This window comes from Anomalospiza imberbis, unplaced genomic scaffold (assembly GCF_031753505.1).
Source record: "Anomalospiza imberbis isolate Cuckoo-Finch-1a 21T00152 unplaced genomic scaffold, ASM3175350v1 scaffold_56, whole genome shotgun sequence".
In the NCBI taxonomy this organism is placed as follows: domain Eukaryota; kingdom Metazoa; phylum Chordata; class Aves; order Passeriformes; family Viduidae; genus Anomalospiza; species Anomalospiza imberbis.
Genome location: NW_027100171.1, coordinates 686,687 through 757,393, shown reverse-complemented (window position 1 = coordinate 757,393; position 70,707 = coordinate 686,687). Strand labels below are relative to the sequence as shown.

General features: G+C 52.6%; 1 protein-coding gene across 1 annotated transcript; it reads right to left on the bottom strand.

The window, feature by feature from the left end:
• Positions 1 to 23,247: 23,247 nt before the first annotated feature.
• LOC137467277 (inositol 1,4,5-trisphosphate receptor-interacting protein-like 1) lies at positions 23,248 to 51,338 on the bottom strand. Its single transcript, XM_068178774.1, has 2 exons — positions 51,218 to 51,338; positions 23,248 to 25,124 (listed from the first exon to the last, which is right to left on the bottom strand). Exons 1-2 carry the CDS (start codon positions 51,336 to 51,338, stop codon positions 23,248 to 23,250), a joined length of 1,998 nt encoding a protein of 665 aa, XP_068034875.1.
• Positions 51,339 to 70,707: the final 19,369 nt, after the last annotated feature.

Here is a 70,707-nt window from a genome sequence, read left to right as displayed (position 1 = left end):
TTAGAGATGAGATCTATTTGGATTAAGGGGATGGAGCAGTAGTTCAAGATGGAAAAGAGGAGCATAAAAAAAACAGAGAAAAACATCTTCAGTTGTTTCTTGCCATTTTCATTTCATTCCTTAAAAGCTGTTTCAGTTTTCCCAGAATCTTCTCCACACTCCTGTTTGCTCTTTCCAAGAACCTTTCCTGGAGAACGAGGTGCAGTTCTGTCACAAGATGTGCCACCAACTGGAGTTTCTCTTGGCTTTCCACAACGTGTGTGCAGCTCAACTCTTGCAGCACAGCAGGACAAATGTTTGAAGAACTTGACAGCTTGTTCTTTCTTTTCCTTGTGGGCTGGGCAGTTGTGCCATTGGTAAGGTTTTCATTGTTACTGTTTTACCCTAAGAAACCCCTGTGGTACCCCCTCCCCAGAAAGCCCCCTCACCCGGTTCAGGAATAGCCAAACTCAAGAAAATGTAAACCAGGCTTGACTTTCCAGAAATTATTTTTGGCCGGGTTTAGCTGCATCCTCCAGGCTCAGGATCACCGGTGTATTTGCAGGTTTTGCTCTGCATCATCAGCCTGCCCAGACTCTGCTCGGTGTTTCACAAATGGAGAAGACAATGGACATTGTGCCAAGCTTCCTTGCAAACAGCAACACCTGCATCAGCATGACAGAAAAGAAGGAAAAAAAAAAAAAAAAGAAAATATTCACCGGTTAGAACAGAGCCAGTGTCCCACCATCTTCCCCTCCACTGTTATTACAGAGGCAAACCTGGGCCTAAAGCTTCCACCTCTCAGTTCCTGATGCTGTTTGACTTCAGCCTTGACTCCCCCTGATCTACCTGACTGCTGTCCAAGTGGGGCTGGGGATGCTCAGCCTGGAAAGAGGAGACACTGGGGAGGCCTCACTGCAGCTCTGCAGGACTGGAAGGGTCCCACAGGAAAGACGGGGACAGTGTTCAGCCGGGCCCGTGGCAACAGGACAAGGGGGGATGGCTTTCAACTGCAGGAGGCTGACTGAAGTTGGATCTGAGGAAGCTGCTCTTTTACACGGAGGCTGCTGAGGCACTGGCCCAGGCTGTGGATGCCCCATCCTTGGCAACAGGGCTGTGAGCAGCATGGGCTGGGAAAGATTGCTCAGCTCGGAACAAGATGCTCTTTAGATCCACTGTGATGTCACAGATGTGATGTTCCAGATGGAACCTCCAGCGTCCAGCAAAGAGCACAACACAACCACTGGCCCTTGTGTCAGCCCACCCTGTGCCAGCCCTCGTGCCAGCTCACCCTTCACCATGCTCCCTGTCACCCTTCTCGTCACCTGCGCCCTGATGCTCCCATCAGTCCTGAAAGCTCTCTGTTGCCTGGATTTTGTCATCCGTCCCTGCAGGATGCTCACATTTGTCCTGAGGAAGGTACGGTGCCATTCCATGGAGGTGGACACCCCCCAGCTGCCCGGCTGGGCTGGAGTTCTGTGGGGATGGGGTGGGACAGGGACCCCACTCTGAGGTGTTGCTATCTCTGCAGGCTGTCACAGACAGAGAGGACGAGATGGAGGTGGACATGCAGGTTGATAGAAAGGAGGACATTGAAGTGGATGGAGAAGAGAGTGGAGACGAAGAGATGGAGGTGGACATGGAGATTGATACCGAGGAGGAGATGGAAGTGGATGGGGAAGAGAGTGGAGACGAAGAGATGGAGGTGGACATGCAGATGGATACGGAGGAGGAGATGGAAGTGGATGGAGAAGAGAGTGGAGAGGAAGAGATGGAGGTGGACATGCAGATGGATACAAAGGAGGAGATGGAAGTGGATGGAGAAGAGAGTGGTGAAGAAGAGATGGAGGTAGATGTGGAAGAGGAGATGGACGTGGAAATGGAAGAGTACCTTGAGGACATGGACATTGATGAGAAAGATGAGGAAGAGGCCATGATCTTGGGATGAAGACCAATCCCAGCAGCAGGACAGGCATGTGGTCCCCACAGGCAGAGCGGGTCCCCTGCTGCCAGGCTGGGACTGGGCTGGGTGGTCCCTGCTCAGGGATGTGGGACCCGGTGCATTGGGTTCTGGTGGCCATCCCCAGCCTGTGCTGCGCTTGCTGGGCCAGCCTGGGGGCACATGGAAGAGCCCTCTCTGCCTGATTGGAGGGACTGTGCCTCTTCCTTTTCCTCAAGGATGATGGAGATCCCGGACAGAGATGCCACCCTTTTGTACATACGTTGTAGAGTTTGTTGTTGTCTTTAGGCTATAGGTTTTAGGGCTTCTTTTTGGCTTCTGTAAATACGTTTCATAGACTTTTGTTAGATATGTTCTTGGGTATATACGTTCCATAGATAGTTGTTGTTACAAATATTCTTACAATGTAAATGTGTTCTGTGTTTTCTTTGCTGTTTTTCTGAAAATAAACAAGCTTTATTTTTCACACCCCAGTTCTCTTTCCATTTGCTAAAGGCACAGGTAGCATTTGCAAAGTTGTGGTTTCCGCTTGCTCCAGGTTCCCAGGGCTGGAGGTCGGTGGGGGCCCTGGTACAGCCACAACCATGTGCTGCTACCCAAACCAGGGTAAGCTGGACCACATGGTGTCGCTTAACGAGGTTTCTATAGCAGCACAAAAATTAGGTTCCTCAAGAACTGTTATTCCCTTTTCCTCTCGATGCCCTCGTGCTGCAGGTTGGGCACCAAAATCTGTCTTGGTTTGAAAAGACAGGTGTCTGCTAAGGAAGGCAGGAGCCTTCCTGGAAATGGAAAATGTAAACACCCTCCCTCCAAATTATTATAATTTTGAAAGTAAAAGGCTCTCAGGCAAAGATATGGGAATAGGAATAACAGTTCTTTACTAGAAAAACTTAAAAGATAACTGCAATAATACAAACAAACAAAAAAACCAAACTGCTGACAGAGTCAGAACACGACCTGACACGCTGTGGGTCAGGGTGTTGGTAGCAGCACCCCAAACCCAGCTGGGGGAGCGGAGGTTTGGGGGGAACAATGGGAAGGGGGTGGGAGAGGGGGCACAGGGGGAGGTGGGACCCACTGAGGCTCCCCCAGGTCACCCCAGGACCCCCAGGCCCCCCAGTTCCCTCCGCAGCCCCGGCTGAGGGGGGCTCAGCCCAGGAGCCGCCGTCGTTCGGGGCTCCCCCGAGGGCAGCCAACGGGAGAGCTCCCGGCTCAGAGAGGCCCCAGCAGAGGAGGGGATCTTGTCCCTCCTCGAGGGCCCTGAAGGGTCTTCAGGCCCCTCTGAAGAGGAGTTTTTCTCTTTTTAAGGATTTTTGGGGGGACCTCACCATTTCAAGGGTGTTTTTTCCTCCCCATTTTCAGGTGTTTGTGGGGCCACAGCCCCACAAGCCCCTTTTCAGGGGTGATCATGACGGCTTTAAGTGACATTTTTCTGGGGGACTCACTCCAAGCCGCTGTAGGGGATGTTTTACCCCCCAGGGTGGATTTTTGGGGTTTAAGGGCCCCCGCTCTGGTCGGGTCCCACTCTAACTCCCCTGAAGAGGCGAACACCACTCCTGCTGATTCCGGCAGCGGAGCCCGGGGAGGGTTGGGAGTCCTGGGAGGATTTAGGGGTACCTGGGAGGGTTTGGGGGTCCCAGGAGGGTTTGGGAGTCCCGAGAGGATCTGGGGGTACCCGGGTGATGCCAATGATGGTGATGGGGACCCCGTGCTGAGTATAAACTTCCCTGAAGAATTCCTGGGGGGGTTTTGTCTATCTCCAGGGTTTTTCGGGTCCTGGTGGATTTTGGGGGGATTCCCAGGGGGGTTTTAGGGATTCCCAAAGGGGGGGATTGGGCAATCCCAGCGGGAACCCAAGGCTGGTTTGGGGTACCTGCTGGTGACAGAGATGGGGAACCCCTGCCAGGACCGAACCTTCTCAGGGGGGTCTGGGGGGTGCTGGGAGCTCTTGTGGAAATTTTGATGTCCTGGGAGGGTTTGGGGGGTGTCTGTGTGGGGTTTTTGCGGTCTTGGGGAGTTTTTGGACGGCCCAGGGATGGTTTTGGGGTCCCGGGGAGGTCGGGGTGTCCCGGGGGGTTTGGGGGTCCCAGGAGGGTTTGGGGGTTCCTGGGCAATGCCGGTGACTGAGCTGGGACCCCGTGCCGGGTATGAACCTTCTCACTGCGCATGGGCAGTGTCAGCGTGTTCAGGGAGATCCTGGGGGGCCCGGGGGTCACCCCAAAACCCAGGGGACCCCAAATGCTCAGGGACCCCCCCAAATTCCCCTCACCGTTGGATCTGCTGCAGGCAGGGGGGCACCAGCACTCGGCCCCCACCCCCACCATCACAGGGGGCTGTGGAAGAAATCTGGGGGTGCACGGACAGGTCAGGGGGACCCCCAAAGTCCTGGGAAAGGGGGAACACAGGGGAACTCCCAGGAATCCCCACTGGGGGCTTAGGGGAGATCCAGGAGGAGTTTGGGCGAGCTTAATTGTGTCACTATCGTCAGCAAAGAGGACTGCAAGGGTCCCCGGTGTCCCCATTCCCAGCAAAAGGTGGGAAAACCCAGGCTGGCTGGGAATAGGGGTCCCAGATGTCCTCGGTGTTGAGGAAAGGAGGGGCTGGGCGCTGGGAAAGGCAGGAATAGGGGTCCAGGGGGTCTCTGGGTGAAGGAAAAGGGGGCTCTGGGTGCCTGGAGGGCCGGCATGGCCAGGAAAGGGGTGCGGGGCTCCCGGGGCCGCCAGGGGCTGCTCCCAGCAGGAGCCCAGTTGCCGCCAGTCACTCCCCATTATGATACAATTTGCCCCCAGCGCTGTCCCCGTTGTTCCCAGTGCCATCCAGTGTTTTCCCAGTTCTCCCAGTTGCCCCTAAATTAGTCCCAGTCACTCCCAGTACGATCCCTGTATGAGTCCTGTATGATCCCAGTCTCTCCCAGCAGGGCCCCAGTCACTCACCCTTGTCCCCAGTTGCCCCCAGCGTGGTCCCAGTTACCCCCAGCACATTTCCAGTGGCTCCCAGTGTGTCCCAGTCCTAGTGCTTGTTCTGGTGCTTTCCATGAACTGATTGAACTCTTGATTTATGAACCAATGCACTAGATGTGGAATCCTCTACACTGAACTCAGAAACAAATGCCCTCTGTCAGAGCATTTTCATCTTCTAGATCACTTTCAAGATGCCCATGGGGATGTTGCAATGATTATCACACAGCTCTCCATTTCTGGCTGCAGGCTCTGCAGATTCTTTCTCTGCATTCAGTCCGGCTTGCATTCCCTGACAATTCCTGGTACCCCCTCATGGTTTCTTAGGGTAAAACAGTAACAATGAAAACCTTACCAATGGCACAACTGCCCAGCCCACAAGGAAAAGAAAGAACAAGCTGTCAAATCCTTCAAACATTTGCCCTGCTATGCTGCAAGAGTTGAGCTGCACACACGTTGTGGAAAGCCAAGAGAAAGTGCAGCTGGTGGCGCATCTTGTGACAGAAGCTGCACCTCGTTCTCCAGGAAAGGTTCTTGGAAAGAGCAAACAGGAGTGTGGAGAAGATTCTGGGAAAACTGAAACAGCTTTTAAGAAATGAAATGAAAATGGCAAGAAACAACTGAAGATGTTTTTCTCTGTTTTTTTTATGCTCCTCTTTTCCATCTTGAACTACTGCTCCATCCCCTTAATCCAAATAGATCTCATCTCTAAGATTCATTACTTGGCGAATTTTAGACCCTGTAAAATACCATGAGCTACACACAGTTTCACAGTTTGCCTTCCCCATTTTCATTTTGGTTTTTTTTGGGTTTTTTTGGGGTTTTTTTTGGGTTTTTTTTTTTTGTTTTTTTTTGGTTTTTTTTGTTTTTTTAATCATTGCTGGAGAGGTAAGTGCAGTGCCTGGGTAAGGTACAAATTCTGCATTCAGGGAATGTGCTCCGATAGGGTTTGATCCTCAGCAGGGACAAGGCACAGCAGCGCTCAAGGGGATACCTATGCCCCTGTGCAGGAGTCCAGACTCTGGGTCTGGGCTGAACAGGGCAAAGTTCCCGTGTTTGGACAGGCTCAGGGGCTGCCCCTGGGGAGCGGGGGGCTGGGCGCGGGGGCGAGCGGGCAACGGAAAAACGGACACGGGGACAAACGGCCCCGGAGCTTCAGTTGCAGCGGCAGCAGCAGCGGTAGCAGCAGCGGCAGCAGCAGCGGCAGCAGCGGCAGCAGCGAAAGCAGATAGTCTATCGACCCCCTCGCACTCCTCTCCCTCTCCCGCTGTCCCGCACCCTCTCCTGCTCTCCCTTTCACGGTGTCCCCTCCTCTCCCAGTCTCCCTCTCCCCTGCTGGCCTGGGCCATGTCCCCAGCCCGTCACCGGCCCCGTCCCCGCCCCGGTTCCCGTCCCCGTCCCCGGCCGTCCCGACGGGGTCTCGCCTCCGCCCGGCTCTGGGCGTGCTGGCGGTGGCGCTGCTGGGCGGGCATCAGTGCCTGGGGCTGGGGCGGCATCGCCGCCCACTGGCTCCGCCTGGCCCGAGCCCGGCCCCGGCCCCGACGTGGGCTCCAGTCCCGGCCCCGGCCCCGGCTCCTCCCGGGCCCCGCGGAGGACACACGTGGCGCGGCCGCTCCCGCCGCCCCCGCTGCGGCTTCCCCGGCCCAAGCTCCGCCGCTCGGCACCGCGGCCGCCGGCCCCGAGCCGCCACTGTCCCGTTCCAGGGACAGAACGCCTCGGGGGGGCCGGCCCGGGGCGCTCGGGGGGTGCTCGGGGGCCGCTCCTGGCCCCGGGCCGAGCGCTGACAGCCGCGTCCCGCCCGCAGGGAAGTCGCAGCAGGGCCTGAAGGAGCGGTACCGGCTGGGTTCGCTGCTGGGCAGAGGCGGCTTCGGCAGCGTCTTCGCAGCCACGCGGCTCTCGGACGGCGCCCCGGTGAGCGGCGAGGCTGGCGGCGGGCACAGGAGGAGGGGGCGGAGGAGGAGGAGGAGGAGGAGGTGGAGGAGGAAGGGAAGGAGGGGGAGGAGGAGGAGAAGGAGGAAGGAAAGGAGGAGGAGGAGGAGGGGTAGGAGGGGAAGAAGGAGGAGGAGGAGGTGGAGGAGGAGGGAAGGAGGGGGAGCATGGGGCTGGGCAGGGCAGGTGGCGAGCTCAGCCCGCTGCTGCTCTTGGCTTGCAGGTGGCCATCAAAAGGGTGCCAAGGAACCGCGTCCGGCACTGGGGCGAGCTGGTGAGTGAGCGGGGCCAGCGGCAGAAGCTGGGCGGGGATGAGCCGAGGCCCGGCAGGCTGGAAGCCACCAGGACACCTCGAGGGAGAGCAGGCGTGGGGCCAGCGCAAGGCGCAGAGCATCCCGGGCCGGGTGAGGGGTTCCCGACCCCCGGCACGGCATCAGCCCCACTGACGGCATCGCGCTCCTCCTGCAGCCCGACGGCACCAGCGCACCCCTGGAGGTCGTGCTGCTGGCCAAGGTGTCCACTGGCTTCCCCGGTGTCGTCCAGCTGCTGGAGTGGAAGGAGCTCCCCAGTGACGTCTTGATGGTGCTGGAACGCCTGGAGAGGTGCCAGGACCTGCACCATTTCATTCAGGAACGGGGGTTCCTGTCTGAGGAGTTGGCGCGGGAGCTGTTCCGCCAGGTGCTGGAGGCCGTGCGGCACTGCACCAGCTGCGGGGTCCTGCACAGAGACATCAAACCAGAGAACATCCTGGTTGACCTGGCCACCGGGCAGGCCAAACTGATTGACTTTGGCTGCGGCACCTACCTGCAAGACACAGCCTACACTCGTTTTGCAGGTGAGCCCACGCAGGGGTGTGCTCTCAGTCCCGTCATCTCATGGCCCAACACCTCACAGCCCAAGCTGGGTGTGGCAGCGGGGATTCTCCCTTTTGCTGCCCTTCATGGCACTGAGATTTCAGCTGCGTTGCTTTTGAGCAGGGCTGGGTGGGGAGCCAGCTTCCAGCCCTGCTGGCAGCCTTTGCCCACCACTCTGCCCAGGACTGGGGCTGGGGCTGGGGCAGCCAGCCTGACAAAACACCCGTGGGTGGGGGTAGCAGAGAGGGGGGCCGGAACCTGTGTCCCAGCCGGTTTGGTGTGCAGGTGACAAAGGGCTTGGACTGCTCCACTCACCTGGTTTGTTTTGGATTCATAATGTTTTTGGGGCAGTGCAGGCAGGGAGGATGAGGGCATGGTTTTCCCAAGCAATGAGTGGGTTTTTTCCCGTCATGGTCGGGCCTTGACAGGACTTCTGCTGCCCTCTTCCAGCACCAGTGGCTTCTTTTCCATCCCCGAGTCTGTACACAAGTCCCAGGTGCTGGCGAGAGGGCAGCGGTCACCCCGTGTGCCACTGGGGCAGCCCCCACACACCCAGGGATGCTGGGGCCAGGCTCAGGGAGCAGCAGCGTCCCCCTGATGAACCCCATCTGTATTCCATAGGAACACGGTCATACAGCCCACCAGAATGGACCCAATTTGGCTGGTACTACGGCAAGCCAGCTACCATCTGGTCCCTGGGCATCCTGCTGCACCAGATGGTCTGCGGGGAGCACCCTTTCAGGAGGAGCCAGAACATCAGCTGGGACCATCCGCTCTCGCTGCCACAACGGCTCTCTCAAGGTGGATCCTCATCTCTGGCCACGGGGGCAATGCCAGTGCTGGGAGACAGCAGCAGCTCGTGAGCATCCCGCTCTGGCAGCTGCTGAGGAGGTGGCACATGTCCTGCTCTCCTCCAAAACAGGGAATTGATGGGGACGTTTAGGCCCAGCTCTGAGCACATCCAGCATGGCCTGGGCACGGGAATAGTGGGGCAAAGCCAACAGGAGCCTTCTCCAGCTGACCGGCGGTTTCTGGTTTCTCTGCCCAGAGTGCCAAGATCTGATCAGGCGGTGTTTATCCATGCTGGACTTGGACAGGCCCTCTTTAGAAGAGCTGTTCTGTGATCCCTGGCTGCAGGATATTGATCTGCCCTAGAAGAAGGGAGAGAGCCACAGGCACGCTTTGATGCAAGGCCCTGGTAAGTTACAGCTCCACACATGCCTTGGCAATGAGAAGCAAAGGAACCCAGACATTTTGTCCTGCCTGTGTCACTGCCCAGGGGTCATCAGATGGGAACACGCAGCCCTTGTGCTGGAGCTCAGCTGCTCTGCCTAGCACTGGTGGCCACCATCCGAGCTGGTTTTGCTTGTCCTGGTTCCCTGACAGCTGGGGCCCTGGGCAGAACCCTGACAGCCTGGGCTCACCCCAGGGAAGGAGAAGGAGCCCCTGGAGAAGCTGTACCAGGTGGGGCTGCTGCTGCTGGGGACATGGAGGATGACATCAAGGATGACAACCTCTTCCTCCACCTGGTCACCGGCAGCTGAGGATGATGGACTTTGATTCTGGCACCTTCTCCAAAGCCAGGCTGCACAGGGAATGTGCAGATGAGTCCACACGCAGGGGGATGCTCCCAGATTTGGGCATTGCACAGCCTGGCCAGGAACCAAAGGTTCCCCCCTTTGCTGGGGCGGATGCAGCTGATCCTTCAGTCGGCTGCCAGGCTGCTTTTGGCAGGGCTGGGGGGATGGGCTGGGGTGCTGATGAAATGGGAGTGGGCTCCTGGCCCTGCCAACAGCCCCAGCACCCACCCTGCCCCGGGCTGGGGCTGGGGCAGCCAGCCCGACACAAACAAACCCCCATGGTGGGAGCAGAGGTGGGACTCCAGAACCTGTGCAGGGGCTGCTTTGCTTTGCAGGCAAGGAAGGGCTTGGGCTGCTCCACTGCCCCTGTTTGCTTGGGATCACCGTTATTTAGGGGGGCAGTGCAGGGGGGAAGGGAGAAAACCTGGGCTTCCCTCACCTCTGGGTGGGTTTTTCCCTGGCATGCAGGGGTTGGGCCTTCCTCAAGCCCCTGAGAGAGATAAGATTTTTGACCTTTTTTCTTGTTCCCCTTTTTGTCTGTAATCTATTTTCAATCATTTGTTGTGTGTTTTTCTAGAGGAAGCGTTCCAGGTGGGGTCCAGTCTGGATGGGGAAGTGCTTGGGAGCAGCTGTGGCGTGGATGGGCCGTGCCCTTGGAGAAGGCTGAGGACATCGTTTGGGACCAGCTTTTCTTCCAGCGTGATGTGGGTCTTGTCTGCTTGGCATGGTGGGATCAGAGCTTTGGGGAGATGGCGGCGAGCACAGGAGCATCCTGCTCTGGGCAGCTGCTGAGGGCTGGATGTGCCGTGGCCGGCTGCAGGCTGGGCACATGTCCTGCCCTCCTGCTCTGCTCCCAAAGGCAGCAGGGATGGGCAGCTCTGGGCACAGCTCTGGGCACGGCCAGCATGGCCTGGGCACCGCGGGCGGCTGGGACAAGGGGACAGGAGCCTTCAGCTGACGGGCGCTTTCTGGTTTCTCTCCTTGCAGCCGGGCTCTGCGGGTGCTGAGGCTGCTCTGGGCTCTGCCAGGGCTCTGCTGGAGCTCAGCACCGGGCCGCAATCAGCCAAAGAAGAAATGGGGTGACCTGCAGCACAGACCTGCTGGAGCATTTCAGCAACACAGCTCAAGTGTGCAGAGTGTACACCTCCAAGGACAAACATGACACCACCCAAAAATTAAACTTGTTCAATAACTTCTGAAATGAAATCAATTTGGGATGACCCCAAATGACATTTTGCAGCTTGCTCAAGCTGTAGCTCAGCCATTCTCTGAACTGTTCTCTCCCCCACCTGCCTTTTACTTCCCAACTGCTCCCTCTTGTCCCCCAGTGAGTTCCCAGCCCATGGCAGTCTCCATCACACTGTTGCCTTCCTTGGTGCCCCTCACCATGAGGAAGGCCGAGCCCCAGGCTTAGGGACTCATCCTGTCACTGGCTGAGGAGCAGCAATGTCTCAGAGCTCCAGTGGGATTTTAGTGTCATTCAGAGCTGCTCTCCAGCCCTCAGCTCTCCTCACTGCTGAGTTCCCACTCCCTTTTCCTCGTCCTTGCAGGAGGATGAGCTCAGTGAATCCCCTTGAGCCTCCCCACTCTTCCCAGCCCACGCACCCACCTCAGTTATGCTGAAGCTGCAGCTTCTCTGTCTCCTGTGGCACACCAGTCCAGTCCCCTGTGCGGGGAGCCCCAGCCCCAGAGCACAGCACTCAGCAGTGCACTCCGGGCTGGAGCAGCTCCCTGCCAGCCCCAGCCCAGGGACCCCTCCAGCCCCGGGGCTTGGGGCACCGTCAGCACCCGCTGCTCCAGCCACCGCTTCTGCTGGCCCTGACAGCAACACCCAAAGTGGGGCTGATCCCGAGGGAGCAGCAGCAGGGCCTGGATCTGATCCCTGGATCTTCGACTCGGCTTTGGAGCCCTGCCAGCTCCAAACATCCCCCCAAAAAAATCCCAAACTCAGGCACCCCCCAGGATATTTGGGCCGAGCTCCCCCTCCCCGGGCACCTGCGGGATGGGGGCGATGCTCCCGGGGTGCTGCGAGCTCAGGCAGCGCCAGGGCCACGCGATTCCTTCCCTCCTCTCCTCTGGCTGCTCCCTGCTGCCGCTGCGCCTCTTCCTCCCTCCCTCCTCCTCCTCCCCCGCTCCGGGATCCTGAACCGTGAGGGGAAAGGAGCGAGGAAAGGGCGGAACCGTGAGGGGAAAGGAGCGAGGAAAGGGCGGAACCGTGAGGGGAAAGGGCCGGGGCCAAGGGGACGCACTGTCCTAAAAAAGCCCGGTTTGACCCAAAATCACCCAAAAGGGCATCAAATGCAGCCTACATCCACATGGTTCGGCCTGACATCAACCAAATGGGATTAAAAGTATCCAAAGGGCTCTAAAATCCAACCAAAGGGGCTTAAACCTGCCCCAGGTGTTTTATAACCCTCAAGAAATGGCTTAACATCACCCGTAAATCTTTCAAATGTGACTAAAATCCAGCCTGAAAGTATCTGGTCCAGCCTAAAATCATCCAAAGGTATCTAAAATCACCAAAATGTCCCTGACACCAACACAAGAAGACCTAAAATCAGCCTAAAAAGGCTTGGTTCAAACTAAAATTGCCCAAAGAAGCAAAAAACCCTACTTAAACGGGCCCAAAATACCCAAAAAAGGGACCTAAAATCACCCACACAGGATTAGGATTCACCCATATGGGCCCAGTTTTTCCTAAACTCACCCAAATGGGCCCCAGCCCCACCCCCATGGGCCTAAAATCATCCAAAGGGATCTGAAATCCCCCCTAAACCCCACCAGATTCGGCCTCAAATCAGCCACAGGGGCTGAAAATCCACCCGAAAAGGCTCGGGATCCCCGCAAGGGATCTGAAGCCCACCCTAAACCTGCCCGCTTCGGCCCAAAATCCCCCAAAGGGGCCGAGCCCGAGGCCGAGCCCGGGATCGGCTCCGGGGTCGCTCCGGGACCTCCGCTCTCGCTCCGGGCAGTTTTGGCCGCGGCCCCGGACGGGCCTGGGCGGGACCGGGAGGGACCAGGGAGGGCTCGGGAGGGGTTTGGGCATTTGGGGCTTTTTTGGGCTTTGGGGAATCGTGTTGGGAGTTTACAGGGAATTGTTGGGGTTTTTGGGGAGAGTTATTGGGTTTGGAGGCAGTTGGGGGATTTTGGGGAGTTTGGATTTTGAGGGGCTTTATTGGTGCTTTGAGTGAGAAGTTGTTTTCCTGGGGGTATTTGGGGGTTAATTGAAATTTTTTGTGTTTTCTTTTGAAGTTCGGAAGGTTTTACTGGGATTTTGTGCGGATTTTGTGGGATCCTCTGGAATTATTTCTGGGGCTTATTGGGATTTTTAGGGGATTTGGAGGCATTTTATTGGAATTGTGGGGGCATTTAGAGGGATTCTTTGGGGATTTGGGTTTTTTAGGAATTTTAGTGGGGATTTGGGGGGGGGTTGTGGGTTTTTTTGGGTGTTGCCAAGATTTCTTTGGGTCTCGTGAGGATTTTGTGGGGCTTCTTGTGGTTTTGGAGACATTTTTGGGGGGGGATTTGTGGGGTTTAATTGGGATTTTGTGAGCTTTTACTGGGATTCGAGGGTGTTCTAATGGGAATTTGTGAAATTTAATTGCGATTTCATGGGGTTTATTGGGACTTTCAGGGGTTTAAAGCAGATTTTGGTGCCTCTCGGCTCTTCCCCACACCCTGGGACAACTCCAAAGCCCCCCAGAATTCCTCTAAAACCCCCCCAAAATCCTCCAAAAATCCCAATAAAAAACTCCTAAACACCAAAGAATCCCACAAAATCCCAGTGGAACACACCAAAATTAAAAAAAAAAAAAAAAAAAAAACCTCCCAAAAATTTCAATAAACCCCCCAAGAAATAACCACCCCAAAACCCTAAAAAAATCCCCAAAATCCAAAATCATCAAATCCCACAAAACCCCCATAACCCCACAAACCCAGTAATTCTCTCCAAAATCCAATAATTCCCCCTAATCTCCCAACAAAATCCCCCAAAGCCCATACATGCCGCCAAAATCCCCCCAAAATCCCCCCTGAGCCCCCAGACTCACCGGGGGCCGTCCTGGATCAGGGGGCACCAGCCGGTGGAACAGGAGCCACTTCAGGGGGCCCGCGGAGCTTTTTGGGGAGGGGGCACCATGGGAGACCCCCCAAAAATGGGGGAGGGGAACCCCTGTGGTACCCCTCCCCAGAGAGCCCCCTCACCCGGTTCAGGAATAGCCACACTCAAGAAAATGTAAACCAGGCTTGACTTTCCAGAAATTATTTTTGGCCGGGTTTAGCTGCATCCTCCAGGCTCAGGATCACCGGTGTATTTGCAGGTTTTGCTCTGCATCATCAGCGTGCCCAGACCCTGCTCGGTGTTTCACAAATGGGGAAGACAATGGATATTGTGCCAAGCTTCCTTGCAAACAGCAACACCTGCATCAGCATGACAGAAAAGAAGGAAAAAAAAAAAAAAAGAAAATATTCACCGGTTAGAACAGAGCCAGTGTCCCACCATCTTCCCCTCCACTGTTATTATAGAGGCAAACCTGGGCCTAAAGCTTCCACCTCTCAGTTCCTGATGCTATTTGACTTCAGCCTTGACTCCCCCTGATCTACCTGACTGCCGTCCAAGTGGGGCTGGGGATGCTCAGCCTGGAAAGAGGAGACACTGGGGAGGCCTCACTGCAGCTCTGCAGGACTGGAAGGGTCCCACAGGAAAGACGGGGACAGTGTTCAGCCGGGCCCGTGGCAACAGGACAAGGGGGGATGGCTTTCAACTGCAGGAGGCTGACTGAAGTTGGATCTGAGGAAGCTGCTCTTTTACACTGAGGCTGCTGAGGCACTGGCCCAGGCTGTGGATGCCCCATCCTTGGCAACAGGGCTGTGAGCAGCATGGGCTGGGAAAGATTGCTCAGCTCGGAACAAGATGCTCTTTAGATCCACTGTGATGTCACAGATGTGATGTTCCAGATGGAACCTCCAGCATCCAGCAAAGAGCACAACACAACCACTGGCCCTTGTGTCAGCCCACCCTGTGCCAGCCCTTGTGTCAGCTCACCCTTCACCATGCTCCCTGTCACCCTTCTCGTCACCTGCGCCCTGATGCTCCCATCAGTCCTGAAAGCTCTCTGTTGCCTGGATTTTGTCATCCGTCCCTGCAGGATGCTCACATTTGTCCTGAGGAAGGTACGGTGCCATTCCATGGAGGTGGACACCCCCCAGCTGCCCGGCTGGGCTGGAGTTCTGTGGGGATGGGGTGGGACAGGGACCCCACTCTGAGGTGTTGCTATCTCTGCAGGCTGTCACAGAGAGAGAGGACGAGATGGAGGTGGACATGCAGGCTGATAGAGAGGAGGAGATGGAAGTGGATGGGGAAGAGAGTGGAGACGAAGAGATGGAGGTGAACATGGAGATTGATACCGAGGAGGAGATGGAAGTGGATGGGGAAGAGAGTGGAGAAGAAGAGATGGAGGTGGACATGCAGATGGATACGGAGGAGGAGATGGAAGTGGATGGAGAAGAGAGTGGAGAGGAAGAGATGGAGGTGGACATGCAGATGGATACAAAGGAGGAGATGGAAGTGGATGGAGAAGAGAGTGGTGAAGAAGAGATGGAGGTAGATGTGGAAGAGGAGATGGACGTGGAAATGGAAGAGTACCTTGAGGACATGGACATTGATGAGAAAGATGAGGAAGAGGCCATGATCTTGGGATGAAGACCAATACCAGCAGCAGGACAGGCATGTGGTCCCCACAGGCAGAGTGGGTCCCCTGCTGCCAGGCTGGGACTGGGCTGGGTGGTCCCTGCTCAGGGATGTGGGACCCGGTGCATTGGGTTCTGGTGGCCATCCCCAGCCTGTGCTGCGCTTGCTGGGCCAGCCTGGGGGCACATGGAAGAGCCCTCTCTGCCTGATTGGAGGGACTGTGCCTCTTGCTTTTCCTCAAGGATGATGGAGATCCTGGACAGAGACGCCACCCTTTTGTACATACGTTGTGGAGTTTGTTGTTGTCTTTAGGCCATAGGTTTCAGGGCTTCTTTTTGGCTTCTGTAAATACGTTTCATAGACTTTTGTTAGATATGTTCTTGGGTATATACGTTCCATAGATAGTTGTTGTTACAAATATTCTTACAATGTAAATGTGTTCTGTGTGTTCTTTGCTGTTTTTCTGAAAATAAACAAGCTTTATTTTTCACACCCCAGTTCTCTTTCCATTTGCTTCAGGCACAGGTAGCATTTGCAAAGTTGTGGTTTCCGCTTGCTCCAGGTTCCCAGGGCTAGAGGTTGGTGGGGGAGCTGGCACAGCCACAAGCTTTTGCTTGGGGGCAACAATAGGAAGGGGGTGGGAGAGGGGGCACAGGGGGAGGTGGGACCCACTGAGGCTCCCCCAGGTCACCCCAGGACCCCCAGGCCCTATCTAGCCTCCCCAGTTCCCTCTGCAGCCCCAGCTGAGGGGGGCTCAGCCCAGGAGCCGCCATCGTTCGGGGCTCCCCCGAGGGCAGCCAACAGGAGAGCTCCCGGCTCGGAGAGGCCCCAGCAGAGGAGGGGATCTTGTCCCTCCTCGAGGGCCCTGAGGGGCCTTCAGGCCCCTCTGAAGAGGAGTTTTTCTCTTTTTAAGGATTTTTGGGGGGACCTCACCACTCCAAGGGTGTTTTTTCCTCCCCATTTTCGGGTGCGTGTGGGGCCACAGCCCCACAAGCCCCTTTTCAGGGGTGATCATGACGGCTTTAAGTGACATTTTTCTGGGGGACTCACTCCAAGCCGCTGTAGGGGATGTTTTGCCCCCCAGGGTGGATTTTTGGGGTTTAAGGGCCCCCGCTCTGGTCGGGTCCCACTCTAACTCCCCTGAAGAGGCCAACACCACTCCTGCTGATTTCGGCAGCGGAGCCCGGGGAGGGTTGGGAGTCCTGGGAGGATTTAGGGGTACCTGGGAGGGTTTGGGGGTCCCAGGAGGGTTTGGGAGTCCCGAGAGGATCTGGGGGTACCCGGGTGATGCCAATGATGGTGATGGGGACCCCGTGCTGAGTATAAACTTCCCTGAAGAATTCCTGGGGGGGTTTTGTCTATCTCCAGGGTTTTTCGGGTCCTGGTGGATTTTTGGGGGGTTCCCAGGGGGGTTTTAGGGATTCCCAAAGGGGGGGATTGGGCAATCCCAGCGGGAACCCAAGGCTGGTTTGGGGTACCTGCTGGTGACAGAGATGGGGAACCCCTGCCAGGACCGAACCTTCTCAGGGGAGTCTGGGGGGTGCTGGGAGGTCTTGTGGGAATTTGGATGTCCTGGGAGGGTTTGGGGGGTGTCTGTGTGGGGTTTTTGCAGTCTTGGGGAGTTTTTGTGAGGCCCAGGGATGGTTTTGGGGTCCCGGGGAGGTCGGGGTGTCCCGGGGGGGTTTGGGGGTTCCCGGGAGGGTTTGGGGGTTCCTGGGCAATGCCGGTGACAGAGCTGGGACCCCGTGCCGGGTATGAACCTTCTCACTGCGCACGGGCAGTGTCAGCGTGTTCAGGGAGATCCTGGGGGGCCCGGGGGTCACCCCAAAACCCAGGGGACCCCAAATGCTCAGGGACCCCCCCAAACTCCCCTCACCGCTGGATCTGCTGCAGGAAGGGGGGCACCAGCACTCGGCCCCCACCCCCACCATCACAGGGGGCTGTGGAAGAAATCTGGGGGTGCACGGACAGGTCGGGGGGACCCCCAAAGTCCTGGGAAAGGGGGAACACAGGGGAACTCCCAGGAATCCCCACTGGGGGCTTAGGGGAGATCCAGGAGGAGTTTGGGCGAGCTTAATTGTGTCACTATCGTCAGGAAAGGGGACTCCAAGGGTTCCCGGTGTCCCCTTTCCCTGCAAAAGGTAGGAAAACCCGGGCTGGCTGGGAATAGGGGTCCCGGGTGTCCTCGGTGTTGAGGAAAGGAGGGGCTGGGCACTGGGAAAGGCAGGAATAGGGGTCCAGGGGTTCTCTGGGTGAAGGAAAAGGGGGCTCTGGGTGCTGGGAGAGGCGGCATGGCCGGGAAAGGGGTGCGGGGGTTGCCGGTGCCGGATAAGGGGGTGCGGGGTGGAACCCAGGCCGGGAATGGGGGTGCGGGGGGATGGCGGCGCCCGGGAATGGGGGTTCAGGGGCCCCTCGGTGCTCCGGAATGGGCGACCAAAGAGTCCCGGTGCCGGGGCTCCCCCCCACCTCTCGCTGCCCCCCCCGGGGCCCCAGGAGCGCCCCCAGCCCCAGCGCTGGAGCCATCGCGCTGCTCCTCCTCACTCCCAGTACGATCCCAGTATGATCCCAGTAGAACTCGGTCACCCAGGAGCCGCTCCCAGTATGATCCCAATGCAGCCCAGTCACTGCCACTCCTGGCATCCCCCCCAGCCCTCTCTGCGTTCCGACCTGTCCCGGCTCCATCCCCGCCCCTCCCGCGGCTGCGGGGGCTTCGGGAGCGGGGGAGGAGGAGGAGGGATGGAGGAAGAGGCGCAGCGGCAGCAGGGAGCAACCGGAGGAGAGGAGAGAAGGAATCGCGTGGCCCTGGCGCTGCCTGAGCTCGCAGCACCCCGGGAGCATCGCCCCCATCCCGCAGGTGCCCGGGGAGGGGGAGCTCGGCCCAAATATCCCGGGGCTCCCTGGGTTTGGGGTTTTTTGGGGGATGTTTGGAGCTGGCAGGGCTCCAAAGCCGAGCCGCAGCTGGCCCACGGGGGGACATTGAGGGGTCCCCGGGAGGTGTTTTTCGGGGGTCCCGGAGGGTGGTGAGGACAGCAGAGCCCCGGCGGGGGGACACCGGTTTTGGGGAGCCCCGGGAGAGCCGCGGCTGCCCTGAGCGGGAGCCCAGAGAGAGAAGAGCCCCAGAAGCCCCAGCGGGGACCCCGAGATGGGGGGACCCCTGGCAGTGCCGGCACCCCGGCAATGGGGGGTGCTGGGGCTGGAGGGGTGGCATGGCCGGGAAAGGGGTGCGGGGCTCCCGGGGCCGCCAGGGGCTGCTCCCAGCAGGAGCCCAGTTGCTCCCAGTCATTGCCCATTATGATACAATTTGCCCCCAGCACTGTTCCCGTTGTTCCCACTTTCATCCAGTGTGTTCCCAGTTGCTCCCAGTCACACCCAGTATGGGGGATGATGTGCCTGGTGTGTTCCCAGTCAGTCTCAGACACTCCCAATATTAGTCCAGTCCTTCCCAGTATGGTCTAGAGATGAGACCAGTGTGCTCCCAGTCACTGCCAGTATGAACCAGTTGTGCCCCACATGGTTCCAGTTGCTCCCTTTCACCCTCACTTTTGTTCCAGTCACTCCCAGTCTCTCCCAGTGTACCCCAGTTCCTTCCAGCATACTCCCAGTCACTCCCAGTTCCTTCCAGCATGATCCCATTTGTTCACAACCACTCCCACTCAGCCTCAGTGTAGTTGCACTCACTGCCAATATGATCCCTGTCACCTCCAGCATGATCCCAGTTGATCCCAGTATAAGCCCAGTTGTTTCCAGTCACCCCCAATATGCACCCAGTGACTCCCAGTTCCTCCCACTTGCTCATAGCATGATCCCAGTTGCTCACAGTTGCTCCCAGTCAAACTCAGAATGATCCCAGTCACTCCCAGTGTATCCTATTTGCGCCAGCATGGTCTCAATTGCCCGCTGCAGGCTCCTACTCTCCCAGTGTGATCCCAGTATGATCCCAATATGATCCCAGTCTCCCTCGGTGTGACCACAGTCTGCCCCCACATGGGCCCAGCTACTCCCAGTATGATCCCAGTACGATCCCAGTATAAAAAAGTCACTCCCAGTGCTGCCATTCCTGGGATCCCCCAGCCCTCTCTGCGTTCCCCCCTCCCGGATCTCCCGAGAGGAGCCCCAAGGTCTGGCAGTCCCCTGGCAGGGTCCCCAGCAAGGCCCAGTTTGGATGTGCAGCCCCCAGTTTTCCCAGTTTGCCTCTCCTTTTGCCCGGGCCGGGTTCCCCCCGCCCCCAGCGGGTGGGAGCAGCCGTGAGCCCCGCGCTGTCCATCCCGACCTGTTCCGGCTCCATCCCCACTCCTGCCGCGGGCTGCCAGGGCTGCGGGAACGGGGCACTGAGGATGTCGCTGCTCCTGGGGGAGGAGGAGGAGGGAGGGAAGAGGAGGCATGGGAGGAAGAGGAAGAGAAGGGACAAAGGAGGATCAGGGAAAGGAAAAGGAATCATGAGGTCGAGCCCTTCCTGAATTCGCAGCCCCCCTGGGACCATCACCCCCCATCCCATGGTTGACCGGGGATGGGGAGCTCGGCCCAGATATCCTGGGGGGGTCCCTGGGTTGGGTTTTTGGGGGGGATGTTTGGAGAATGAAGAACTGCAAAGCTGAGTGGAAAAGGCCCCTTGGGGGGACACTGGGGGGTCCCGGTGGCAGCTGACAGCAGAGGCAGCCTGGAGGAGCAGAGCCCTGTGTCCCCCAGGAGCCCAAAGTGGGGAGCCCAGAGAGGGGGGAGCGCCGTCATTGGCGGGACCCTCAACAGCCTGGAGAGGGGCAGGGGGGACTCCTTGGAGCCCCTGCAGCCCAAAGCAGAGAGGGAGGGGAGAAGGGACCCCGGGAGCCCAAAAAGCCCTGGCATCCTGTGCCAGGAAGGTGGACAGAGCTTCAGCCAGAGCTCGGAGCTGGTGGGCCATGAGCAGGTTCACCATGGGGAGAAGCCCTACAAGTGCTTGGAGTGTGGGCAGAGCTTCAGGCAGAGCTCCCACCTGATCCAGCACCAGATGATCCACACCGGGGAATGGCCCTATGAGTGTGGGGAGTGTGGGAAGGGCTTCAGCTGCAGCTCCCACCTCGTCACCCACCAAGGCATGCACACTGGGGAGAGGCCCTACGAGTGTCCCCAGTGTCAGAAGAGGTTTCAGACCAGCTCCAGTCTCCTCAGGCACCAGCGGATTCACACGGAGGAGAGGCCTTTCCGCTGCCCTAACTGTGGGAAGGGCTTCAAACAAAAGTCCCACCTCGTCACCCACCGGCGCGTCCACACTGGGGAGAGGCCCTACGAGTGTCCCCAGTGTGGGAAGAGCTTCTCCAGGAGCTCTACCTTGACCCAACACCAACGGAGGCACCGGTAAGAGAAATCCTGCAAATGCCTCAGCTGTGGGAAGAGCTTCGTGCCCTGCTCCAACTCCATCCCCCATGGGAGGACCCACTTTGGTAAGAGCCCTGGTGACCCACATTCCCAGTGATCCCTGCTGAGAAGACACCTGGAAGGTGGTCTCCACGTCCTCCTGGTTCCCCATAGGCACCTGGATGAACAGAGGGGCAGGAACATCCATCAGGACTCTGATCTAAACTGGAAATTCACTGGCAGAAAGCGATTTGTTCACTTTACACCCCAAAGAAATCTCACCCACTCTGTCCAGTTATTTCTTCTGATGGCATCAAGCAGTGCTGCACGATCTTGGAGGTCTTTTCCATTTCAATAATTTTTTTCTTCACCCTGTCTAAACAACCAAAACTGGCATGAAAATAAAGAAATTGAGCAAAGAGATCTAAAGCTGCACCATTTACCAGGATTTGGGGGTGAATTTGGGGTTGGTTCAATAGAATATTAGGGAGGATTTGGGTGTTCTGAAGCTATCAAAGGCAGGGGACATGTCCACAATCTCATAGGTGTGCCGGCAAAAGGTGTCCACCTGAGCCCGCCTGTTCTCCAAGAATTCTAATTGTCTGTCCCAGTCCCTGGCCTGGCTCTCCCTATCCGGGATGTTCCCCCAAAGTGCGCAAATCACTGCTGAAGCGCCCGAGCTGATCCTGGCTATAAATGTTCCTGTCCACCAACCTCTCCTGGTCAGTGCCATGGAAGGTGGGAGTTTAGGGGCTCCTGGGGGGACTGGGAAGGGCTTCTGTCAATCCTGTGGGAATTTGTGGTGCTGGGAGGGGGCTTGGCAGGGTCTATGAGGGAGATTTGGGTCCCTGACAGGGCTGTGTGGCTTGCAGAGAATTTGGGTGGGTCCTGGGGGAGATGGAAACGGGTTTTGGTGGTTCTTGGGGTCATTTATCTTGCAGGGAGTAGTTGGGGGGGGGGGTCCTGGCTGGGAGCTGTGGGGTGGTTTGAGGAGTCTGGGAGTGGCTGTGGGGCTGGGAGGGCGTTTTTGGGTGGTTGTGACTCCCCCAGACTCCCAAAGCTGCCACCAGACCCCACCCTCAAGATACTGCCAGAGGTCAGTGGCTCCATGGTGGGGTTCATCGTCCTGGCTCTGCAGAAGATATGGGGGGGTCCCTGGGGCTGTGTGTGTCCCCCCAGAGCGTGTGTGACACCCCCCCATCCCATCGTTTCCTTGGTGTGCCTGAAGTGTCCAGTCAGGAGCAGAGTGACTCTTGCCAAGGAACTTTGTGGTGCTGTTGCTCAATATTAAATCGGGTTTTTGCTGCTCCCTTGCCGGGGATTTTTTCAGCGCTCTCAAGCCCTCGTTGGTAACAGGGTGAAGGAGCCCTGGGCCAGGCTCTGGCCCTGGGGGACACAGGGACACTGCCGGGGGGTCCCTGTCCCCTGTCCCACCCCCCATGGCCCTGTGTCAGGCTCTGGGCTCGATCTCGTGGAACATCCTCTGGGGGAGGCTGCGGCGCTGGGGGCGGGGGGACCCGGGGGGACAGGGGACCCCACTGTGCACGAGCAGCGTTGGACTTCTCTGGGGGAACTGGGAGGGGGGGCTGAGGCAGAGTCACCTCCCCAGCGACCTCACACAGCCCCTGTGATGTCACACAGCCCCTGTGATGTCATACAACCTCCTGTGATGTCACACAGCCCCTGTGATGTCACAGAGACAACTCTGAGATGTCACCCTGTGATGTCAGACAGCTGCTCTGTGATCTCACAGAAGACTCTTAGATGTCACCCTGCAATGTCACTGTTTGTTCTTTGATGTGTTGGTACAAAGGCAAAGAGAATAAATGCTTCCAAACTACCATGAATCTCTACTATGTATGGCAAGAAGTAAATCATATTTTGTTTAGCTGCATCTCACCATGGGTAAAGCTGTGCATGGAAAGGGGCTCTCACTGCTAGACAATATTATATAGGCCTGGTGGAAAAGGTTATATTAATAGACCAGCAGGGCCTCTCCGAAAGGACACAGATAACCAGGAATAGAGAAATGAGAAAAACAGAAAAATTACTTTCTACTGTCACAATTTTGTGCCAAAACCTTGGTTATGAGAAGACAAAAAAAGATGTATTGAACCACATGTTTTGCAGTTAGGGACTTCTCTGACTTCAACTCTTAGGACTGAATTGTTCCCCAGGAGCATATAGAAGTGACTGTGTGAAGAAAACTTTTCCAAATATTCCTAAAAATTCAGGAGTACTCTGCTGCAAAATTTCAGGCACTTCAGGGCATTTTCACTTCAAGCTTCAAGCGTTTCTATGGAAATGCTTGAGAGACAGCATACTTCATATATCCAACATCTCTGTTTGAAAAAAGTTTTTATTTCAGATAGGGGTATAGGAAGGACATTCTCTAAATACAGAGGGTTAAATGCAAAGAATGACACATTTCAGGCAATTTGAGAAACTTATTTTCTTTTATTAATTTCTCAAACATAGATATTCAAATATTATTTAAAAGCAGACAAGCAACTACAGTAGGGTATTTCTCTACACTAAGGGTAACTTTGCAGAATAGTTATACACTCACGAGACTAAAGGGCATCTGGAAGGAATGCTAAGAAACTAGTCTAATTAAAGCTACAGCTCATTAAATGACTACACTAAGTCCCTAACAGACTAGGTTGCTGTCTTCGAGATATTTCAAGCAACCTCCATCAACTGCACTGTTCTTCTGTGAGGATGTGCAGGTGGAGCCAGTTTCTGCCTCATAGACTTAGGCAACAGCACCGTCGTAACTGGAAGGTGAAGGGCAAGGCCACTCAGAGATGTGTCTGCACAACGAATCCATGTGCTGCAGCATCTTCCTTCCGCAGGAGCAGGACAGCAGCTTCAGGATTGCCAGTGACAAATGCAACAATTACGCAGCGTTCACATGGCTGCCATCGGGTGTGACCCCCCCAGCACAGCTCTGTGCAGGGAACTCCTCTCAGTAGCTGGAGAGCAGCGTCCGGAGGCGAAATCGCAGCCGACCATAAGCTTGCAGCGCCTCTAGGTGGGCAGCAGGATCTCGGGCCAGGTGCTCAAAGAGGTTGAGTGGCTGAAGCCTTCGCATTGCTGGCGGCAAGCTGATCTCTGCAGGAAGCCTCCCGTTGCCTAGCACAAAGTGCTCCAGGTGTTTCAAGTGCAGGCAGCGGCGCAGGTACGCCATGATGTCCCACAGCCGCTGTGCAAATTCCCTCCTGCGCCACCGGGACAGCGGTACGGTGGTCAGCACGTGCATGACCACAGTCTTCCAGGTAGAGCTGGAAAAACCTGTGCCCCTCAGGATGCAGGTGAAGACCTGCAGGCATTTCAGGTGCAAGCTCTGGCACGGCATCTGCCTGGCGATGTGCTGCAAGAATTTTGCCTCTGCCACAGCATATGTCTCAGGCCATGCTGTGCTTGCGATGATGTTGGCCTCGGCGGGCTGACTGCTAACAAAGATGCTGGAGTTGCCTTTCTGGGCCTCTGTGGGATGGCTGACCACAAAGATGTCAGAGTCCCCTTGGCGCACCCCAAAGAGCATCTCCACCGTCAGGCTCTTCTTGCCTTTGCTCAGCTGGAATTGGCAGGAACGGCTGCAGGGCTGAAACACCAAGTGCCATGAGTATGACTGAGGCACGTGCAGCCATGAGCATCTCACCAACTGGTAGAACCAGCGGGAGGTTTTCTCCACATCCAGGTAGGAGCCGGTGCAGAGTGTCTCTAGGAGGCTGCGCTTCTGCTCCCGCCACAGCTCCTCCTGCGAGTGGTGCAGGAAGCACAACAGCTTCTCGCCCAGCCGCTCCCTCTCGCACAAGCACGCAAGCTCCACACGGACGCTGAAGGTCCTTGTTGCCATCTGCCCTGCACTGTTCAGCTCTAGGTGGAAGACGTGCCCTGGCGGGGGATTCAGTGGGACCAGCACGTGGTACACACCATCCCACCCACGGGGACTCCAGCCCTCAAAGGCACTGCCCACCCCGATGGCTTCTTGAGGCACCGGGTAGAAGCTATTGCTCACGCTGTCCACAAAGACACGCGTGAAGCTCTCCATCAGCTCAGCTACCACTGAGCAACCTCTCTCCAGGTCCTCCACAGGCCACTGTATGCCATCCACTAAAAGGATGCCTTGCTCATTCCCAGCATCCTGAGTGTCTTCTCTGTCTTCGGGTCTACCATTGCCGCTCTCTTCCTTGCCACCATCACTGCCAACTTTTTCACTGGCAGCCACGTTACCTTGTTTGTCTTCTTTTCTATCCTTGTTCTTGTTTCCCTCCACGTTCACATCACCCTGTTCTTCAACCTTGTTTCTATCATTGCCATCTTCTTCTGTAACATCCTTATTTTCTTTCTCAGGTCCAGCAAAACCATTAAGGGCACTTTCATTCCCGCATTTACTGCTATCTTCCTGCTCAGTCACATCTCTGCTTCTCTGTTCACTGGCATCACTGCTTTCCTGCACCTTCACATCCATGTATTTTTCCTGTCCATCTATGTTGTCTTCACCTTCATTTATGTCATTGTTGTCGCCCACCTTTATAGTCACACTATTGTTTTTTTCTTCATTTCCATCTCCTTCTTCTTCCTTTCCAGTGTCCTTGTCTTGCTCCACCCGCACATCCTTGTGTTCTCCTTCATTTGCTTCATCTAGGTCTTCTTTATTTCCAACAACATGGCCAGGTTCTTCTTCATTTTCGTCACCACGACTGTCTCCTGGTACATCCCCATCACTCCGTCCCTCATCTTTCTTTAAATCATGTCCATTGTCTCTGTGAACATCGCTGTCTTCCTTCACCTTCACATTGTCATTGCCTTCAATGGCATCATCACTGTCTCCTTCACCTACAGCCACAGGACTGCCTCCTCTGTCATTTTCAGTGCTGCTGTCATCTGCCTCCACAGTCACGTCAGTGTTTTCTCCACCTTCCTCTGGATCAGTGCTGTTTTCTTTCTGTTCTGTTCCTTTCTCATCTCCCAAGGTCTTGCAGGAGCTCTGGTCCTTGCTGCTGCTGCTGCTGGTGTCACAGCTCCTTCTCCTGCAGCTAAACCACAGGCCCAAGAAGAGCAGGACGCCAGCAAGAACCCAGACCGGCCACTGCTGCAGGGCACCAAAGAGCACGGCTCCCCAGCCCTCGTCCTGCTGCTCCAGGGGCCCCCGCTCCAGCTCCTGCAGCAGCTGAGCCAGCTCACGGTCCAGCAGCTCCTGACGCTCCTTCATTCGCTGGTGCGTGGCCTCATCCAGCCCATCCCCAGCCGGCTGGGGGTACTGGATCAGGCTTTGCACGAGCACGAAGAGCAGTGACAGTAAAGCCATGGTCTGCAGGAGGACACACAGAAGGGGTTCAGTGGGGCCGGAATGGAGACGGACAATGAGGGGCAGGAGCAGCAGGGATGTGGCGGCAGGAAGGAGAGGGCCCCCGGCAGCTGGCAAGGCCTGCACCGCTGCCCCAGCAAGCAGCGCGCCCTCAGCGAGGCGCTCCCGCCGGGGCTGGGCCCTGGATGCGGGGGCAGCCCCAGGTACCGGCGCTTCTCCCCCAGCCCTCCTCCAGCCCCCAGCCCCGTCTCCTCACTGCTGTGCACTCACCGCTTGCCCAGGCTCTACTGGGGCAGCGGCACCCGCTGGGGCCTTTTCTAGCTGCCCCCATTGTGACACGGCGCCTGCGATGTCACAGAACCCAGAGCGCGGCACAGGCCAGCCCCGCCCGCCGTCCCCAGCCCGGTCAGGGAACTCATCGTGGCCCTGGGCACCCCGAGCCCCAACAGACACCAAGTGCAGATCCATCCCTCGGGAACCTGGGAACACCAGAGCTTCCCTTGACAGAGCAGGCACAAGCACCCTCACACACAACCCTTGTCAAATTCAAATTTGGGTGACATGACCCAGGGATGTTCTCAGTGTACAAGTGTAGGCTTTTATTTAATACTGGTGGGGGACATTTTTTATTAGTAGTATTTATACTTATTACTTTGGGGTAGGATGTCATGTAAGCTAATGCTCTGTTACAGATTTAGTGAGATTTCTTTCTTTCTGGAAGAAATCCAGGCTGCTTGGATGATGCACAGGAAGAGTTAATACCATCCTAAAAAGGCCAATTAATTTAATTACAAAATGTTATGCCTTCAATAACCTCTTAGCTCTCAAACTCTGTGGTTCAACACCGTGCAAAATTCTGGTATAGCCAGGATTTTGTTCTGAAAGTAGAATGTCTGTGTTTTCAAATTTGTGCAAAGATGTACCTCTGTCACTCCCACCATCTTCAAAATTGTCTCCCTTAAACAGTCTTAGCCAATCTCTTTGACTGATAAAGGAACTTCTGTCTCTTTCTGCTATCTCTTTGTGTATTTATCTCCAAAGGACTGTGAGTACAGGAGAGATTATACTCCTCGACCTTTCTTTGGGGAACTCATCTCTAAATGGAACTGCAGAAATGGGGAGGGAGGAAAGGGAAGCAGGATGTGACTTGAGTACCTGCATCGTGACCACAGATGGCCACTGCTAGACAGACACTGACGTCAGGCTGATCACGCTCTCCCCTTGGTGTGTAGCAGAATAATGTTGGGATGGCTAAAACTGCTCTGAATTGGATTTGCTTAACAGATGTCATTAGTAAAAGTATTCCAATAAAGAGTTTTAAACTCTCTTCCGAGCTGATGCCACTTATCATGTATCTTCCCCGCATTCTTCTAGGGAAGCTGTTTTTGATGTTGTCCCTTCCTTCTTTTTACAAGGGAGCAAAAATTATTTGCCAAGTATCACTCTTCCAGATTTGTTTCCTCTCATTTTCCAAGATTTAATAAAGTGAACACTCAGCAGAATAGTTCCGTATTTTTTGAACACAATTCTTCCTTTACCCAACTGAGGGCCTTCTGTGACCATGAAAACACAAAAACTGTTGTGAGCTACAGTTTACACTTAAGAGGTTGATATGGGTCAGTTCTCCCAGGTTATTCTTAGTTCATCTGCTATGTAAACTGTTGATGTCAGTGACTGGAAGCTGCTCTCCAGGACATTATATATATGATAATTATATGACAGAATATGCAACATATAGTTGGATCTGACCTTCAAGTTCACTAGCTTAAAAAAAGAAAAAAAAGTCTGTAAGAAATTTGCTGGTTTTTCTATTTATAAATGCCTTCACATTTATATTTAGTTTATGCACATACAAGAGCCTTTCCTTGCATGGACAGCAGTGCCCATCCATCATCAATCTTGGGTATATTATAAGTCTCAATGATAACTGCCTCCAGAAAGCATTTTTGAGACAAAACAGGCAAATTCTTTTGTGTAACTATACAATCTTCCAGTAGTAGGATCTTCACTCTCACATAAACACTTCATGTTTTTCCGCAAAGGAATCTGAGATAGATTTTTCTGAGAGGTAACAAACCAACAAAAATTAATTAAATAACAAACAAGAGGAAAACACCATTTCTTCACTCAACACACTTTCCTTGTTTTTCATAAGCATTCAGATTTACAGCTGCTGATGCTAACACAGGAGCAGGGCTTTGTCTGGTTTTGCTTCCTTCTTCCAGCAGAGCAAGCACAGCTGTAAAATGCAAATGTTTTTTTTTCCTGAGACGGCAATCAATCTTCTGGTTTGGCTATAGTCTACTTTTCCCTATAAAGTAGAACCTAGAGATACACTCAGAAAATATGTATGGAAGTACCTCTCAATTAATTAAAAAATATTATTACCCAGAAGATAGAGACATGACTGTCTACACTGTATGAATTGAACTTATATGAATTAGGACACAGACTCTTCCATTCTTTAGTAACAAAACTGATGCTGTCCTGAAAATGACATTAATGAATGAGACTGGTATATGAAAACCTTCTGCATCTGCTCTAGACGTTGGAATGAGCATGTTAAATGATGCAGCAGACAAGGAGGATGCACTTCTTAGGGAAGCTGAATGTCACTTCTGTGCTTAAGGAGTTCTGCAGTTTGGATGAAGGTCACAGGCTATGTCCAGGTGCACGAAAATGAATGATAAATACACACAGTTCTCTTAGACTGAAAGCAGAGCTAGACAAAGAGTATGAAAATAAGGAATAATTCATCCCCTGGTTTTCTAAAGATGTCAGTCTTCTATTAGAAGACAGTTTGTTAGCTCCTCCGTATATTAAAGCTATAACATAAAAATAGAAGCACCTCAAACTTGTATCTAAGATGCATAGATTAAGTAAGGTCTATGCAGAGCGAGCACCCTAAAAACATCACAAGAGCAAGCAGTGACAATTTCTGGGATAGTAATGACATGAATCAGTATCTAAAAGTTAAGTATAAGTGAAGAAGAGAATTTTTCAACTAATGGATCAGGGAAAATGTGGGAACAAAGGATATGTGATTAAAGATCATAGTGTATTATATTAACAGAGGTGGAGAATATATGACTTTGATTCTGTATTACAACATATTTCAATTGAGTTGTGTGTAGCTTTAGTTTTATACATGCACAATTTTTTAGAACACATTTTTAGAGTATGGCATGCAATAAAGGAAATGCATTGTATTGCATTGATCCCCACATGACTCCCTGGAATATCTTAACATTTCCAGCACAGATTCCCACTTCTGAAGATGAAAACCCAGAGAAGATGAAAACCTGTAACTGCCATTAAGAGAAGGTCTGAAATTTTAATTGCTGTCTGAACACAAAGGAGCTGTGACATGCTGTGGTTTCTTGAAGCACTCCTGCAGTTACAGACACATCTTTAACTACCCCACCCTCTCCCTCTTCCCCATCCACCATTGACTGATGCAGCTGGGAGATTCAGTAACTGTGGAGCAAAATCTTGCTTACTTTCAGCTCTCCTGCCCCAGCAAATGCTCAGCTCTTCTGGGAAGATGGACCTATGCCATAAACACACTGCACCTGGAAGAGAATGAAAACTTTCCTTCAAACACACACATGTGACCAGCTTTCTGGAACTGCCTGATGTTGCCAGTTTTCGTCTGTTTCCCACAAAGAAGGGAAAGAACCTTGTATTCTCCTCCTCATGATATTTCAAGTCTTAATTCCAAAGAACAGAGATGCCAGGACTTGTCAGTGACATGACTAACAATCTTATGAGAACTGGCAAGACAGCTCATTTCTCCTACATCTTACAGAAACCTTGGAATTATTTTGTCTGAAACACTTGGGAGAAGGAAGATGGACTTAATTCTGACAACTTTATTAAATATTCAGCACATCTGACATCCCGATATCAACAACAAAAATATGGTTTAATTATGATAAGCCATACTGGTATCATTTACAATACGTAAGTGTGAAAAAACTGCAATGAATTTTTTCTTGATCCATGTGGAAAAATACACACCTTCCACCCCCCCCAAAAAAGTAAGACAAGGCACAATAAATTCTCGTAATTCTCTTTCTTCTGGCTTTTCAGTTCCATCACAGCTCTCCAAATTAAGATTTATGTGCTATTTTGCATCTGTATCTGTTGTTGTTTTCCCCCCTACAGGGATATAGGTGGATAAGTTTGGACAGGAAACGGTATCCCTCAAGCCAAACTGAAAGGTTTTTTAAAGTTTTTAAAGTTGCTAATAGTTTTTAAAGTTGCTTTTTAAAGTTGCTAATAAAAGTTTGGGTCAGGGCCTAAATATCAATCATCTGCTCATTGTCTTTTTAAACGAGCTCAGGCATTTTCCCAACCACTCCCAGCAGGTCTCTGCCACTATTCTAAACTAAGATTTCAGACATTTCTTTTTTTCCTGTGTTGACCTCAATATTTTTTTTCTCCCCCTCTCTACCTGCCAGATGCATCCATCAGGATTTTGCCAAAGGCTATCTGCTTTTGAAGTTGAGAGGAATTCACTAATCGTGAGTGTCAAATCCACAATAAATGCCATTGCCATATGGTATGTGCTGCTTTTGGGAATTATCTCAAAAGGCCTAGCTGTGAGAAGGCTGGCTGTATGTTAGGAGGGTTTTACTGCTAACTTTCATAACTCATGTCAGGTTTTCAGTTTCGGTATTCATTGGCTTCGGTGAGTGCAACTGTTTCCTGAATTTATGAAAATGTAGTCAAGATCCCTTCATCTTGCTTCCTCCGTCTCTCTCACACAAACACATCCAAACACATCTCTACACAGTGGAATAGCATGCACAGTGGCATGCAAATCTAGCAAAAGAGAAGCTTGTAAATAAATAGCATGTCATTCTGCTTACTCATTAAATTCATCTGGGTGCTAAACTCATGACAAACGTATCATAAGCCCCGATGAAGGGTTTACAGCCTGTCCCATCACACCATCCTGAGTGCAATTCTGCCATGCATAGGAAGACATAAGTTTGAAAAACAGAGCAGAAATAGGTCCCGTAAGGGCAGGGTGCTGACACAGATGAAACGTAACTAACTGGAGAGCGTTTGTTTTAGCTAAAGAAGACAGCATCAGTGTCACATCTCTGTGCCTGTGGAGGTGTAATCTACATTCAAAGCAACAAGAAATCTATCTCCTTTAAAAAATTGTCCATTAATACATAAATGTGTCTGTGTTGAAACTCCTCAGATACCATTCCCAACAAGAACTACACACAAGACTAAGAAATTCCACAGAGAAACACGATTTGGTGATCCAAAGAGGCAAGGAGAAAGAAAACCACATATGTGGAGTTTAACATACCAACGTAGTGATAGAAAAAGAATTACAAAAATAAATGTCAGTCCCCTTGAAACACTTGAGGCAGCGCTCTCAACCTTCTCTGATGCTCTAGGAAGATGTGAATGTCCTCCATGTCTCACATCATCCCCACCAGGCACATGGAAATATCTCCAATGCAGCTCGGAGTGTTTCAAGTATAACTCCCCTCGAATTTATGTAGTCTGTTAACATCCTCTTGGAGCAAACAGAAATAATAGTTTAAAAAGACAGCTCTATTTCAGAAACATGTGCCTCTACACGACAAAAAAACCCCAGAATTTAATACCGTACCTCAGCACTGAGACCCCGTGACCCCCAGATCCCCGCTGAGGGCCGAAGACCTCTGCGGGCCGTCAAAGAACCCGCCCAAAAGCGGCCGGCCGCTTGCCGCCGGCGGTGCGGCGGGGCAGGGCGGGCCGAGTCGCATCGGGGGCCGGCGGCTGCTGCTGATTTCCGCCGCACGTACGTGCTTCTCTTCCCCGCTGGCCCCGCTGAGATGCTGTTTTGCAGGGGAGGGTTTGTAGAGTCCTGGGCGAGGGGCGGTGGGGAGGCCGTTTCGACAGTTCGGCGTGCCAGCAGGCCGAGCACAGGGCACGGGCTGCCCATCAGCTCGGTCTGGGAGTGCTCTGGATACTAAAGGAAACGAAATAAAATTTGCCGAGAAAATTTCTTTTCCGGACAAGTTTCTTGTTCCAAGCAAATAGAAGAGCCATTCCTTTAAGAGAAGAGAAAAGAAAAAGGGGGGGAATAAAACCCAAAAACCCAAAACCAAACCAAATCAAACCAAAGCACAAAATCAAAACAAAATGAAAAAAAAAAAACCCAAAGCAAAAACAAAAAACCCGAACCAAAACCTGTCGGGATCTGTGACATGTAGATGCTCCCAAGATTGTAGAAAGTCTCTGTCTTTCAGCCCCGCTGCCAAAGAAGGAGTCGTAATTCATCTCTGCTGGTTTTCAAGGTTGTTTATTTCTTCTTCTCTAAAATATTTTCTTTCTGACCTGCAGCAGGTCTGTCTTGCAGGACAGTGTGTGGGGCTCTGCCCCTCAGTGGGATGTTACAAACATTATATACCAAAAACTACGTGTGCTATATTTACAATAATGAGCCAATACCTATCACCCATGTTGAACAGTGTGTCCCCAGCCTAAACCCATAGAAAAATGCCAACACCACAGTGAAACATGGAGGGCATGAAGAAGAAGAAAAAGGACAAGGCACGCCCAGTTTCCTCCATCTTGCCCCCTTTGAACCCCTTATCTAGAATGCTAAAATTCTACTTTTGCACCCGTGCCACACTAATTACTACTTAAATCAAACAGTCAGAGCTTGTAATTCATCCTGAAAGATTGAAAAATTGTTTGCATGGACAGAGAACAGAGACAGTGTCTCTTGGGGCTCTGTACAGGGGGGTTCCTGACCCCCTGCCAGGGTCCCAGACCTTCCAGGGCAGCCAGAGGGCTGCCCTGGATTCCCACATCTCCCCCTCCTTCTTGAACCAAGAACACTTCTTTGACAGCTCTGTCCGTGGTCTGCCGCATGCGCTAAAGCATGCACGGCACAAGCATCAGAAGAATTACAATACCCTGTAAAGATATACAACTGTTTTCAAAATTTCCTTCTACAACTGTGAAAGGTTAAACAAATTGAACACAGCATCCATCTAAGATTTAGTTTCCCTCCAGGTGTGTTTTCTCTCATGATACCTCTTCACATTTATCACTCTGGTGTCCATGTGCCCGCAATAGATGTTCAATTGCTGCTTTGTTCTCATTTCACACTCCTAGCTAACAAATCATCCAATGCAAAAGAAACGGCATGGGCATCTTTACTCTGCCCACAACCTCTTTTGATCCAGTTGTGCCAAGGCTCTTTTTGATGCCACCTGCTGTGAAAGCAGAACCATCCCAGTTTTCTGAGCCTTTTTTCCATGTGTTAACATTATCATTGTCATAATCTGGATCACTTCACTCATTCGATTTTTTCCTTCTTGCTCTTTTATCAAAGTCATGCTGCGTGTTAACAAAAGATTTGCCAATGCTGCATGGACTGTCCCTGATATCTGTAGGGATAGCAAATCAAACTGTCTTCTTACAAATGAAAAAGATCTCTCGTGGCAATTATTTTGAAACCTGGTTGGATGGTTTGTTCGACATCTTAGTGTAGATACACCAAGATGATGCTTCTTTGCAAATTCAGTGGTTTGGAGTGACTTCTATGATTTTATCTTTGTTTTGTGCCACTCCGAAAAGCCGAAATGTTATATAAAAATTCATTTTTGCCACAACTTTCCAGTTCTCAAGGCTCATAAGGAGCTGCAGCAAGAAACCCCATCCAAACACCACCTCCATTCTCCAAATTGCAAAATTGTTGGAGGGATATCTTTTGGAATCAGCCATTTGTTCCCTGGCAAATTCAAACATGTTGAAAAGGGCTTTTCTGGCCTTGAGTGTTTCAGACTGATAGTGTCAACCCTGATGTGTTGCCCCGAGTTTTCCAAACATTTCCCTTGGTTGAAACATGAACAAAACCACCCCATTGCCCAAGGCAATCAGTGAGAAGATGAGGCACAAGTATAACACTTGATCAAACTGCAGGCCTCATTCCCCATGGGAATCTGGAATGCAACACCATCATCTCCCTTTCCTGAAATGGAAAGATGACAACTCAAGTCCCAAAAGAAACCCAAGTCCCAGAGTCCTCTTTCTGCATGTAGAACGAAGAGATGTCCACTGTCTTGACACCTGCTCATGTCTGCGTGCTGACTTCTCTGCTTCTGGAGTCAGGATCTGCTCTCCTCTGAACTCAACAAGATCTCACGCGTACTTTCAACCCCTGTGAAAACACAAACACAATTCTTTCCCAAAGTTATTAATTTGAGTGTTTTTTTCAATTTGATCTGTCCAGTGTCTGGGACTCTCCTCACGTTTCACTCGATGATCAGTGAAGTGCGCTTTACAAAAGAATTATTTCAAAAGATTAAAATACACAAAATCTCCAGCCTCATTCCAGCCTTATTTCAGGCACTTCTTCACCTTTCTCTCCTTCTTTTTTTTTTTTTTTTTTAAACAGGAAGGTTGAAAAATATAAAACATAATATAAAATAAGACAAAATACCTCAATGATAAAATGCATAAAATTTATCAAAACTGACAAAAAATCAAGAAGATTCAAAAGAAAGAGATTCTAAATAACATATATAAAATTGAACAAAGCATAATCATTAGAAACATTGTGCCAGCACTTCAGAGTCTGCAAACAGGTGCAGCATTTGTTTGCAGTGAAAATCCTCGGCATCCTTTCCCTGGCAAGGCTGGCAAGTTTCACCTCAAAGCTGCCTCAGCTGTTCCATCTGTAGGATCGAACTGGTAGGTCAAAATGACCTGCATATTATTCATTTTTTGTGCAGAAACCTCTGGATTTTGCTGGCAAACTCATCTGTCCAAGTTAAAATCAGAGCCTGGCCAGGGCCCAAACTTTAAACTGGAGTGATGTCCCCTAACATATTATCTAAAACCAAGCTTGTACCAACAATACATATATGATACTTAAAACATAACAACCTATCATAACATTGTCACATAAAATAAACACTTGAAGTTCAAGAGGGTAAATCGATCAGATGACACAAGGATTCATTTTCCTTGAAACTTCTTTGAGGGAAAAAGGATGTCAATTGGACAAAATCATAAGATCAACAGTTGACAAAAGGCTGACAAAATGTTTCAGACATCTCCCTTTGAGATCTTCTGAAAAACATTTGAGAATGATAAAAAATAGAAATGCAATTATTCCACTCACAAGAGATATAAAAACAAACCAGAAGGTCCACCTAGAAAAATGCACAATACAGTTAGAAACCAAAATGAGACTTCAAAATGGCATGCAACCTGGATGATTGCATAAAGGACATTAAAACATATGAAAATTTGCTATGAAAGAACAAAGCACAAGGTTTCAGCTAGTAATAAGATAAAATTTCTTAACACTAATATTTATAAAACACTTAAATAGTTAAAAAATAAAAGAAAGGATTTGAAAACAACAAACACCCTTTGTATCATTATATAAAGAAATAACAGACTATAAAAACTGACTATTAAATGAGAAATCAATCTCAGAAAACCCAAAACAAATTCCTTTAAGACTCTTATATATTGATAAACTTCTAATAAAACACAGAAGACTGAAACAAAACCAAGGATTCAACAAACTCTGTCTCCTCCTTAAATCAATGTTCATCAATGTCTCATGACTTCCTTTTCAGTTGAAATCCTCCCATCATTAAAGAAAAACAACTAAACTTTGTTAGCCAAATAAACTTGATCTTTGAAAAACTTAAAATAATTTTTGAATCAAACAGTACTGAAACTCAATATAAAAAATATCTTGGTAAAAAATTCCTAAATTATATTAACTTTATAAAATCCAGATGTATCAAATTAATAATATATAAATTCATTATCAATTAAACTTTTATAAAACTTAACTTCTTCAGGGCCCAAACCTAAAATAAAACTTCAAGTGATATACTCTAATTAAACAATACTTAAACCAAACTATATAAAAATCAAGCCCATCATCAATAAAATGTTAAAATACGACCTAACTTAAACCTTAATATAATAAATTACTAAAAATTTATGCTATTTAATTTTCTATTTCAATTTTCATTATGATAAGATGTCCCTTTCTCACAGTGTGTATCCCACACAATGATAACCTGTCCCACAACAAAGAAACAAGTAATTGTGATTCTTTCTTCTGGTCCTCTTCCACAATCTTCATGTGTCATCTGTAAAGTTGTTTCGTCTAAACAGTAATTGAAGTGCTCTGAGAAATCTTCCATCCCGAACTTGGAGGATCCTTTCAAGTTGCTCTCCCCAGATGTTTGCCTGAATGGATGCAGTGTGTTGAGGTGTATAATTTTTGCTGCAGGCCCTCACCATTTCTTCCAACGAGGGTTGACCAGGCAGTGTGTTGATGATTTGTCTGCATTTTGTGTTGGCATTTGCAAATGCAAGACCCCAAATCAGGTGTGGTTTTGCTGTTTCTTCATTCACTTGCCTGTTCACTGCTTGTATGAGATGCTCAAGGAATGAAGTAAAAGGTTCTGAAGGTCCTCGCCTGATCCCTGTGTAGATGTTTTCAGGTGTTCCTGCTGATGGAGTTTGTAAAATTGCATTGCATGCTGCATTCTTGATGTCAATCAACACATCCCGTGGTAGCTCTTTAATCTGTTGTCCTGTATTATCATTTGGTCCCAGGGGTTCCACAGTGGTTTGAGTGTCATTACTCCGGCCGGCTCTCCGTGAGACCCTCTTCATACTGGGGCCATGAACAGGGACACCTTTGCTTAAATGCGGATTGCTTAAATGCAGAAGACTCTGAAGCATCAGGCAAGCACCTGATTTGGGAGCCGGAGAGCTGGAGGCAGGAGAGGCCTGGTGAAGAAGGAGACCAGAGTCCAGAGCTTAAGCGGCTGATCAAGTCCCTGCTGAGGTAAGACCACGATGGAATTAGACACGGCAATTAAATTACTGACAACTATCCTCTCTAAGAGAGGTGAGGACACCAAAGAAGCAGATGTCATAGCCCTAATAAAATGGGCACATAAAAAAGGAAAGTTTCTGACCCTGCTGTGCTGTTTAGTGAATCTGAGTGGCAAGAGGTAGGAAACTACCTCAGGGGCATTATGATAGAAGGTGGAAAAAATGGAAAAGAAGCCAGAGAGTTAGGAGTTACTTGGAAATCCATCATCAAAACTTTAGAGACTATGAAAGCTGAGAAAAAGGTGGCTGCCACAGCCATTGAGGCTTTGGGAGGCGATGTAAAACCAGTTCCTTCCAAACTGTCACGTCTTGCTAACTTTTTTGGAGTTGGAAATGTCCCCATGAAAGGAATCTCTGCCCCTGTTTGCTCTAATTTGCAACAGTTGCTAAATAATCCATCACAAAAAGAGGAGGCTGCCCCATCAGAGTCTGCTGCAGCTGATCCAGAATTAGAAAAAGTAACCGATCCCCCTTCAGGAGAAGCAATAGATATGGAAGCAGTGCCTGAAGCAGGAGAAATAGAAGAATTTCCTCAGGCGGAGGGTGATTCAAGGCTGAAAAAGGGAGTTTCAGCTTGTGGGCAGAAAGGAAAAAGAAAAGAATGCCGCCCTTCCCTGTATCCTCCTTTGCCTCACACAGCGACAGATGAATCTATGCCGTCGGCTGAGTCCGAGGGAGAGGAAAAAGATACAGTTAGAAGGTCAAAATGCTCTGAATCTAAGAACAAAGTTAAAAAATCAAATTCTAATGACTCCATTCAAGAAGTCTTAAAGAAATTAGCAGAATTATCCATACCGCAGGAACAGTTAGAAAAACAGAGACTGTGCCAGTGCTAAAATCTATTCCTACACCCCTTTCTGTCCCAGTCCCAGTGACACCCCCTGTGGAGCCTACTGCTCCACTGATGCCCAGATGCCTTGCAATACCCCTGCAGGCACCAAGGCCAGAAAAAATCCAATTCAACAACGATGGTCGGGTGTGATTCGAGATGCTGTCATAGAAAGTGAGTGGCAGGCTGCCAGTTCTCTTGCTTGCCCTGTAATAAGCAGTAATAATCAAGCAAATTGGGAACCTCATGATTGGAAAATACTGCAACAAGCAAAACAAACAGTTACTACCCATGGTATTCGATCAGAAGCTGCCCGACAAATTACTCAGTTGATTTTTACAGCAGATGTCCTTGCCCCTGCTGACTGTGCAAGAGTTGCTTCCCTTCTCCTCACTCCGTCTCAGTATTTGTTGTTTGAAAGAGAATGGAAAAGATTAGCAGTTGAAGAAGCAAATAAACATTTAATAGTAGGAGACCCTCTGTATGGTATGCAAGCAGATATGCTAACTGGGCAAGGACCCTATTCTAACACACAAGTTCAGCTACAATATCCTATTCAAATGCACCAAATTGTACAGACTTTAGCCCACTGAGCTCTTCTGTCTGTACCTGATAAGAAGAAAACTGCACCTTATACCACTGTCCGTCAGGGAAGCACAGAGCCCTATGGACAATTCCTAGACCGTTTGTCAGCAGCAATAAAAGAAAATGCAGATTTGCCACCTGAACTCCAGGAACATATGTTCCGCACTCTGGCTTTTGAAGGAGCAAATCCTAGAACAAGAGCAATCCTGGCAACATTACCACAAGGGAGCCCAGTTGACTAAATGCTTATGAGAGCCACTCGGGCAGAACAGAATAATCAGACAGCCGCCTCCACGGCAGCGATGAAAGAAACATTAAAGGAACAAGGTCATGTGTTGCGGTGTGTCTCCTCCCTCCCAAAGGTAACCCTCTCCCCCCGCCCCAACCCCCATGAGCCCTGGCTGTGAGACAGGGGGTCCAGGGGGTCGAGTGATTGGCAGATTTGAAGATACCCCCTGCCCCCTGTGGCTATTGGTAGACCTAAGTGCCCCTTCTCCCCTGGCACCCCTCCCCCTCACCTGGTTGGTGGCTACCTGTCCCTGCCCCTCCCCTTACCCCCGGGTTAAAAGGACAATCCAGCCACGTGGCCGGGCCTTCTGTTGGAGCTGCCACCAGGTCCACAACTCTGTAGCTGAAATAAAGACTCTGGATCAAGCTCTAGCAGAAGTGCCTCCTTTCTTCACCATCGCCTGAAGCCTCTCCACTGAGGAATATCGCTCGCAGCCTCTGAGTAACCCAAGGGTGTCACTGGGGAGGAAACATCCCAGCTGCCGCCATTGGACTCAGCAGCAAGGCAAGCCCGGGCAGGTCTCTGTCGGAATATTGGGAACCCCAATAGTCATGTAATTGCAGCTGCTCTGTCTGGAAGCGGAGGCAAGCAAACTAAAATAAAAGGTCAAAGTAACAAAAAGATTGAAACTGGTACCCGCTTCTGATGTGCTGAATTTGGTCATATGCGGCGAACCTGTTCCAAAACTGTTTGGTGTCGTGTGTGTAACTCTGATGCTCGTGCTACTGCTGCCTGTACTCGCAGACTGTCGGGAAACACGCAGAGCAGCGTGAGGGGTCTCCGTGTGAAGACACAAGTACAGACCCCTTTGACCCAGCACACCCCTTTGACACAGATGAAAAATACAGTTTCCTATACCAGCGCGTCCCAGCCACCCGAGGGAGTCTCGGAGTGGACGTGGCAACCACAGTAGAGGCAACCCTGAGCAACAAAGAGGTAACATTGATTCCAGCTGAAGTAAAAGGCCCTGTGCTCAGTGCTGAGTCTCGAGTAGGAGGACTTTTACGTGGCAGGTCGTCAACAAGTAAAAAGGAGTAATTGTATTACCCGGTGTGACAGATGCAGAGTTCATAGGGCAAGTACAAATCACAGCCTACGGTTTACAACCACCTGTAACAATTCCCAGAGGCAGCAAGATTGCACAAATACTTCCCTATGAAAACGTTCTTACACATTGAGAGTATTATGAAAAACTCAAAAAACAAGGCCAAATTGCTAAAATAAGGGGAAATGAGGTTCAGCTTTGCACAGGATGTGCAGAAAAACATCACCTGCCTCATGGGAATTGTGTAGCTAATGCTCCACCCAAAAGCACTTATAATTTGAACACAACATGACAACTTGCTTTTCATCACCTCCCACGAGCCTTCTGGCTGATGAGACTCTCCAGGATTTGCAGCAGAGACTGATGGCAATACCTGGCCATGGCTTAAGGTTGGCATTGGAGAGACACGTTGTAGTTTAACTTCTGTTTTAGAAAGAACATTCAAATCTGGACTAGAGCTACGAGAACCTAACTTCTTAAACCAAAGCAGGACAAAGCTCTACTCATGGTGCTCACACTGTGTCTGTGTTTCCACTGCAGGGGCATTAATTTCAGCAGTTGGTTCTGGTGGATGTTGGGTAGAAGGTCACAATTCAAGATTCAGCCCGTAGGTTGCTGTTCTCCTTCCCCTTCATCCTCACCAAAACTAGTTCATCCAGGTCTTAGACATGGTCTCCCACTTCAGAGAAAAATTTAGGAAAGAAACTGTCAGGAAAAAATTTTCCTCCTATCCCAACAAACTGGTACTAACACCTGAGGGATATAAAAGCCATGACCACACATTTGTGATAACCAGCACATCTACAAATTCAAGATTGCAAATATTTACTATCTCATTTCAAAATAAGGAGACCACCCAAACAATGCCAAGGGGAAAGGGAAAGAAAACCCTTCCACAAGCTCCTGAGAGCAGTTGGTGTCACAAGGACTAAAATGTTGGGAAAACTTCTGTGTTGATGGGAAAACAACATCAGAGGTCAGAGATGCTCTGTATGCATGTCACTACCTGCAGCACCATTTCACTGCAGCTGACATGTCTAGAGAAAGGATTTCCAGCTGCCAATGTTTACTGAGCTGAAAAAGGTCAAAGAAATAGAAGTGACCTTTTCATGTGGGCCTGCTGGGTAAACATGAGGCATTGCTAGGCTTGAAAATGGATTAAAGGGGGCCGAAGGGGAGAAAAGCTCTTCAAAGAGCCTCCATGGATAAAATCCAGCAGTGCTTCCCTGCTCCATCTAGTGAGATCTCAGCAGTCATATGGGCTTCACTTTGTTACATTTTCAGAGTAGGGGCTTTTGGCCAAGTGTCACATCTGACAGCACATAAAGACTGGAAAGCTCTCCTGCTCAGTCACCTAGGAAGGCAGACCCAAATGAGGCTGCAGGTGCACCCTGTGCTTTACTGCTATCACCACTTGAGAGACACCGAAACAATTGCATGAAACCTTGATTTCCCCATGGTCCTTCATTTGGGGAAAAGGCAGCACTTTGTCTCTTTAGGCCAGGGACAGAAGCTGCCTTAGCTTTGCACAGCCAGGATTTCAGCAGTGATCTCCTCTCACACCCCAGCTCTTCAGCAGTAAGAGCTAGCCAGGCCCTCGCTCTCACTTCAACACACAGCACCACCTTATCTCTTCTGTCACTGCTACTAAGACCTCTTTAAAAAGTGTCAATAGAACAGGATTGCAAAGAGCTCTATTTACCAGACACACTGAACATGCATGATCCAACATCAGCATGCTGCTGAAGCAGCATGCACAGGAAACACTGAGCAACTCCAAAAAGCTCAAATTACATGAAGGCAAGCTTAGTCCAACCCTCAGTATTTTCAAAAAAAAAAATCTCAGACCAAGAGCTGAAACCATAGTGAAATTTGTAGAAGTACAACTACTCAACTTGCTCTGGTCATATCAGCACGAAGCTGCTCATGTGAAGTCATAAATAAAAATGGACAGCAGACAACAATATGAAAGCTTCATAATTCCTTGTTTTTTAATATAGCAAAGTATTGTCTCAAAAAGCACATTTGTCCTAACTGTAGCATTCTTCCATATCAAGTTAAAATTCAACAGTTTGGTGACTTAAAAGCCTGCTGAGGCAAGTGACTATCACCATGTGAAATGGACATGAAAAGAAACAAGCAGGAAAAGAAATACAGCCTGACCAGTAACACATTTAGAACAGTCCTGCCATTTGAAGAGAACATGTCATTTCACAAGACAGAGCAGTATTTCCCTTTGTGTGCATTCTTTTTTTAATTTTACTTTTTTCCTAGAACATTCAAGTGCATCTTTAATGTATTATTCAAACAGAAGCAATGATTAATTAATCAAAATTCTGGTGTATAGGGAGAAGAAAACTGGGCTCTTGTGCAACACCCGGCCAGATGCTCCACCTTAAAGGGAATCATAAGGGAGCATGTGTCAGCAAAAGTGCTTAATTATGCAGTAAAAAACGATGGAATTTCAGAGACAGCTTTTAGGGTTTTCGCAGCATCTCTTTTCAGTGCTTCTCTTCACCACATATAAACCATGTGCCCCTTTGCATATCCCATCTACCAGAGACACTGCAAAGAGTCTTGATCCAATCCCACGGAAACCGGCTCACACGGAACCACGAGCAGCTGGATTCAAAACTGACCAATGTCTCTAAATTATGCTGCTTTAAATGACAAGTGTCCCTTGTGAGAAGCTCAGTACTTCTTAGGTAAGGAAGATGGTCTGTGTACCAAACCAGGAATCAAATCTGGAGTTAAGAAGGCTCTTCTCTGCTTTTGGCTTTGTTGAGCTGTATAAGCCTGCTCAGTTCTTGGTGCTTCTCTGTCCTTTCCCACACTGCATCTTCTTAAAGCTGAGTATTCAGCCCACAAAAAAAAAAGGAATTTAGAATTGTTTCAAATGCTTTAATTTCATCCTAATATATTATCCTAATCCCATCTAGGACGGGTTTGAGCAGGGCTGTTTCAAGAAGGGAACAAATTTCTTTTCAGGTTTGTCATGGGCAGGAGAGGAATCAAAACCTGCAGTCCCTACAAAGAAAATGCAAACTGAGTATTAAGAGAAAAGTTCCTGACAGCAATAGCAATGATGAAATTTTCTATTCTCAGTAGCCCAGACCTTCTGAAGCATAGGCTGGATACATTTCTGTCCCAAATAGTTCAGGTTGAGTTGCTCTGGCCACAGGGAAGAAATCAGCAATATAAGCTCTCATGATGTCTTCCAGCTCTACTTTTCTACAATTCCACATTTTTTTAATATCAGAAATTTAAAAGTTTCAAATCAGCATATCTTTTTCAAAGGACTGAGCTCTTCACTGTTTCCATTCATCAAAATATTTGTATTTGTCCTAATTCAATTACACAGAAGAAATAGGTTCATCTTTTTTGTTTTTTTAGTGTTTTGCACAACATAACATTTTTGCCTCTGGTTAATACACCAAATCAGAAGCTACAGGAAAACATCAGCCCAAATAACTGATTTTTTTCCCCTGTCATTTAAAGCACAAAGTAAGGTTTTAAGAGATTAAAAATAATGTAACAAAAACATGGAATGAAACAACTATTCACTACTCATCAGTCCTGGAGCTCAAAGACCACCAATTTTGTTTCCAACCAGTGTTATTTCTCTTGAGAATCACTATCTGAAGTCCATAAGACAGAAAAAAAAAACAAACCAAAACAAAAAAAACCCACCCAAAAAACCATAAAACAACACCAAAAAAATACCCCCCCAAAAAAACAAAACCAAAACCAAAAAAAGACCAGCTAGATGTACATGGACGGTGCACATGCATACAAAATCTCAAGGCAGAAAATGTGTCATTTTGAAGATTGATATTTACTCACAATTCTTTATTGTCCCCTCAACTCCGTATTTCTTTCCCTATCCCACTGCACCCTTCTCAAGGTCACACTTTTCCACTTTCACAATCACATGCATTATCAAACTGCAATGTCATGACATGGTAAGGATGCAGACAGTAATGGCAGCAGACTCAAGAAGAGTTATCCACGAGGAAGAGTCCACCACAGCAATTCTTCCTCAGCCACACAGTCAAACTTTCTGATTTAACTACCTAAACAGGCAATATGGGTTTTGCTTTTCCCAAGAAAACATATACCAGTATGCAGAACACAACCACCAAAAATTTAATGCCAAATTAATTACTCACAAATATGCAATATGAGCAAAGACAAGTGCTTGCTGGATACTTCTCCTAGGTGAGAAGTAACTGGCAGATGCACCTGTCCATCCTGAATTTAAAGAAACCGCTCTGCTTAGGCCCCTTAGAACAATCAGTCTGTAAAAAAGAGAAGCCAATTACTCGTTGTTTGTTCTTTTTCTGAAAGCTGACAATTGCTAGGGGCAAAGCTCCATGATACACAGGTATCTGAACCCACTCTGCTTCAATTAGCCATTATGTCCAAATGGCCTCAGGTGAAACCAAGGGGCCTGAGGAGGCCCCTGGAAGGCAGGTAGCCCTTCTGCACAACTCTTGAGCTAATTAGCCCTTTCAAGAAACAGGAATAAGTAGTGTAATTTGAGTCCCTTGCTACAAAGGGCACATTCCCTGCAGGTCCCTCTGCCTGGTGCTGCAGCAGGCAGACCTTGAAAGCTGGACAGCTGTGCTTCTGCCAGAGCTGTGTCTAGAACATATTGATGCTAGCAAATCCTTCTCAAAAAAATCATTTCCATGCTTACTTCTACTCCTTCTCCATTTTGTTGTTAAAGATTAATTTTTTTCAGACCTATGTCCCTGGGGCTGTGGCTAGTTTCATTTTTAGCACTTACATTCACATGGATGATACAAAATGGGTTGTTAATGGGTATACTATGGTGCAAAATGGGTTTGTTACATCATCTTTCTTTTGATCAGTAATAGTTAATACTAGTTATGACAAAAGCTAACCTACAGGTTTCCCTATCACCTGATTTTTTTTCATCTCACTGAATCAGAAATAACTGGGGAGCAGGTGCCAGCAAGACTGGTCCTTTCATTGGTTGGGAACACTAATGTATCTTAATCCAGCTGGCCTAAACGCTTCCCAAAACATTGTGCACCATTAGCATCAGAGTCCAGACAACCCTCAAACTAATAAGGACAGTCCCAAGAAGCAGCTTGAGCTGATTTTCTTTGCCCTAGTCAGTATGTACAGCTCTTTTTACATTTGCTCAACCATTCTATGAGGTGTATGACCAGAAGGTATCTGTCTCACTCCACTTTGTGAGCAGCTCAGGAAGGAAAAAAAAAAAAAAACAACTCGCCAACATGTTTTTCCTTTTCTAATAGAGCAGTTAAAAAGAATCAGCCATTAGCCATTATAAACCCAAGCCTTGCTTTCCACATTTGCACATCAAATGTGGTGATGAAGATGGTCAGAGTAACAAGAAGACAGAGTGGCAGTGCTACAGATGCCCTGAGGAATTCAGTCCATGTTTGGCATCCTTTAAGGGAGATGAAAAAAATGAACTCTTGCTTTTTTCTTCACTGGCAATGGAACAAAGCTATTTAATTTTAGAACAAGAATCATCTCATGTCTTTCTTCTAAGGACAAGCAAAGGAAGGTTGGAAAGCCACAAATCCACAGGCAAAGCCATGGCTGTGTCACTGCTCATCACCAAGGAGTGGGGACAGGTGACAGGTCTGGAGTTGAATCCACCTCCACCATGCCAGATATATCCCCAGTGTGATGGCACCCTCAGGCTTGCTCCCTTGGCCAACATGATCCTAAAACTGCCAGAACAGGCAGCCAGGGGGGAGCTTTGCTCTGGTGCACCCTTGACTTACTGCACACACATCAGTCAGTGAGGAATGACTTTGCACTTGAGTTCAGATTCCTGTTGAAACTCCTGCTTTGGACACAAACCCATGTAACTGTCTCCAGATGCAAGGGTCACAGCTGTACAGTCATGCTGCCAGATGTCTACCATGGCCAGTTACCAACCACTGATTGATTCTCTTCATTCAAGTGCCAGATCCCTCCTATTACAGCTCCTCTCCCCCTTGATGCCTTGCATCACAGCCAGCAGACTATCCTTCATCCTGAGGATCTAGGGTGCTCTTTGCCAGCTGCATCCAATCTTGCATCTATTCTTCATCTCCACTGCCACTACCAAATTATACTGTGAGATAGCTCTTCATGCAGATGAAGGCTGAATGTTAATTAATAGTGTTAATATCTGCCAATGTGTTTCCTTATCATCTCCACCAAGCTCTTTTACCACGACATAATCAGCCTGTTTTACTTCTATCCTGGCTCTGATCCTCTGTCTGCATCTCTTGTTACCAGCCAGTGCTTCCACATCAGGTAAGTCCAAAATCCCCAATAGAAAAAAACCAACACTCTTTCTCAAAAAGATCATGTTTCTCTCTTTGCATGAAATCTATCCAGCTATTTACATCTAAAAGAGTGAAATGTTCTTTTCCTTCTAGAGTGACTTTTTAGCCAGTCCTGGAGCTTAAAGCACTATTAAAACCTATTATTTGGATTGTACTGCCCCAATGCACAAACCTTACCTTCTCCCACATTTCCCCCTGCCTGCTCTTTCATTTCTCTAGGCCATGTCCCAAAAACTTAGCTTTCTAACACAATCATATTATTCTTCTCCAACAGCAACTTCCATTTGCTGCCCCATCCCTGTATTTTCCAATCAACATCTCAGCACACAGTTTTCCAGCCTTATCCTCCCCCAGTTTTACTAGGTCTTCCCTCATTCTCCACATTGCCCCACAAAAAGAAAGGCTTCCTACCTGGTTAGAACACATTTCTACCCCAGTACTGGTTCTTCAGTGGTAGAAAACATTTCAGACCACAGCAGATTTTCTTTCAATTGAGATAGCTCAACATCAGCTTCTCAAAGCTTACCAACAACCAAGGCTCAGCTTCTCTGCTGCAAGAAACTCAGCAGACTACTTAAAGCTTCACAAACTTCTGCAAAAGACCCTCAGCTGTCTACACATCCCTCATTTCCCTTCCTGGTCATTAATCACTCCTTCCACCTGAGAGGGCAGGAAATTGCCGACAGATGGGTCCCTTTCAAGGGCCTCTTGACACCCTGAGAGCTTCCCTCATCTTCCTTCAAATTGCCTTCTTCTGCTTCTCCCCATAACCTAAAATCAGTGCTCATCTCCTGTGTTTGTGCCCATCTGTATCTTCTTCAACCTTTTTTTTTTCCTTCCTTTCAAAAGTTAATTGTCTAAATCACAAAAACCTTTACTTGGCTGAATGGAGTGATCGCATAATCAATGGCTCTGTAAACCCCGTGTTTCTGCTGCTCCTTATCGCCTGTTCACACCTTTAAAACAGCAGCAAACATCCACCCTACCTCCTCCCTGAGCGGGGCCACTGCAATCCCGTTATCTGACTCCTACATAAAGCACTCCAGAGCATTCCTTGAGACACCTTCTGCCTCCCAGGTCATGGCTGAAACAGTTCTTTAAACCAGGAATCAAACACTTCTCTTAAAAGCATTTCGGTGCTTGACAGAGAAACATCGTACATCGATTGCAATTAACAGGGAGGAGACATCTCCTTGCTCCACACGAAAACGTTGTCAGCCATTAACACCTTCAGGAGGCTGTGCTTGAGTGGAAATAGTGCACCTTGGGATCTGGGCTATCAATCTGCTCAGCAGGGGAAGGGGTCAGAGTGGTGAAAAAACAGCTATGTGGGCCTTCAAAACAGTTTCTCTTGCAAGTCATTCTCCCCTTGAGTTTCTGTTCTAGTTAACAAATGGTGAAGCTGCCACACTTCTGATTTTCCACAGAGCGCTCTTCAGTAAAAGCTGTCATGTCAATGTTTCCACGACATAGCCCTGGGGGCGGCGGGAGCGGGCTCGCCCGCTCCGACCCCGGGCTCGTCCTGCGGGGCAGCGCGTCTCCCGTTCCCGAGCCTGCGCAGCCTGCTGGGCGTGCGGCGGCAGTGGGAGCCGCCGGAGCCGGGGCGCTGGCCGCTGTTCCGTCGGGCCCCGGCCCAGCAGGCGGGCAGCCCGCCCCGCTCCGCCCGGCGGGGGCGGTGCCCGCTGCGCGGCTCCGCGGCACGGCTCCGCCGCTCCTTGGGCCGTGCCGGGCTCCCTCGTGTCGGCCCGCGGTGCCGCGGCTCCGCACACCGCGTCTCTCTCTGCGCCCCATCCCTGCCCCGCGCCGGGGGCGGGGGGCGCCGCGCCGGGTCTGCGTTCCGCGCCGGCGCCTGTGTCCGCCGCGGTGCCCTCTGCCAGCGCTGCGGCGGGCGGCACCGCCGAGCTGCCGGCTGCTTCGGCCCCGCTCCCCCGCCTGCCGCGGGGGCTGAGGCTGCGGCGGGGCGCGGGGCTGTTTACCTTGAGCGCGGCTGCTGACGCGGCCGGCGGGAGACCGGTGGGTTCCCGTGGCCGCGGACCCTCCCCGTCGGCTTTGTGGACCCTCCCCGCCTGCCAGGTGACCGTGCGTCCGAGGCACCGCGGGCGGTTTTGGCAGGAGGTCCTGGGTGAGGCTGAGGAGATGCGCGACTCTGCCTCCTCGCAGCGCCTGCAGGATCGCGGAGGAGGCTCCTCTGGCTCTGCTGCTGCTGCGGGGAGCGTGGTGTCAAGTGATGCTGCACTGCCTCGCAGTCAGGCGGCTGCTGCTGTCCCTGTGGAGCCCACGGGACGGGACACGGCAGGTGATGCGACCTTGCCAGGGGGTCCCCAGGCTTTCCCTGTGCTTAGGGGCGTTACTCACAGCACCCATCAGCCTTTATCGTTAAAGATGGTGAAAGAAATCCGTGACACCGTTGCCCAGCATGGTGTCGGGTCTGCTGAAGTTATGCAGACGATCGGAATGCTCCTTGCTGAGATGCTGACACCTTCCGACATCCGATCTGTGGCACGTGCTCTTTTTGACTCTGTGCAGTTTGAGGTTTTTGAGGCCAAGTGGGCTCGTTTGGCGGCCAGCGCAGTGCAAAGGAATGCTATGCTCGGGCCGCAGGATCCCCTCGTGAGGATGACCTCATGCAACAAGCTCTGTGATGTCACAGCCCAATCTGTGACCTCACACAACCCACGCTGTGCTGTCACACAGCCCCTCTCTGACATCACAGCTGCTCTGTGCCTCCATGACACAGCCACAGAGGTGCTGCTGTCACAGATTGGGTTATGGCATCACAGAGTTTGTTGTGTGAGGTCATCAAGCAGCTAAGGCGTGATAGAGGGGACTGTGTGACATCACAGAGCAGGCTGTGACATCATGGCATGGCTGTATGACATCATAGAGCGGGCAGTGAGGTCAAAGTGTGTGCTGTGACATCACAGAGTGGCAGTATGACATCACAGGGAGGGTTTGTGACATCAGAGAGTGGACTGTGACATCACAGAGTTGGGTATGAGGCCATAGAGCAGATTCTGCCCAAGAGCTTACAGAGCTCAAACTTAACAGGACTTAACTTATACCTTAACCTTAACTTCCACCTTCAACTTCACAATTTAGCAAAAGAACAGCACTTTACAGTATTTAACCAAACTTATAACCTATGACTTTGCAATTTAACTGAGAAATAACATTTAACAATATTCAACTTGGCTTATATTTTAAATGTAAAAACTTAGCAAAGAACAACTCTTAGCACAAATTAACTTAGCTTAGACCTTGTGATTTAACCCTACTGACAGGCCTGACTGGCTCAGCTATCCAAGGCACTCAGACCCCTCAGAGAGCAGCATTTCTGCCACATTTCCTGAGCACAGGCACTCCTGTGTGCACACAGACACAAAGAGTCAGTGCAAGGCCCCTGTGAGAAATTCCCCTGAGGGCCGGGAAATGCTCCCTACCGATGCTTTGGCATCTCCCCAGCGGGGGAAGGGCTGAGCCTGGAGGAGTGGGGGGATCGGCCCAGGCTCCCTCGTTGTTGGGGATCCCCGAGTGCAGCAAACGGGAGAGTTCCCGGCTCGGAGAGGCCCCACTCCGAGAGAGTCGCTGGCCCAGGAGAGCTCCAAGGGGCTCCTTTTGGAGCGCTGTCTGTAGGGCCCCAAGAGAGGGGCTTCAGTGCCAGCAATGTTTCATCCTGGCCGCACTTGGCATCCACAGCTTTCTTTGGCAGGGTGAGAACAGGGCTGTTGTGCCACCGAGGGAACAAAAACACTTCCCGGGGCTGCTCCTAAAGCAGCCAGGAGCTGGTTGGGCAGCAGCAGTGCCTGGAGCAGACAGTGTTTGTGATGAGCTCCAAGGAGCTGAGCCCAGGGGCTGTTGGCCAAGGCCGAGGCCCAGCGAGCATTTCTCAGCTGGCAGGGCGGCCAGAGAAGGTGGAGGCGGGGGAATAATTCACGCCCTCAGTGTGCTCCCAGTCGCTCCCAGTATTTCCATGTCCGTGCCCCAAGTGCTGCTCCCAGCCCTGATCCCTGGGGATGGGAATGTCCCGCTCCCTTGCCGGGGCAGGGTCACTCCTGAGCCAGGTGTGCAGGGCAGGCCCTTGCCCTGACCCCCAGCACTGTCCCAGCTGCAGGATCTGCTTCCCACCGGCCTCTTCCTCCTGCGGCCCCGAGCCCAGCTTGGTGCTGAACAAAGGGGCTGGGCCGGGGCCATCCCCCGGCGGGGGCTGCACACCCCCCTGCCCCCTCCCCAAATTCCCTCTGGGGGAGCAGGAGCTGGGGCTGGAGCCCTGTGGGGAGGGACAAGGGGGTGACAATGGGATGGGGGGTGTCACACACGCTCTGGGGGGACACACACGGCCCCGGGGACCCCCCCATATCTTCTGCAGAGCCAGGACGATGAACCCCACCATGGAGCCACTGACCTCTGGCAGTATCTTGAGGGTGGGGTCTGGTGACAGCTTTGGGAGTCTGGGGGAGTCACAACCACCCAAAAACGCCCTCCCAGCCCCACAGCCACTCCCAGACTCCTCAAACCACCCCACAGCTCCCAGCCAGGACCCCCCCCCCCAACTACTCCCTGCAAGATAAATGACCCCAAGAACCACCAAAACCCGTTTCCATCTCCCCCAGGACCCACCCAAATTCTCTGCAAGCCACACAGCCCTGTCAGGGACCCAAATCTCCCTCATAGACCCTGCCAAGCCCCCTCCCAGCACCACAAATGCCCACAGGATTGACAGAAGCCCTTCCCAGTCCCCCCAGGAGCCCCTAAACTCCCACCTCCCATGGCACTGACCAGGAGAGCTTGGTGGACAGGAACATTTACAGCCAGGATCAGCTCGGGCAGTTCAGCAGTGATTTGGGCACTTTGGGGGAACATCCCGGATAGGGAGAGCCAGGCCAGGGACTGGGACAGACAATTAGAATTCTTGGAGAACAGGCGGGCTCAGGTGGACACCTTTTGCCGGCACACCTATGAGATTGTGGACATGTCCCCTGCCTTTGATAGCTTCAGAACACCCAAATCCTCCCAAATATTCTATTGAACCAACCCCAAATTCACCCCCAAATCCAGGTAAATGGTGCAGCTTTAGGTCTCTTTGCTCAATTTTTTATTTTCACCCCAGTTTTGGTTGTTTAGACAGGGTGAAGAAAAAAATTATTGAAATGGAAAAGACCTCCAAGATCATGCAGCACTGCTTGATGCCACCAGAAGAAATAACTGGACAGAGCGGGTGAGATTTCTTTGGGGTGTAAAGTCAAGAAATCACTTTCTGTCAGTGAATTTCCAGTTTAGATCAGAGTCCTGATGGATGTTCCTGCCCCTGTGTTCATCCAGGTGCCTATGGGGAACCAGGAGGACGTGGAGACCACCTTCCGGGTGTCTTCTCAGCAGGGATCACTGGGAATGTGGGTCACCAGGGCTCTGACCAAAGTGGGTCCTCCCATGGGGGATGGAGTTGGAGCAGGGCACGAAGCTCTTCCCACAGCTGAGGCATTTGCAGGGCTTCCCTTACCGGTGCCTCCGTTGGTGTTGGGTCAAGGTAGAGCTCCTGGAGAAGCTCTTCCCACACTGGGGACACTCGTAGGGCCTCTCCCCAGTGTGGATGCGCCGGTGGGTGACAAGGTGGGACTTTTGTTTGAAGCCCTTCCCACAGTTGGGGCAGCGGAAAGGCCTCTCCTGCGTGTGAATCCGCTGATGTACAAGGAGACTGGAACTGGTCTGAAACCTCTTCTGACACTGGGGACACTCGTAGGGCCTCTCCCCAGTGTGCATGCGTTGGTGGGTGACGAGGTGGGAGCTGCAGCTGAAGCCCTTGCCACACTCCCCACACTCATAGGGCCATTCCCCGGTGTGGATCATCTGGTGCTGGATCAGGTGGGAGCTCTGCCTGAAGCTCTGCCCACACTCCAAGCACTTGTAGGGCTTCTCCCCATGGTGAACCTGCTCATGGCCCACCAGCTCCGAGCTCTGGCTGAAGCTCTGTCCACCTTCCTGGCACAGGATGCCAGGGCTTTTTGGGCTCCTGGGGTCCCTTCTCCCCTCCCTCTCTGCTTTGGGCTGCAGGGGCTCCAAGGAGTCCCCCCTGCCCCTCCCCAGGCTGTTGAGGGTCCCGCCAATGACGGCGCTCCCCCCTCTCTGGGCTCCCCACTTTGGGCTCCTGGGGGACACAGGGCTCTGCTCCTCCAGGCTGCCTCTGCCGGCAGCTGCCACTGGGACACCCCAGTGTCCCCCCAAGGGGCCTTTTCCACTCAGCTTTGCAGTTCTTCATTCTCCAAACATCCCCCCCAAAAACCCAACCCAGGGACCCCCCCAGGATATCTGGGCCGAGCTCCCCATCCCTGGTCACCCATGGGATGGGGGCTGATGGTCCCAGCAGGGCTGTGAATTCAGGAAGGGCTCGACCTCGTGGTTCCTTTTTCTTTCCCTGATCCTCCTTTGTCCCTCCTCTTCCTCTTCGTCCCATGCCTCCTCTTCCCTCCCTCCTCCTCCTCCCCAAGGAGCAGCAACATCCTCGGTGCCCCGTTCCTGCAGCCCTGGCAGCCCGCGGCAGGAGCAGGGATGGAGCCGGAACAGGTCGGGATGGGCAGCACGGGGCTCTCAGCTGCTCCCACCCACTGGGGGCGGGGGGAACCCGACCCGAGCAAAAGGAGAGGCACACTGGGAAAACTGGGGGCTGCACATCCAAACTGGGCCTTGCTGGGGACCCTGCCAGGGGACTGCCAGACCTTGGGGCTCCTCTCAGGAGATCCGGGATGGGGGAACGCAGAGAGGGCTGGGGGATCCCAGGAATGGCAGCACTGGGAGTCACTTTGTTATACTGGGATTGTACTGGGATCATACTGGGAGCAGCTGGGCCCATGCTGGGGCAGACTGCGGTCACACCGAGGGAGACTGGGATCATATTGGGATCATACTGGGGTCACACTGGGACAGAGTAGGAGCCTGCAGCGGGCAATTGAGACCATGCTGGCACAAATAGGATACACTGGGAGTGACTGGGATCATTCTGAGTTTGACTGGGAGCAACTGTGAGCAACTGGGATCATGCTATGAGCAAGTGGGAGGAACTGGGAGTCACTGGGTGCATGCTGGGGGTGACTGGAAACAACTGGGCTTATACTGGGATCAACTGGGATCATGCTGGAGGTGACAGGGATCATATTGGCAGTGAGTGCAACTACACTGAGGCTGAGTGGGAGTGGTGGAGAACAAGTGGGATCATGCTGGAAGGAACTGGGAGTGACTGGGAGTATGCTGGAAGGAACTGGGGTACACTGGGAGAGACTGGGAGTGACTGGAACAAAAGTGAGGGTGAAAGGGAGCAACTGGAACCATGTGGGGCACAACTGGTTCATACTGGCAGTGACTGGGAGCACACTGGTCTCATCTCTAGACCATACTGGGAAGGACTGGACTAATATTGGGAGTGTCTGAGAGTGACTGGGAACACACCAGGCACATCATCCCCCATACTGGGTGTGACTGGGAGCAACTGGGAACACACTGGATGAAAGTCGGAGCAACAGGGACTATGCTGGGGGCAAATTGTATCATAATGGGGAGTGACTGGGAGCAACTGGGCTCCTGCTGGGAGCAGCCCCTGGCGGCCCCGGGAGCCCCGCACCCCTTTCCCGGCCATGCCGCCCCTCCAGCCCCAGCACCCCCCATTGCCGGGGTGCCGGCACTGCCAGGGGTCCCCCCCTCTCAGGGTCCCCGCTGGGGCTTCTGGGGCTCTTCTCTCCCTGGGCTCCCGCTCAGGGCAGCCGCGGCTCTCCTGGGGCTCCCCAAAACCGGTGTCCCCCCGCCGGGGCTCTGCTGCCCTCACCGCCCACCGGGTCCCCCGAAAAACATCTCCCGGGGATCCACCGATGTCCCCCCGAGGGCCAGCTGCGGCTCGGCTTTGGAGCCCTGCCAGCTCCAAACATCCCCCCAAAAAAAACCCAAACCCAGGGAGCCCCGGGATATTTGGGCCGAGCTCCCCCTCCCCGGGCACCTGCGGGATGGGGGCGATGCTCCCGGGGTGCTGCGAGCTCAGGCAGCGCCAGGGCCACGCGATTCCTTCTCTCCTCTCCTCCGGCTGCTCCCTGCTGTCGCTGTGCCTCTTCCTCCCTCCCTCCTCCTCCTCCCCCGCTCCCGAAGCCCCTGCAGCCGCGGGAGGGGCGGGGATGGAGCTGGGACAGGTCGGAACGCAGAGAGGGCTGGGGGGGATGCCAGGAGTGGCAGTGCCTGGGCTGTCCTGGGATCATACTGGGAGCGGCTCCTGGGTGACCGAGTTCTACTGGGATCATACTGGGATCGTACTGGAAGTGAGGAGGAGCAGCGCGATGGCTCCAGCGCTGGGGCTGGGGGCACTCCTGGGGCCCCGGGGGGGCAGCGAGAGGTGAGGGGGACCCCCGGCACCGGGACTCTTTGGTCGCCCATTCCGGAGCACCGAGGGGCCCCTGAACCCCCATTCCCGGGCACCACCATCCCCCTGCACCCCCATTCCCGGCCGGGATTCCACCCCGCACCCCCTTTATCCGGCACCGGCAACCCCCGCACACCTTTCCCGGCCATGCCGCCTCTCCCAACACCCAGAGCCCCCTTTTCTTTCACCCAGAGACCCCCTGGACCCCTATTCCTGCCTTTCCCAGCGCCCAGACCCTCCTTTCCTCAACACCGAGGACACCTGGGACCCCTATTCCCAGCCAGCCCGGGTTTTCTCACCTTTTGCAGGGAATGGGGACACCGGGGACCCTTGCAGTCCCCTTTGCTGACGATAGTGACACAATTAAGCTCGCCCAAACGCCTCCTGGATCTCCCCTAAGCCCCCAGTGGGGATTCCTGGGAGTTCCCCTGTGTTCCCCCTTTCCCAGGACTTTGGGGGTCCCCCCGACCTGTCCGTGCACCCCCAGATTTCTTCCACAGCCCCCTGTGATGGTGGGGGTGGGGGCCGAGTGCTGGCGCCCCCCTGCCTGCAGCAGATCCAACGGTGAGGGGAGTTTGGGGGGGTCCCTGAGCATTTGGGGTCCCCTGGGTTTTGGGGTGACCCCCGGGCCCCCCAGGATCTCCCTGAACATGCTGACGCTGCCCGTGCGTAGTGAGAAGGTTCATACCCGGCACGGGGTCCCAGCTCAGTCACCGGCATTGCCCAGGAACCCCCAAACCCTCCCGGGAACCCCCAAATCCCCCGGGACACCCCGACCTCCCCGGGACCCCAAAATCATCCCTGGGCCCTCCAAAAACTCCCCAGGACCACAAAAACCCCACACAGACACCCCCCAAACCATCCCAGGACATCAAAATTCCCACAAGACCTCCCAGCACCCCCAGATGCCCCTGAGAAGGTTCTTACATGGCAGAGGGTCCCCATCTCTGTCACCGGCAGGTACCCCAAACCAGCCTTGGGTTCCCCCTGGGATCGCCCGATCCCCCCCTTTGGGAATCCTGAAAACCCCCCTGGGAACCCCCAAAAATCCACCGGGACCCCAAAAACCCTGGATATAGACAAACCCCTCCCCAGGAATTCATCATGAAATTATACCCAGCACGTGATCCCCATCACCATCATCGGCATCACCCGGGTACGCCCAGATCCTCTCGGGATCCTGTGCCTGATGCAAATGGAAAGAGAACTGGGGTGTGAAAAATAAAGCTTGTTTCTTTTCAGAAAAACAGCAATGAAAACACAGAACACATTTACATTGTAAGAATATTTGTAACAACAACAATCTATAGAACGTATATACCTAAGAACATATGTTATGGTTTGACGCTGGCGCGATGCCAGCGCTCCCATGAAAATGCACTTTTTAAAATAATTGCTGTGAGATATGATCAGGAACTGAGCAGAGCAGGCTCAAGCTTAATAACAAAGAAAAGAACTTTATTAAACTACTACTACTATAAAAACACAGACACTCAATCCTGGACGAAGACCTTCCAAAACACTCTTCCTCCTCCCAACTAATTCCACCGTGCATGGACAGACTGCTCATAGGGCTCCTTTAAGGATGCTTTGCCATGGACCAAAAGAGACAACAGTTCAGTTTCTCATTGCGGGACTACAGTCCCCCCCATTTTCCCCTGGGGCTGAGGGTCCAAGAACAGAGGTCTTCTTCTCCTCTTCTTCTTCCTTGAAGATAGAGGGCTTCTCCACACTTTCTCCTCCAACTCTCCTCTGTTCTCTCTAATCCTCTGCTGGTAATCACTAATACAAGTCTCTTGGCTCACCAAACCACCCCCCTAAGTGCAGCTTCTGTCAGGAGAATTTGGTTCAGTCTATGGCTAACAAGAAAAGTCCAGCCACAAGCCACTCCATCATCTCCTTCCAACTCAAGAATTTCTTCTTCCATCATCTCGGATCCCAGACTGTCTCTCTTCTACTTCAAATCAAGGAGGAGTAATATTTTACAAAGCCTTCATTTCTCAGGAAAGGGTTAAAAGCTCAGACTCCCTGGACGGCTGATATCTCTGCCCAGCACCCGATTCCCAAGGCCAAGGCTGGGCACCTTCCCCCACCCCTTCTCCCCCGCGCCAGCAAAGTTACAGGTGCCGTCTGGACTCTCTGTCTCTTCCCTCTTGGCGGGGGGAACGACAAAGACATCTCCACTTCTCTCCACCCTTCCGTCCACAGGAGCTGGCTCGGTTCCAGTCCTTCAGCCCCCTCGGCTCACCTCGACCAGACCGCATGACTTCCCCTCCCCCACCCAGCCCCATGGCTGGGCAGGGGAGGTCTGCACTGCACCCTGACCGGAACCAAAGAGAGCGAGCTCTTGGGAGTTCCTGCTTTTAACCCCCTGTGTTCTCAGAGGCGTATCCACACCTTTAGTGGCCACTTAAGGTGCCAATATCCAAACTTGACTACTGATTGGTTTGACCCAACTTCCTGAAAGAATTCACTTCCATGTCAAACCACAACAGCATATCCAACAAAAGTCAATGAAACATATTTACAGAAGACAAAAAGAAGCCCTGAAACCTATGGCCTAAAGACAACAACAAACTCTACAACGTATGTACAAAAGGGTGGCGTCTCTGTCCGGGATCTCCATCGGTCCTTGAGGAAAAGCAAGAGGCACAGTCACTCCAATCAGGCAGAGAGGGCTCTTCCATGTGCCCCCAGGCTGGCCCAGCAAGCACAGCACAGGCTGGGGATGGCCACCAGAACCCAATGCACCGGGTCCCACATCCCTGAGCAGGGACCACCCAGCCCAGTCCCAGCCTGGCAGCAGGGGACCCACTCTGCCTGTGGGGACCACATGCCTGTCCTGCTGCTGGTATTGCTCTTCATCCCAAGATCATGGCCTCTTCCTCATCTTTTTCATCAATGTCCATGTCCTCAAGGTACTCTTCCATTTCCACGTCCATCTCCTCTTCCACATCTACCTCCATCTCTTCCTCTCCAGTCTCTTCTTCATCCACTTCCATATCCTCCTCCGTATCCATCTGCATGTCCACCTCCATCTCTTCCTCTCCACTCTCTTCTCCATCCACTTCCATCTTCTCCTCTGTATCCATCTGCATGTCCACCTCCATCTCTTCCTCTCCACTCTCTTCTCCATCCACTTCCATCTTCTCCTCTGTATCAATCTCCATGTCCACTTCCATTGCATCGTCTCCACTCTCTTCCCCATCCACTTCCATCTCCTCCTCTCTATCAGCCTGCATGTCCACCTCCATCTCGTCCTCTCTCTCTGTGACAGCCTGCAGAGATAGCAACACCTCAGAGTGGGGTCCCTGTCCCACCCCATCCCCACAGAACTCCAGCCCAGCCGGGCAGCTGAGGGGTGTCCACCTCCATGGAATGGCACCGTACCTTCCTCAGGACAAATGTGAGCATCCTGCAGGGACGGATGACAAAATCCAGGCAACAGAGAGCTTTCAGGACTGATGGGAGTATCAGGGCGCAGGTGACGAGAAGAGTGACAGGGAGCATGGTGACGGGTGAGCTGGCACGAGGGCTGGCACAGGGTGGGCTGACACAAGGGCCAGTGGTTGTGTTGTGCTCTGTGCTGGACGCTGGAGGTTCCTGCTGGAACATCACATCTGTGACATCACAGTGGATCTAAAGAGCATCTTGTTCCGGTTTGGTGTGCAGGTGACAAAGGGCTTGGACTGCTCCACTCACCTGGTTTGGTTTGGATTCATAATGTTTTTGGGGCAGTGCAGGCAGGGAGGATGAGGGCATGGTTTTCCCAAGCAATGAGTCCTCCAGACAGAGAGGACGAGATGGAGGTGGACATGCAGGCTGATAGAGAGGAGGAGATGGAAGTGGATGGGGAAGAGAGTGGAGACGAAGAGATGGAGGTGGACATGGAGATTGATACCGAGGAGGAGATGGAAGTGGATGGGGAAGAGAGTGGAGAGGAAGAGATGGAGGTGGACATGGAGATTGATACTGAGGAGGAGATGGAAGTGGATGGAGAAGAGAGTGGAGAGGAAGAGATGGAGGTGGACATGGAGATTGATACAGAGGAGAAGATGGAAGTGGATGGAGAAGAGAGTGGAGAGGAAGAGATGGAGGTTGACATGCAGATGGATGCAGAGGAGGAGATGGAAGTGGATGGAGAAGAGACTGGTGAAGAAGAGATGGAGGTAGATGTGGAAGAGGAGATGGACGTGGAAATGGAAGAGTACCTTGAGGACATGGACATTGATGAAAAAGATGAGGAAGAGGCCATGATCTTGGGATGAAGAGCAATACCAGCAGCAGGACAGGCATGTGGTCCCCACAGGCAGAGCGGGTCCCCTGCTGCCAGGCTGGGACTGGGCTGGGTGGTCCCTGCTCAGGGATGTGGGACCCGGTGCATTGGGTTCTGGTGGCCATCCCCAGCCTGTGCTGCGCTTGCTGGGCCAGCCTGGGGGCACATGGAAGAGCCCTCTCTGCCTGATTGGAGTGACTGTGCCTCTTGCTTTTCCTCAAGGACCGATGGAGATCCCGGACAGAGATGCCACCCTTTTGTACATACGTTGTAGAGTTTGTTGTTGTCTTTAGGCCATAGGTTTCAGGGCTTCTTTTTGTCTTCTGTAAATACGTTTCATTGACTTTTGTTGGATATGCTGTTGTGGTTTGACATGGAAGTGAATTCTTTCAGGAAGTTGGGTCAAACCAATCAGTAGTCAAGTTTGGATATTGGCACCTTAAGTGGCCACTAAAGGTGTGGATACGCCTCTGAGAACACAGGGGGTTAAAAGCAGGAACTCCCAAGAGCTCGCTCTCTTTGGTTCTGGTCAGGGTGCAGTGCAGATCTCCCCTGCCCAGCCATGGGGCTGGGTGGGGGAGGGGAAGCCATGCGGTCTGGTCGAGGTGAGCCGAGGGGGCTGAAGGACTGGAACCGAGCCAGCTCCTGTGGACAGAAGGGTGGAGAGAAGTGGAGATGTCTTTGTCGTTCCCCCCGCCAAGAGGGAAGAGACAGAGAGTCCAGACGGCACCTGTAACTTTGCTGGCGCGGAGGAGAAGGGGTGGGGGAATGCACCCAGCCTTGGCCTTGGGAATCGGCTGCTGGGCAGAGATATCAGCCGTCCAGGGAGTCTGAGCTTTTAACCCTTTCCTGAGAAATGAAGGCTTTGTAAAATATTACTCCTCCTTGATTTGAAGTAGAAGAGAGACAGTCTGGGATCCGAGATGATGGAAGAAGAAATTCTTGAGTTGGAAGGAGATGATGGAGTGGCTTGTGGCTGGACTTTTCTTGTTAGCCATAGACTGAACCAAATTCTCCTGACAGAAGCTGCACTTAGGGGGGTGGTTTGGTGAGCCAAGAGACTTGTATTAGTGATTACCAGCAGAGGATTAGAGAGAACAGAGGAGAGTTGGAGGAGAAAGTGTGGAGAAGCCCTCTATCTTCAAGGAAGAAGAAGAGGAGAAGAAGACCTCTGTTCTTGGACCCTCAGCCCCAGGGGAAAATGGGGGGGACTGTAGTCCCGCAATGAGAAACTGAACTGTTGTCTCTTTTGGTCCATGGCAAAGCATCCTTAAAGGAGCCCTATGAGCAGTCTGTCCATGCACGGTGGTGAGAGCACTGTGACATGGAGAGGAGAGTGTCACCACGGCAGATTTTCTCTGGGCAGTTGCCATGTGTGACATGGAAACACAAGGGTGGCAATTGTGTTTCCTGGGGGGTCTGTGGCACAGGAGAGACTCCTGTCTCCCTTGAAAGATTGAGTATTTGAATATCTGAAGGGTGGCAACTTGATCAGGATCCCGGGTGGTGTCTCACTGTGGTTCCATTTGGAAATTAGGTGGGAATTAGTTGGGAGGAGGAAGAGTGTTTTGGAAGGTCTTCGTCCAGGATTGAGTGTCTGTATTTTTATAGTAGTAGTAGTTTAATAAAGTTGTTTTCTTTGTTATTAAGCTTGAGCCTGCTCCGCTCTGTTCCTGATCACATCTCACAGCAATTATTTAAAAAAGTGCATTTTCATGGGAGCGCTGGCATCGCGCCAGCGTCAAACCATAACATATGTTCTTAGGTATATACGTTCTATAGATTGTTGTTGTTACAAATATTCTTACAATGTAAATATGTTCTGTGTTTTCATTGCTGTTTTTCTGAAAAGAAACAAGCTTTATTTTTCACACCCCAGTTCTCTTTCCATTTGCATCAGGCACAGGATCCCGAGAGGATCTGGGGGTACCCGGGTGATGCCGGTGATGGTGATGGGGATCCCATGCTGGGTATAAATTTCATGATGAATTCCTGACGGGGGTTTTGTCTATATCCAGGGTTTTTGAGGTCCCGTTGGATTTTTGGGGGTTCCCAGGGGGGTTTTCAGGATTCCCAAAGGGGGGGATTGGGCGATCCCAGGGGGAACCCAAGGCTGGTTTGGGGTACCTGCCAGTGACAGAGATGAGGACCCTCTGCCATGTAAGAACCTTCTCAGGGGTGTCTGGGGGTGCTAGGAGGTCTTGTGGGAATTTTGATGTCCTGGGATGGTTTGGGGGGTGTCTGTGTGGGGTTTTTGTGGTCTTGGGGAGTTTTTGGAGGGCCCAGGGATGATTTTGGGGTCCCGGGGAGGTCGGGGTGTCCCGGGGGATTTGGGGGTTCCCGGGAGGGTTTGGGGGTTCCTGGGCAATGCCGGTGACTGAGCTGGGACCCCGTGCTGGGTATGAACCTTCTCACTGTGCACGGGGAGCGTCAGCGTGTTCAGGGAGATCCTGGGGGGCCCGGGGGTCACCCCAAAACCCAGGGGACCCCAAATGCTCAGGGATCCCCCCCAAACTCCCCTCCCCGCTGGATCTGCTGCAGGCAGGGGGCACCAGCACTCGGCCCCCACCCCCACCATCACAGGGGGCTGTGGAAGAAATCTAGGGGTGCACGGACAGGTCGGGGGGACCCCCAAAGTCCTGGGAAAGGGGGAACACAGGGGAACTCCCAGGAATCCCCACTGGGGGCTTAGGGGAGATCCAGGAGGCGTTTGGGCGAGCCTAATTGTGTCACTATCGTCAGGAAAGGGGACTCCAAGGGTCCCCGGTGTCCCCATTCCCTGCAAAAGGTGGGAAAACCCAGGCTGGCTGGGAATAGGGGTCCCAGGTGTCCTCGGTGTTGAGGAAAGGAGGGGCTGGGCACTGGGAAAGGCAGGAATAGGGGTCCAGGGGGTCTCTGGGTGAAGGAAAAGGGGGCTCGGGGGGCTGGGAGAGGCGGCATGGCCGGGAAAGGGGTGCGGGGGTTGCCGGTGCCGGATAAGGGGGTGCGGCGTGGAACCCGGGCCGGGAATGGGGGTGCGGGGGGATGGTGGTGCCCGGGAATGGGGGTTCAGGGGCCCCTCGGTGCTCCGGAATGGGCGACCAAAGAGTCCCGGTGCCGGGGGTCCCCCTCACCTCTCGCTGCCCCCCCCGGGGCCCCAGGAGTGCCCCCAGCCCCAGCGCTGGAGCCATCGCGCTGCTCCTCCTCACTCCCAGTACGATCCCAGTATGATCCCAGTAGAAGTCGGTCACCCAGGAGCCGCTCCCAGTATGTTCTCTGGACAGCCCAGGCACTGCCACTCCTGGCATCCCCCCAGCCCTCTCTGCGTTCCGACCTGTCCCGGCTCCATCCCCGCCCCTCCCGCGGCTGCGGGGGCTTCGGGAGCGGGGGAGGAGGAGGAGGGAGGGAGGAAGAGGCGCAGTGGCAGCAGGGAGCAGCCGGAGGAGAGGAAAGAAGGAATCGCGTGGCCCTGGCGCTGCCTGAGCTCGCAGCACCCCGGGAGCATCGCCCCCATCGCGCAGGTGCCCGGGGAGGGGGAGCTCGGCCCAAATATCCCGGGGCTCCCTGAGTTTGGGATTTTTTTGGGGGGATGTTTGGAGCTGGTAGGGCTCCAAAGCCGAGCCGCAGCTGGCCCTCGGGGGGACATCGGGGGGTCCCCGGGAGGTGTTTTCCAGGGGAACCCGGTGGGCGGTGAGGGCAGCAGAGCCCCGGCGGGGGGACACCGGTTTTGGGGAGCCCCAGGAGAGCCGCGGCTGCCCTGAGCGGGAGCCCAGAGAGAGAAGAGCCCCAGAAGCCCCAGCGGGGACCCCGAGAGGGGGGGACCCCTGGCAGTGCCGGCACCCCGGCAATGGGGGGTGCTGGGGCTGGAGGGGCGGCATGGCCGGGAAAGGGGTGCGGGGCTCCCGGGGCCGCCAGGGGCTGCTCCCAGCAGGAGCCCAGTTGCTCCCAGTCACTCCCCATTATGATACAATTTGCTCCCAGCATAGTCCCTGTTGCTCCCACTTTCATCCAGTGTGTTACTAGTTGCTCCCAGTCACACCCAGTATGGGGGATGATGTGCCTGGTGTTTTCCCAGTCAGTCTCAGACACTCCCAATATTAGTCCAGTCCTTCCCAGTATGGTCCAGAGATGAGCCCAGTGTGCTTCCAGTCACTGCCAGTATGAACCAGTTGTGCCCCACATGGTTCCAGTTGCTCCCTTTCACCCTCACTTTTGTTCCAGTCCCTCCCAGTCTCTCCCAGTGTACCCCAGTTCCTTCCAGCATACTCCCAGTCACTCCCAGTTCCTTCCAGCATGATCCCATTTGTTCACCACCACTCCAACTCAGCCTCAGTGTAGTTGCACTCACTGCCAATATGATCCCTGTCACCTCCAGCATGATCCCAGTTGATCCCAGTATAAGCCCAGTTGTTTCCAGTCACCCCCAGCATGCACCCAGTGACTCCCAGTTCCTCCCACTTGCTCATAGCATGATCCCAGTTGCTCACAGTTGCTCCCAGTCAAACTCAGAATGATCCCAGTCACTCCCAGTGTATCCTATTTGCGCCAGCATGGTCTCAATTGCCTGCTGCAGGCTCCTACTCTGTCCCAGTGTGATCCCAGTATGATCCCAATATGATCCCAGTCTCCCTCAGTGTGACCGCAGTCTGCCCCAGCATGGGCCCAGCTGCTCCCAGTATGATCCCAGTACGATCCCAGTATAAAAAAGTCACTCCCAGTGCTGCCATTCCTGGGATCCCCCAGCCCTCTCTGCGTTCCCCCTTCCCGGATCTCCCGAGAGGAGCCCCAAGTGCTGGCAGTCCCCTGGCAGGGTCCCCAGCAAGGCCCAGTTTGGATGCGCAGCCCCCAGTTTTCCCAGTTTGCCTCTCCTTTTGCCCGGGCCGGGTTCCCCCCGCCCCCAGCGGGTGGGAGCAGCCGAGAGCCCCGCGCTGCCCATCCCGACCTGTTCCGGCTCCATCCCCGCTCCTGCCGGAGGCTGTCAGGGCTGCGGGAACGGGGCACCAAGGGTGTCACTGCTCCTGGGGGAGGAGGAGGAGGGAGGGAAGAGGAGGGATGGAGGAGGAGAGCCAGAAGGGATGGAAGTAGGAGAAGGAGGTGGGCTTAGGGAGGAGGAGGAGGGATGGAAGAGGAGGAGTGGGACAAAGAGGAAGAGGAGGGACAATGGAGGATCAGGAAAAGAAAAAGGAACCACGAGGTCGAGCCCTTCCTGAATTCACAGCCCTGCTGGGACCATCAGCCCCCATCCCATGGGTGACCAGGGATGGGGAGCTCGGCCCAGATATCCTGGGGGGGTCCCTGGGTTGGGTTTTTGGGGGGATGTTTGGAGAATGAAGAACTGCAAAGCTGAGTGGAAAAGTCCCCTTGGGGGAAAATGGGGGGTCCAAGTGGCGGCTGACAGCGAGGCAGCCTGGAGGAGCAGAGCCCTGTGTCCCCCAGGAGCCCAAAGTGGAGAGCCCAGAGAGGGGGGAGCGCCGTCATTGTCAGGACCCTCAACAGCCTGGAGAGGGGCAGGGGGGACTCCTTGGAGCCCCTGCAGCCCAAAGCAGAGAAGGAGGGGAGAAGGGACCCCGGGAGCCCAAAAAGCCCTGGCATCCTGTGCCAGGAAGGTGGACAGAGCTTCAGCCAGAGCTCGGAGCTGGTGGGCCATGAGCAGGTTCACCATGGGGAGAAGCCCTACAAGTGCTTGGAGTGTGGGCAGAGCTTCAGGCAGAGCTCCCACGTGATCCAGCACCAGATGATCCACACCGGGGAATGGCCCTAGGAGTGTGGGGAGTGTGGGAAGGGCTTCAGCTGCAGCTCCCACCTCGTCACCCACCGGCGCATCCACACTGGGGAGAGGCCCTACGAGTGTCCCCAGTGTGGGAAGAGCTTCTCCAGGAGCTCTACCTTGACCCAACACCAACGGAGGCACCGGTAAGGGAAGCCCTGCAAATGCCTCAGCTGTGGGAAGAGCTTCGTGCCCTGCTCCAACTCCATCCCCCATGGGAGGACCCACTTTGGTCAGAGCCCTGGTGACCCACATTCCCAGTGATCCCTGCTGGGAAGACACCTGGAAGGTGGTCTCCACGTCCTCCTGGATCCCCATAGGCACCTGGATGAACACAGAGGCAGGAACATCCATCAGGACTCTGATCTAAACTGGAAATTCACTGGCAGAAAGCAATTTGTTGACTTTACACCCCAAAGAAATCTCACCCGCTCTGTCCAGTTATTTCTTCTGGTGGCATCAAGCAGTGCTGCATGATCTTGGAGGTCTTTTCCATTTCAATAATTTTTTTCTTCACCCTGTCTACACAACCAAACCTGGGTGAAAATAAAGAAATTGAGCAAAGAGATCTAAAGCTGCACCATTTACCAGGATTTGGGGGTGAATTTGGGGTTGGTTCAATAGAATATTTGGGAGGATTTGGGTGTTCTGAAGCTATCAAAGGCAGGGGACATGTCCACAATCTCATAGGTGTGCCGGCAAAAGGTGTCCACCTGAGCCCGCCTGTTCTCCAAGAATTCTAATTGTCTGTCCCAGTCCCTGGCCTGGCTCTCCCTATCCGGGGTGTTCTCCCAAAGTGCCCAAATCACTGCTGGAGCACCCGAGCTGATCCTGGCTGTAAATGTTCCTGTCCACCAAGCTCTCCTGGTCAGTGCCATGGGAGGTGGGAGTTTAGGGGCTCCTGGGCGGACTGGGAAGGGCTTCTGTCAATCCTTTGGGCATGTGTGGTGCTGGGAGGGGGCTTGGCAGGGTCTATGAGGGAGATTTGGGTCCCTGACAGGGCTGTGTGGCTTGCAGAGAATTTGGGTGGGTCCTGGGGGAGATGGAAACGGGTTTTGGTGGTTCTTGGGGTCATTTATCTTGCAGGGAGTAGTTGGGGGGGGGGTCCTGGCTGGGAGCTGTGGGGTGGTTTGAGGAGTCTGGGAGTGGCTGTGGGGCTGGGAGGGCGTTTTTGGGTGGTTGTGACTCCCCCAGACTCCCAAAGCTTCCACCAGACCCCACCCTCAAGATACTGCCAGAGGTCAGTGGCTCCATGTTGGGGTTCATCGTCCTGGCTCTGCAGAAGATATGGGGGGGTCCCCGGGGCCGTGCGTGTCCCCCCAGAGCGTGTGCGACACCCCCCATCCCATTGTCACTCCCTTGTCCCTCCCCACAGGGCTCCAGCCCCAGCTCCTGCTCCCCTAGAGGGAATTTGGGGAGGGGGCAGGGGGGTGTGCAGCCCCCGCCGGGGGATGGCCCCGGCCCAGCCCCTTTGTTCAGCACCAAGCTGGGCTCGGGGCTGCAGGAGGAAGAGGCCGGTGGGAAGCAGATCCTGCAGCTGGGACAGTGCTGGGGCTCAGGGCAAGGGCCTGCCCTGCACACCTGGCTCAGGTGTGACCCTGCCCCGGCAAGGGAGCGGGACATTCCCATCCCCAGGGATCAGGGCTGGGAGCAGCACTTGGGGCACGGACATGGAAATACTGGGAGCGACTGGGAGCACATTGAGGGCGTGAATTATTCCCCCGCCTCCACCTTCTCCGGCCGCCCTGCCAGCTGAGAAATGCTCGCTGGGCCTCGGCCTTGGCCAACAGCCCCTGGGCTCAGCTCCTTGGAGCTCATCACAAACACTGTCTGCTCCAGGCACTGCTGCTGCCCAACCAGCTCCTGGCTGCTTTAGGAGCAGCCCCGGGAAGTGTTTTTGTTCCCTCGGTGGCACAACAGCCCTGTTCTCACCCTGCCAAAGAAAGCTGTGGATGCCAAGTGCGGCCAGGATGAAACATTGCTGGCACTGAAGCCCCTCTCTTGGGGCCCTACAGACAGCGCTCCAAAAGGAGCCCCTTGGAGCTCTCCTGGGCCAGCGACTCCCTCGGAGTGGGGCCTCTCCGAGCCGGGAACTCTCCCGTTTGCTGCACTCGGGGATCCCCAACAACGAGGGAGCCTGGGCCGATCCCCCCACTCCTCCAGGCTCAGCCCTTCCCCCGCTGGGGAGATGCCAAAGCATCGGCAGGGAGCATTTCCCTGCCCTCAGGGGAATTTCTCACAGGTGCCTTGCACTGACTCTTTGTGTCTGTGTGCACACAGGAGTGCCTGTGCTCGGGAAATGTGGCAGAAATGCTGCTCTCTGAGGGGTCTGAGTGCCTTGGATAGCTGAGCCAGTCAGGCCTGTCAGTAAGATTAAATCACAAGGTCTAAGCTAAGTTAAATTGTACTAAGAGTTGTTCTTTGCTAAGTTTTTACATTTAATATATAAGCCAAGTTGAATATTGTTAAATGTTATTTCGCAGTTAAATTGCAAAGTCATAGGTTATAAGTTTGGTTAAATACTGTAAAGTGCTGTTCTTTTGCTAAATTGTGAAGTTGAAGGTGGAAGTTAAGGTATAAGTTAAGTCCTGTTAAGTTTGAGCTCTGTAAGCTCTTGGGCAGAATCTGCTCTATGGCCTCATACCCGACTCTGTGATGTCACAGTCCACTCTCTGATGTCACAAACCCTCCCTGTGATGTCATACTGCCACTCTGTGATGTCACAGCACACACTTTGACCTCACTGCCCGCTCTATGATGCCATAAAGCCATGCCATGATGTCACAGCCTGCTCTGTGATGTCACACTGTCCCCTCTATCACGCCTTAGCTGCTTGATGACCTCACACAACAAACTCTGTGATGCCATAGCCCAATCTGTGACAGCAGCACCTCTGTGGCTGTGTCATGGAGGCACAGAGCAGCTGTGATGTCAGAGAGGGGCTGTGTGACAGCACAGCGTGGGTTGTGTGAGGTCACAGATTGGGCTGTGACATCACAGAGCTTGTTGCATGAGGTCATCCTCACGAGGGGATCCTGCGGCCCGAGCATAGCATTCCTTTGCACTGCGCTGGCCGCCAAACGAGCCCACTTGGCCTCAAAAACCTCAAACTGCACAGAGTCAAAAAGAGCACGTGCCACAGAACGGATGTCGGAAGGTGTCAGCATCTCAGCAAGGAGCATTCCGATCGTCCGCATAACTTCAGCAGACCCGACACCATGCTGAGCAACGGTGTCACGGATTTCTTTCACCATCTTAAACGATAAAGGCTGATGGGTGCTGCGAGTAACGCCCCTAAGCACAGGGAAAGCCTGGGGACCCCCTGGCAAGGTCGCATCACCTGCCGTGTCCCGTCCCGTGGGCTCCACAGGGACAGCAGCAGCCGCCTGACTGCGAGGCAGCGCAGCATCACTTGACACCACGCTCCCCGCAGCATCAGCAGAGCCAGAGGAGCCTCCTCCGCGATCCTGCAGGCGCTGCGAGGAGGCAGAGTCGCACATCTCCTCAGCCTTACCCAGGACCTCCTGCCAAAACCGCCCGCGGTGCCTCGGACGCACGGTCACCTGGCAGGCGGGGAGGGTCCACAAAGCCGACGGGGAGGGTCCGCGGCCACGGGAACCCACCGGCCTCCCGCCGGCCGCGTCAGCAGCCGCGCTCAAGGTAAACAGCCCCGCGCCCCGCCGCAGCCTCAGCCCCCGCGGCAGGCGGGGGAGCGGGGCCGAAGCAGCCGGCAGCTCGGCGGTGCCGCCCGCCGCAGCGCTGGCAGAGGGCACCGCGGCGGACACAGGCGCCGGCGCGGAACGCAGACCCGGCGCGGCGCCCCCCGCCCCCGGCGCGGGGCAGGGATGGGGCGCAGAGAGAGACGCGGTGTGCGGAGCCGCGGCACCGCGGGCCGACACGAGGGAGCCCGGCACGGCCCAAGGAGCGGCGGAGCCGTGCCGCGGAGCCGCGCAGCGGGCACCGCCCCCGCCGGGCGGAGCGGGGCGGGCTGCCCGCCTGCTGGGCCGGGGCCCGACGGAACAGCGGCCAGCGCCCCGGCTCCGGCGGCTCCCACTGCCGCCGCACGCCCAGCAGGCTGCGCAGGCTCGGGAACGGGAGACGCCGCTGCCCCGCAGGACGAGCCCGGGGTCGGAGCGGGCGAGCCCGCTCCCGCTGCCCCCGGGGGTATGTCGTGGAAACATTGACATGACAGCTTTCACTGAGAATAGCTCTGTGGAAAATCAGAAGTGTGGCAGCTTCACCATTTGTTAACTAGAACAGAAACTCAAGGGGAGAATGAATTGCAAGAGAAACTGTTTTGAAGGCCCACATAGCTGTTTTTTCACCACTCTGACCCCTTCCCCTGCTGAGCAGATTGATAGCCCAGATCCCAAGGTGCACTATTTCCACTCAAGCACAGCCTCCTGAAGGTGTTAATGGCTGACAACGTTTTCGTGTGGAGCAAGGAGATGTCTCCTCCCTGTTAATTGCAATCCATGTACGATGTTTCTCTATCAAGCACTGAAATGCTTTAAAGAGAAGTGTTTGATTGCTGGCTTAAAGAACTGTTTCAGCCATGACCTGGGAGGCAGAAGGTGTCTCAAGGAATGCTCTGGAGTGCTTTATGTAGGAGTCAGATAACGGGATTGCAGTGGCCCCGCTCAGGGAGGAGGTAGGGTGGATGTTTGCTGCTGTTTTAAATGTGTGAACAGGCGATAAGGAGCAGCAGAAACACGGGGTTTACAGATCCATTGATTATGCGATCACTCCATTCAGCCAAGTAAAGGTTTTTGTGATTTAGACAATTAACTTTTGAAAGGAAGTAAAAAAAAAAAGGTTGAAGAAGATACAGATGGGCACAAACACAGGAGAGGAGCACTGATTTTAGGGTATGGGGAGAAGCAGAAGAAGGCAATTTGAAGGAAGATGAGGGAAGCTCTCAGGGTGTCAAGAGGCCCTTGAAAGGGACCCATCTGTCTGCAATTTCCTGCCCTCTCAGGTGGAAGGAGTGATTAATGACCAGGAAAGGATATGAGGGATGTGTAGATAGCTGAGGGTCTTTTGTAGAAGTTTGTGAAGCTTTAAGTAGTCTGCTGAGTTTCTTGCAGCAGAGAAGCTGAGCCTTGGTTGTTGGTAAGCTTTGAGAAGCTGATGTTGAGCTATCTCAATTGAAAGAAAATCTGCTGTGGTCTGAAATGTTTTCTACCACTGAAGAACCAGTACTGGGGTAGAAATGTGTTCTAACCAGGTAGGAAGCTTTTCTTTTTGTGGGGCAATGTGAAATGGAGAATGAGAGAAGACCTAGTAAAACTGGGAGGGGATAAGGCTGGAAAACTGTGTGCTGAGATGTTGATTGGAAAATACAGGGATGGGGCAGCAAATGGAAGTTGCTGTTGGAGAAGAATAATATGATTGTGTTAGAAAGCTAAGTTTTTGGGACATGGCCTAGAGAAATGAAAGAGCAGGCAGGGGGAAATGTGGGAGAAGGTGAGGTTTGTGCATTGGGGCAGTACAATCCAAATAATAGGTTTTAATAGTGGTTTAAGATCCAGGACTGGCTCAAAAGTCACTCTAGAAGAAAAAGAACATTTCACTCTTTTAGATGTAAATAGCTGGATTGATTTCATGCAAAGAGAGAAAGATGATCTTTTTGAGAAAAAATGTTGGTTTTGTTCTATTGGGGATTTTGGACTTACCTGATGTAGAAGCACTGGCTGGTAACAAGAGATGCAGACAGAGGATCAGAGCCAGGATAGAAGTAAAACAGGCTGATTATGTCGTGGTAAAAGAGCTTGGTGGAGATGATAAGGAAACACATTGGCAGATATTAACACTGTTAATTAACATTCAGCCTTCATCTGCATGAAGAGCTATCTCACGGTATAATTTGGTAGTGGCAATGGAGATGAAGAATAGATGCAAGATTGGATGCAGCTGGCAAAGAGCACCCTAGATCCTCAGGATGAAGGATAGTCTGCTGGCTGTGATGCAAGGCATCAAGGGGAAGAGGAGCTGTAATAGGAGGGATCTGGCACTTGAATGAAGAGAATCAATCAGTGGTTGGTAACTGGCCATGGTAGACATCTGGCAGCATGACTGTACAGCTGTGACCCTTGCATCTGGAGACAGTTACATGGGTTTGTGTCCAAAGCAGGAGTTTCAACAGGAATCTGAACTCAAGTGCAAAGTCATTCCTCACTGACTGATGTGTGTGCAGTAAGTCAAGGGTGCACCAGAGCAAAGCTCCCCCCTGGCTGCCTGTTCTGGCAGTTTTAGGATCATGTTGGCCAAAGGAGCAAGCCTGAGGGTGCCATCACACTGGGGATATATCTGGCATGGTGGAGGTGGATTCAACTCCAGACCTGTCACCTGTCCCCACTCCTTGGTGATGAGCAGTGACACAGCCATGGCTTTGCCTGTGGATTTGTGGCTTTCCAACCTTCCTTTGCTTGTTATTAGAAGAAAGACATGAGATGATTCTTGTTCTAAAATTAAATAGCTTTGTTCCATTGCCAGTGAAGAAAAAAGCAAGAGTTCATTTTTTTCATCTGCCTTAAAGGATGCCAAACATGGACTGAATTCCTCAGGGCATCTGTAGCATTGCCACTCTGTCTTCTTGTTACTCTGACCATCTTCATCACCACATTTGATGTGCAAATGTGGAAAGCAAGGCTTGGGTTTATAATGGCTAATGGCTGATTCTTTTTAACTGCTCTACTCTATTAGAAAAGGA

Coding starts and splice junctions, on each gene's coding strand:
- LOC137467277 (XM_068178774.1), bottom strand. CDS start 51,338: ATGCACACTGGGGAGAGGCCCTACGAGTGTCCCCAGTGTCAGAAGAGG. Junction 25,125..51,217: donor GCCTTTCCGCTGCCCCAACT/GTGGGAAGGGCT, acceptor CTGTGGCTGTAG/GTGAAGGAGACAGTGATGAT.